The sequence below is a fragment of the Lathyrus oleraceus genome, chromosome 5 (genome assembly GCF_024323335.1).
Source record: "Lathyrus oleraceus cultivar Zhongwan6 chromosome 5, CAAS_Psat_ZW6_1.0, whole genome shotgun sequence".
NCBI lineage: Eukaryota > Viridiplantae > Streptophyta > Magnoliopsida > Fabales > Fabaceae > Lathyrus > Lathyrus oleraceus.
Genome location: NC_066583.1, coordinates 148,192,356 through 148,264,444, shown reverse-complemented (window position 1 = coordinate 148,264,444; position 72,089 = coordinate 148,192,356). Strand labels below are relative to the sequence as shown.

Below are 72,089 nucleotides of genomic sequence, written 5' to 3'. Positions count from 1 at the left end.
TTGTCTTCCCTTTTGTTTGTATTTACCCCACCGTAACCCAAACCCTGTTACAACCCGAAAGACCTCAAAAAGTGTGTGTTGTGTGTAGTTGATACGAAAGGAGAAACTATTCAAATTTATGATTTAATATTGCATATTCTGAAATATGAGTGTAAACACTTTAACTCGAAGAGAATTGGTGAGAGTGTGATATAAGCTGACAGGTGAAGCAATATATCTATGTGGAAATGTGGCAAAAAACTAATAAGGAAAAGTAGGGACTATGAAAGGGAGCGCGAAGGTATGTGGCGAAAGATCTCAGCAGTATTGTGGTAAGAAAATTTCAGTTTGGGAAAGTGACACACTTTATCGTTTAGAACATTACTTGAGGACAAGCAATGAGCTAAGTTTGGGGTTGTGATTGGTCACCATTTCTACTGTATTTTCATCACTTATTCGATAAGAAGCCAATAATTTTGGAATACTTTGTTCGCATTATGTTACCTTTTAAGTAGTTTTCATTTATGTAAGTTAATTAAGCGTTTTATCAATTTTTAGTTTTATTTAGTGTTTTCAGGATTTTATGCTTTGGTTGTCTGTTTTTATTCCCTCCAGGTCCAAGTAGAAGATCCAACGGACTCAATGCAAGAAAGTCGATAATTCTGGCGTTCGAGGAAGGAGATTACTCAGTTACAAGAGCCTGATACGGCCACCCGTGTCAGTTGACACGTATCGTGTCAGCCCACCTGGGAGTGAAACAGAAGATGATGGTAAGGCATGGGCCTGACACGGCCACCCGTGTTAGCCCAGGCGTAAAATATTCCAATTTTTGGGCTTTTTACCCGGGCTTGAGCAGTAGGGATGTTCTGGGGATTTCTAACCATTGCCAATGAATTTTTACTATTTTAGAAGAGTTTCTACGAGAGATAAAAGATACTTTTTGGTGAGGAGAAAACAAAGCACAGAGAATTGTCAGACGGTCGAGAATTACAGAGATCAAGGAATTCAAAGAGGGAAAGATTTTCATGAGCGGAAGCAATTGAAGATCCAAGTCATCCAATTACTTGTAATGTCTATTTTTCATCTTGAATCTGTTTTGAACAATATGAGTAGCTAAACTCCCCAATGTTAGGGGGTGACCCTAATTTAGATATGTAATGACTTTGAGTTTACGATTGCATTGATAGTATTGTTTTGAATAATTATGGTAATATTTTGATGTGTTTAATGCTTTCTCTTTTGGACCAATTGAGATTGTTGTATGGTTATCAATTAGGATGGACCGCCATTGGTAAGGTCTTCATAATATTACTCTATAGTAGATATCACATAGGACCAGGGATATCCTGTATGAACCAAAGGATTCTTGATATAATAAGGCTTAATTTCACCGGTAATTTCCTATGGACATAAAAATTAGGATTGAATGATTAAATGTTTTCTCACTAAGGCCTTGGGAGAAAATACCCTTGAGAACTAGTAGTAGTTAATTGATATTTGTTGATGCCATAGTGACTCAAAGTTGTTACATGGACAAATTATACACCTACCCTGGCATGTTCCTTTTTCCCTGGCATATTTACAGTGTTTATTTTATTTGCCTTTATTTTTATAAATCTGAATCTAAAACCCCCAAACACTAGTTTTTGTTTAATTGAACGATTATTTGAACTCAATATTAACGCGTAGTCCTTGAGATCGACATTCGGGGAATTTCCCCTTTATTAGTACAAAAGGCAAAATAGTACACTGGCTATTTTCCGATCACTTTATGAGTATGAAAGGATTTCTTAATACATAAGACTGACTCGTGGATAAATATGTTTGCTGTAGGAATCAAGGTTTAATCTTGATCTGCTTATTTAAAAGGAAGACTGGTCAAATTTTCAGATCCTCAAAAGACAGAAAAACCAGAAGAAGATTCTGTTTGAGAAGATTCTAATGGGGATTATGATGATAAGGAAATGACCTTCCTTTTTCAAGAGATTTCAACAACTGACCAAGAGTAACAAGGGACTCTCTAATAGAAGTTATAACTTCAAAGGTTTATGTTCCAAGGACAAAGAAGATGATCAAAAGACCTGTTATAATTGCAACAAGCCTGATCACTTATGTAATGATTGTCCTAATATACAAAAATACAAATCATTTAAGGAAAGCCTTCTGAAGGAAAGTTAAAAGTAAGGTTAATAAATATCTCATGGAAACATGGGATGAACTTGATGATGAAAAAGATTCAAATAGAGAAGCTGAAGAAGTTAACCTTGAACTGATGGCTCTTACACTCTTTGATTCAGAGTTTGAGTCAAGTTCTTACTTTGAATATGATGAAGAAGATATGGTATATTCTAACCTATAATGGTCTGATCTTATTCAAGATTTTATAAGCCTTTGTCAATATTAGGCGAGGCACGTGAAGGTGTCGCATCCTGCGAAAAATCAACCGAAGAGCCTAAAAAATAAAACACACAGAGCCGCCACTAAACGTTATTTATCCCAAGATAGGGAAAGGAAACGCTCAGAGAAACCTGGAAAGACATGGTCTCGCGACCAGAGAGAAAAGGTTCGGGAGTCGGTTACGCAAGGGGAAGGTATTAGCACCCCTCACGTCCTAGGTACTCCTAGGGATCCACGTTCTAAAATAAAGAATAGGTTGCTAAGCATCACACACACACACGGGGAACGCAGGTGGGGTTAAGAGGAACGAGCTCGATAAGGTATCGCACCTTATGCCTACATATCTTGTCTGGAACAAGAATCAGAGCCTCTGTAGTTCGGCTTACGCACGCCAAACAACACAAAACATACAAACAAGCAAGGGTGGCAAACATGGAGCCCGACAACCACTGGATGGAATTACGTCGGCATCCGAACCAAAATATGTACAAAATGGCAAACGTGGAGCCCGACTGCCAATCACTGGGCTTACGTCGGCATCCGAGCCAAAACACACAATCAGATAACAAGTAAACACACGCAAAAAAGAAAAAGGTTGCCCGGAGTGGTCTCGCGCGACCACCTGCCTACATACCTCGTCTGGCACGAGGATCAGGGCGATGTAGTTCCCCTGAAAGGGACTAAATTGCTAACCAGAAACCGGGGAAAGATACACAACTAGGGAGCTGAGACTCGAGCCTAATGTTGTCATGCATCGTTAACCCTAAGTTCGGTTTTCTATCCTACTTGCATAAGCAAACTAACCTAACCAGGAAAGAAGCTAGCACACAAGCATACAATCATATATCATCAAATGAGAACAGGTATCTCAAACAAGCATGTCAATCAGATATCCACATAACACGCACTATAGCCAAACAAGGGGCTCAATCAATCAGGTTTGACTGCCTAAGCAATCGTCTGTACAGGCTGTGTTTGCTCTTAACCTTGCCATTACGAGGCTAAGGTGAAGCAGATGAAAGGATGAAGTGAGGATCAGACCTCACAGCTCTTATCCCTAACCAGGGAGAGCTGACAAATGAGCATGGGTCCAGAATAGGGGAACCCTTCTATACTCGATGACTCTGACACAACAGATCTTGGGCTTTTGATCTCAATGCTACAACCATGTAATGGGAGCAAGGAGAAGACTCAACTGAATAGTGGGGGACAGGTTGCTTGTCCCTACCTTCCACCAATTGCCTTACTTGAAGGACTTTTCCTGCTTGGGCTTAAAATAAACAACCACAATCATTGCCTCTTAAGGAGGACTTCAGACAATTTGCCCGGCCCGGTAACAGCCGGGTCTCCAGACTACATGAAGTAAGAAGGTTATACCTCAAATGCAAGTTGCTTAAGCAAAGCAAAGCAATAGTTCACAAGGAACTGAGCAACTAAAGTACCTGGAAACAATCAAACTCAATCAGTAATCAATCAGACAAACTATACGGCAAACAATCAAACAGTTTAAACAATACAACACAAAGCAAGCTCAAGGCTTAAGCCCAAGCTCCAACACCTACAAAAAAATGTTATGTTAGTTTACAAACATCCACAACATCAATCAAAATTGGATTTGGATCATTCTCCATGTACATTATGCTTTTGATCCTGAAAAACCAAGCAAATATTAGAAACTAGACCACTAGGCCAAGCCTAGGGTCCAAAAGCAAGAAAAAAATTAAAACAGCAAGGTATCCACCATCCAACATCAAATTAACATCAAACAAGAGCAAACATCCTTGGTCTCATGTTTATATCATCCATCAAGTTCAATTCATGCACAAAACAATCCATATTGGTTCAAATGAAGCACCAAATATACAAACAGAAGTATTGCATTCAAAGCCATGCCAAAACACATCAAAAAAATCTCAAATTAAATACACCTAAACAGGGGTCAATCAAGGTCTACCATGTCAAATTTGAGCTCAATTGGGCAAATGGAACCATGTCAATGAAAATCAACAAAAACAGACACAATTTCATGCTCCAATTCACACCATCAATGCATACATCCACTTCAAAAATTCATATCTCATTGGAAACTAAAAAGAAATGGATGAGACCAAAACAAGGAGGTCCTAACATGTGTCTAGTTCATGCATATCAAATTTCATGGCCATACAATACCATATGAGGATTTCACATCAAAATTACAAACCTATGTCATATGAGCTTGCACAAATGATCTCCAGAAATGAAAAATCATGATCAAATAGAAAATGCAGTGAAAAATTCTACAAAAATTCATACAACATCACAACATGCCAACCAATCATCATGCAAAATTTCATTTTATTTCAACATGTATAGGTCACTCAAAAAAATCCTGCAAGTTGACATAATGAGGTGTGACACAAATTGTCACACCTAAGTTCCAGAATTTGCAGCTCTCTAACCAGGTATCCAAAATTCACGAAATTTACATATAAATAATCCTCAAAGAGTCAAGAACCACCACAAAAATTTTCAAGAATTTATTTTATGATATGAGTATTTCATGATCAAATTGCCAAAATGTATCAAAAATGGACATACAATGGAAAACCCTAGGTCAATTGAAATATTTGCCAAGCACAACTTTGACCAATAGGTCAAAAAAATTCTACACTCATCAACAAAGTCATAGAAAAAATTTCCATATTTTTAGGAATTTTTTACTATTTTTTATGAATTTTTTAAGGTGTTAGTGAATTTTTTAAGAATTAAAATGAATTAACTTAAATTAACAAAAATGAAATTTCAGTGGCATTATGGTAATTTTTTTTGCGCGGCGGGAAACAGCAAATTTGAAAATTCAAATGACAATTTGGATCAAACATCATCTTCTTCATCGTTTTCAGTAAGAGATTTTCCAGAATTTTCAAAATCATGAAGAACATCAAATGCTAACGAAAATGGACATGGCCGGTACCATTCGAACCGTCTCAACAAGAGGATTACAACTATGAACTCTATTTCTCTCAACTCTTCCTAAATCAAACGAATCACTCGATCTAGGGTTTCACATCTAAAATTCGAATCCGAATATCTCCCTACACAGTCCTCCATTCGCAATTCCAAAACTATCACGACGATCTACATAGCAAGCTCTATAAAACGCATATGCACATCGAGCAAAACATGAAACTCGAAAATTGCTCAAACCTGTAATGGCAGTCGTGATTGAGAGGTCTTTTGCGCTTCTTTTCTTCAAACAGCAGTAGAAGAAGCTCCAGGCAAGGTGATGTGATGCTCAGGTCCCTTCAATTTCGCTCCTACAGCTCGCAATCCGAAATCACCATGGATGAAGGCATTAGCAACAGTCACGATGCAGCACCTAATTCCTCTTAATTTTGCAAAACAGATGGTGAGGATGAGGTTTGTGATCGAATGCAACAAGAATCTCCAATTTTGGTTGAAGAATGAGGAAGAAAAGTGAGATTGAAGATTGGTGTGTTCTTGAAGGTTTGAGAGAATTGGAAGAGTTCTAGATCTAGCTTTGGAGAATGTGATTTTCTGTTATGATTAGCAAATGATTTGGAATATATATGTTGGCTTAATCCTCCACTAATCATGTAATTAGCATTTGGCATAATTAAGTGAAATGGTAATTTTTGCAAATGAGGGCAAATTGGTCAATACACAATGACAGCACATGCCAGCTCACAATTGGTTCCAACATGTCCAAAACACCATATGTGAAGTGTAGAAACAATTCCCATTGCAATTGGTCATGTATTTCTCAAACTCACCATGTATTTGCAAAATGTCCATTTTTGTCATTTCCATTTTTCATGCCAAAACTCAAACCATGTGCATTAACCATGAAATGAATATTCAAACACACTTAAAATGCCATTCCTGAGGTGTTGGAAAAAGTCTCATTCAAAAATTCCCAATATTTTGACTTTTGGACAATTTTGCCCCTGGTCCAATTCAGCTGTCCAGTTGAAAAGTGACTTTTTGCCTTGGCCATTTTTGAACAAATCCAATGATGCACCCTCAAAGTACATGTCAAATGGAGTTTGTGCATATAAAGAACTTGCAATTTGGACAAAGTATGTGGTAGTTATGGCCTCCTGATTACGGGTTTTTTTGAAATTCACTGAGCCATATTTTGCAAACCGTACATTGGATTTTCAAGTTCTTGGACTTTTTGGAAAGGTGAGAACAAGATCTACATCTGTCATGTTGAACAATTTTTCATTTGAAGCTTCCTTGGACTTCTGTTTTTGAGGTCAAAAACTTTCCATTTTTGGAAACTTCAGTTACAAGTCACTTGCTATTTTTGGCAGTTTTTGTCCTGACTTGATTTTCTTTATTTTTAAGCCTTGCAATCTCATTTAACACTTGTTCCAACATGAATGAAGTGTGTCTAACTTGTTTCCACCTCCAAATCCACCAGATCATGTACAGTTGACCACAGTTGACTTTTCATCTGATAGATGAATTTGGCAATGCATTGATCAATCTGAGCCCCAATCTTCAACTGAAATGGCTCAAGGGTGAAACCCTAGCCTTACTAAGCACAATATAATCACAAAATGAACCCCATAATCATCAGAAACCTCATCTCCTGATCCAGCCCTGATTGGCCCAATGCAACTGATTAGGGTTGACCAGTGGTCAAAACCCTAATCTCAAGGAATCTTCTTCAATCTTCTGATGACATCCAACCATGATGATGATGTATCAATTCAATCAAGATGAATACCAATACCCTTGGGAATCATGAAACCCTAATTCACAGCCCAATCCTCAGATGGCCCATGATCAATCAGTAAACCCTAGGCATACACTTTCTGACTTCCTCATCCTCTGATCAAGACTTGGGAAGATGGCTTGCACAATGTAACCACATGATATGCAATATGAAAATGCCTAATGACCTAAAATGAAAATGCAAATATGTTAATGCTAGTCCCAAGAGAGGAGGGCAAATTTTGAGGTGTTACAGCTGCCCCTATTCAATCCACTGTGAACCTGTCGATACGAAATAGCCTCGGCTGTCGGATGATCAGGATGAAGAGTGATTGAATACCAAGAACAGACGAACAATTTGCACTCTGATGGGATAATAATTAACAACGCCTGTCAGCATCGGCGAAGAAACCTCAAAAACTGTCGACCTGGATACCAAAATAAATGGTAACACAGGGATAACCATGGCCTGATCACCACACATCCACTCGGGATCGTCATTCTTCCTCTATTTTTTATTCTTTTCTTGAACCCCGAAATTTTCTCCGCGCAAATGATCCCAGATCACTGCATTTGAACCCCGGAAAATGCCTCAGCACTCCTTTTTGCCAAAATAAATGGACCCCATTCTCCGTTTTGAACCCCAGTCGCCTGACGATAACTCTCGATCGCCAGAATGAACCCCATTCTCCAGAAAATGTCGCAACATCTCCCTTTCTCCATTTGAACCCCGTCTCCAGAAAATGTATTCACATTTCCTTTTCTCCATTTGAACCCCATCTCCAGAAAATGTATCCACATTTCCTTTTCTCCAATCTCTCGTGATAATTCCGCTGGCAACGTCGGAAATAACACCAAACCACTCTGAGGGCGACATGTCAGAGGGTAAACCTTCATAAAGAAGGTAGCATGCGTATCTCTTCCTCAGAAGACACCTATAACGACCTCCATTGGCCTCAGCCAGAGTCTAAGGTGACACATGAACAGAAGATAATCCTAAGGACCTCATCCTGGATACAATCTTCAACTTCAATCTTCATTTGAACCCCAGAAAATACCTCAGCATTTCTTTTCTCCGATTGAACCCCGAAAAATGCCTCAGCATATACTCTTCTCTGATCGAACCCCGATCTCCAGAAAATGTCGCAACATCTCCTTTTCTCCATTTGAACCCCGGAATCGCGTTGCTCGCGTAACGTCTTCTGATATCATTCCCATCTCTGTCCGACGGAAACATTTCCTCCAATATCGCACTACTGGGGAACACTGCTGATCTGACGTCATGGTACCACACTCCTCAGAGTAACACTTTCAACCAGACACTGACTGATGACTGGGAGAAAACTCGACGTTTACTGGACATCGAACAATGATGTTGACAGGACATCGAACAATGATGTTTACAGGACATCGAACAATGATGTTGACAGGACATCGAACAAGGATGTTGACAGGACATCAAACAAGGATGTTGACAGGTCATCAAACAAGGATGTTGACAGGACATCAAACAAGGATGTTGACAGGACATCAAACAATGATGTTGACAAGACATCAATCAAGGATGTTGACAGGACATCAAACAAGGATGTTGACAGGACATCAAACAAGGATGCGGACAGACATCAAACAATGATGCGGACAGACATCAAACAAGGATGCGGACAGACATCAAACAATGATGCAGACAGACATCAAACAATGATGCGGACAGACATCAAACAATGATGCGGACAGACATCAAACAATGATGCGGACAGACATCAAACAATGATGCAGACAGACATCAAACAATGATGCGGACAGACATCAAACAATGATGCGGACAGACATCAAACAATGATGCGGACAGACATCAAACAATGATGCAGACAGACATCAAACAATGATCGACCAAACACTTACTGATGTCTGGGAAGAAACGGTGGTTCCAAACTCACAATGCTGAACTCCTCGGAGCATCGTCTTCGCTGTCAGACAAAACCAAACCTCAAGCGGTAATCACGGCTTGAATCGCGCTGATCGCGTAACCTTTCCTCTGACTTTATTTCCATCTCTGTCCGACGGAAACATTTCCTCCAATATCGCACTATTGGGGAACCTTGCTGCTCTGCCGTTCTGATGCTAGACTCCTCAGAGTAACACCTTCACCATCTGTCTCGCACGACAGAAACCTCCCCCAGTATCGTACTACTGGGGAAATACCTTTGGTCAAACCATGAGGCTAAACTCCTCGGAGCAACACCTTCACTGTCTGGCAAGAACCACTTCTCAAACGGTAACCACGGCTTGAGACTAGCTTATGCTTGCAATGATGCATGATTGATTTTTTCTGCGTAATGCTCCATAAACATGGAAATGCCACGCGATTATTCATTTTTCTATGCAATATGCCATGTTATTTTTTCATGATGAATGCATAAAAAACAAAAACATCCCCCTCAAGGGACCCTTCTGGGGAATACGAGACACTCTGCTGAGAACTCATCATTACTCCGATTCCACCCTGCTGGGGAATAGCTGCTGCTGGGGAAAAGGCAACCCTTGCTGGGGAAGAACCTCCTTTGCACCCAATCCACTCGAGAAACTGCTGGGGAATAAGCACCACCAACACTCTGTGGGGATACAACAGTCTTGACTTGCTAGGGATATCAATCCCGACTCCGCTTCGGGAAAACCCTCACAGATACCCGTGGACTTCGCTGGGGAAACACTCACAGAGACTCTGCTAGGGGAATAGCAATCTCCAGGCTCAACTGGGGAAACATCCATATATCACCTGCTGGGGGATAACCCATCTTGACCCTGCTAGGGAACCGCATACTACTCCGCTGGGACAACCCATGCGATCCATAGGTAGAATCAACTCAGCTGGGGATGCCGAAATTCGTCCGCTACGGGAACTTGTTCAATCCACTGGTAGGATGAACACTGCTGGAGAAATATGTCATTGAAACCCGCTCCACTCGGGGAATAACAACCTTCTGGCCTGGCTGCTGAGGAAACACAGTCGTTAACCTGCCGGGTACAACCATCCTGACTCGGCTGGAGGGGCCACAGATCTGGAATCTGCTGGGGAGCTAGTCCTCTGATTCTGCTTGGGGACCTAGCTGGGAAATGAGAAAAGTTGGCACCGAACACCCGTCGACTCATCAAACCATGGTATCTACCTTCCAGTCTCGTATCAGCTTTCCACTTTTGAGAACTCCAGACTCGTCTGGACCTTTTCTGCTCCATCATCTTATATTCCAAGTCGCTCCGCACTTGACGGAAAGCGAACTCCTGGGGACTATACAGACTTTTCAATTTTCCGACTTTGAAGAGTCTTCTTGATTAATTCCAAGGGTCATCGTACGCCTCGACGTCTCTCATTGCTTCTCTACCCATCGCTTGCCCTTGATTGGACTCTGCGGGAAATTTCTACAGACTTTCCAGTCTTCCGACTTTGAAGAGTCTTCTTGATTATCATCAAGGATCATCGTACGCCTCAACGTCACTTCGTCGTTCCTCATTCGTTCCTGGTCGAACTCTCTGGGGATCTGTTACAAAGCTCCCACATCACAACCTGCAAGTGAGTGAAGAATATCCAACAGTTCCTGCAAAACAGATCGTCAGATAAAACCGTGCCCCAGGCGTGTCAAGATTTCAACACTTGGGTCACTCAACCTTCCAAATAAGATTTCAAGCTTTCAATCTTATAAGCATGCATTGGAAGGAACCTGTATGTCTAAAAATGCAAAATTCTTTATCAAAATATCCGGATGTTTTTGCAATCAAAGCGGTAATGAAAAACAAAAACAAAATTATTTGACTGAATATGCATTTATTGATTGGAAAAGTGTGGCTCAAACGAGCAATACAAAAGGAAGCAATTCCTGAAAAGAGGTAATTGCGCAAAAGGAAAAATCTATCCTAATGGCAATGTGAAACCCGTGATCTCATCGAGTTCCAACTCGGTTACACCCCATATGTCCTCAGACTCTCCGTGCTTTCTGCCTTCTGAACAAGACAATTCTGATTGATCCCCACCGGGTATTATCCATGATGCCTCAACCAAAGCGCAAACGATCATGCTAGACGCAGTTGTTCGTTTCAATCCCTCTTTTGCCTGGACCGCCCTTTCGGGTTTTCAGTCCACCGGGATACCCATTTTTGCCCAAGTCGCCTTTTCAGGTTTTCGACTTGCCGGGTGTACAATTTTTCATTTATATCCCTAATTTTTGCCCGAACCTTTCTTTCTGTTTTTTGGTTCGCCGGGATGCCCATTTTTGCCTGGACTATTTTGTTCTTTTCGTCCAGCGGGTCTCTTTTTATACGAAGTATTTTTTAACTGCGTCCGCATTCACAGGGGATGGAAAATCTTCACCATCCATGGTCGTTAACAACAAGGCTCCTCCAGAGAAAACCTTCTTGACCACGAATGGACCTTCATAATTCGGTGTCCATTTGCCCCTTCGATCGTTTTGAGGAGGAAGGATCCTTTTCAGCACCATATCACCCACGTGATATACCCGAGGTCGCACCTTCTTGTCAAAAGCACGCTTCATCCTTTGCTGATACAACTGCCCATGACAGATGGCTGCTAGCCTCTTTTCCTCTATCAGGCTCAACTCTTCGTACCGGGTCCTTACCCATTCAGCCTCTTGCAATTTCACGTCCATCAGGACTCTCAAAAAGGGAATCTGAACCTCGACAGGTAGTACAGCCTCCATCCCATATACCAACGAGAACGGAGTTGCCCCAGTAGATGTGCGTACCGACGTTCGATACCCATGCAATGCAAACAGCAACATCTCGTGCCAGTCTTTGTAGGTTACCACCATTTTCTGCACAATTACACTGTCGGTGCATTCGGACGTTATCCGGGCAACAAAAACTCATTCACCTTAACCTCCCCATCAGACATCAGAATCCGTTCGGATTCAGGGTCAGGCCCCTCCTCCGGGATCGGTCACTCTCAATCTTTCGATTAGAGCACCTCGAGATGTCCTCATCAGGGAACTCAAACTTCCTCGGTTGATAATCCTCCAATGGGTTGCAGAGAGATGTAATCAGGCAATACACCCCTTGATTGCTTTCTGAGAGTGTCACAAACCAGTCAACATTATCTTGCTCTCCCGCAACTCGTCCGGTCGATGCAGGCTTCTCAAACACATACTCGATCGGATCCATCTCGGAAATCCACAAAGTGGCATGAATCAGCATATACTGTCTCAGTCGGCGAGCAGCCTATGCCAAAGTACAGCAAGTTTTCTCGAACAGTGAATGTATTGTTTCACAGTCGACAAACTTTTTGCTAAGGTAAATTGCATGCTCTTTTCGACAAGACTCGTCATGCTGACCCACTTCACCTCGTAGACCCCTCGAAGGCTGTCAAGTACAAGATTGACAATTGCTCTTTCCACAGGAGGTATCAGAATCAGAGGTCCCTGCAACTCATTCTTTTATCTTTTCGATGCCCCTTGGCAATCATTATTTCACCTGACCGTTTGATTTTTTTTCAACCTCTTGAATATAGGTTCACACGTGGCTGTTAGATGAGATGTGAACCATGACAGGTAGTTCAATCTATCTATGAAACCACGAACCTCTCTTTTCCTTTCTCTGTTCAGGCGTTTCTTTTTTTTTTTTTTTTTTTTTTTTTTTTTTGCAGGATGAACCTCGATTCCTCTCTGACACTTATAATGAACCCCAACGATTTACCGGACCACACTCTGATAGTGCACTTACTCGAATTCAACCTCAGTTTGAATTGTCTCAACCAGTTAACCAACTTGGCCAGATCTACCAAATGCCCCTCTTCTGTCTGGGACTTTGCTATCATGTCGTCAACATAGCATTCAATTTCATGATGAATCATATCATGAAACAAAGTCACCATGGCCCTCTGATAAGTGGCACCGGCGTTCTTGAGACCGAATGGCATCACCTTGTAACAAAAGGTACCCCACGGTGTAATGAACGTTGTTTTCTCCATATCATCTGGCGACATTTTGATTTGATTATAGCCAGAAAAGCCATCCATGAAGGAAAACACCGAGAATTGAGCTGTATTATCTACCAACACGTCAATGTGAGGTAGCGGAAAATCATCCTTCGGACTAGCTCTATTCAGATCTCGGTAGTCCACACACATTCTTACTTTCCCATCTTTCTTCGGGACTGGCACAATGTTCGCAACCCATGGCGGATAGTTAGTGACAGCAAGGAAACCAGCATCCCACTGCTTCTGCACTTCTTCCTTAATCTTCATCGCCATATCAGGTCGAGTTCTGCGCAACTTCTGCTTCACTGGAGGACAATCTGTTCTCAACGGTAGCTTGTGCACAACGATATCGGTATCCAACCCTGGCATATCTTGATAAGACCAGGCAAAGATGTCGACATACTCTTTCAACAACACTACCAATCTGCTCTTGACACTTTCCTCCAAAGCAGCCCCGATTTTCACTTCTTTCTTAACCTCGTCGGTACCCAGATTTACAACCTCAATTTGTTCTTCATGCGGCTGAATCACCTTCTCCTCTTGTTTTAACAACCTGGCTAATTCCCCTGGCAGTTCACAATCTTCTTCGTCTTCTTCTTCAGCGAGATAGATTGGATTGTCGAAGTCATACAAGGGTGTAACAGGATTGTTATCAATGAGATCCGGAGAGGAATTGCATCTGCATGAATGTTGATTCATGCATTGCTTTAGAACCGGTGTGAGAAATTGAAAAAGAAAAACGAAAACATTGCCATTTTTATTTTGTTTTTATTTTTAAACTGCAAAAATAAATGAAAAACAAGGAACACCGCTTTTGATTGAAAATCATCCTTTTATTCATGATGCAAAACTCTTGCAAATTTAAACATGAGGAGGCCCTTACAATGGACCATTACGTGTCGGGCAACACGTAAGGTTTGCATGCAAATAAGAAAGAAACAAGAAAAATATTACTCTTCGAGGAGAGTGACCCGGATGATTTCTTCGGCCTTCCAGTTGTGGATTTCCATCCCTGGTTCGCACGACGTTATCCATCGGTCCATGTCACAGTCGCTGTCAATATCTTCACCCATCATGCAGATGTGGTCCGGATCCAGCATTCCGGCACTAGTGAAGGTAACTGGCGCACGACGTCCTCTTTCTCGCCCGGAGCCTCGGCTTGGTTGATATCCAACCCCAAAACGGTCCTTCTTCTCAGGGACCTCCATCATTTTGCCCCAACCAGGAGCCTCACCGCTCTTGACCACCTCAGCAGCCTGCTTGTATGAAGCGATGGATGGTTTCTCTTCCTCCTGCTTAGCGAACAGAGCATTCTCCACCTTAACGGTTTCAAATGCCTGGCTAGGCGTCTCCCATATTTCTCCATCCATCTCCACATACTTAAACGAAGACAGGTGGCTGACAAAGATGTCCTCCTCTCCGCAAACAGTAACGACTTGGCCTCCCCAGACATATTTCAGCTTCTGGTGCAAAGTCGATGTAACTGCTCCCGCAGCATGGATCCATGGGCGACCCAACAAGCAACTGTAAGCCGGCTGGATGTCCATAACATAGAAGGTCGACTTAAACACTTCTGGGCCAATCTTCACTGGCAATTCCACCTCCCCAAATACGGCCCGCTTTGACCCATCAAAAGCTCGCACAATCAGATCAGTCGGGGTCAAAATCAGCCCATCACAGTTCAGCTTCGCCAAGGCCTTCTTTGGCAACACATTAAATGAGGAGCCGGTATCAACCAGCACATGCGAAAGCACGGCTCCCTTGCATTCCATCGCAATGTGTAGCGCCCGATTATGGTTCCTTCCATCTACGGTCAAATCCATATCAGTAAAGCCCAACCCATGGCTAGCATGCACGTTGGATACGACCGTCTCCAATTGGTTGATTGTGATTTCCTGAGGCACATAGGCTTTCTTCAGAATTTTCAATAAAGCCTCCCTATGACCCTCAGAACTCAACAGCAGTGAAAGAATCGAGATCTTAGAAGGTGTTTGCTGCAAGTGATCCACCAATTTATACTCCGACTTTTTGATGATTCTCAGAAACTCTTCAGCCTCATCATCAAATTTGTTATCCGACCCCGCAGGCGCCGGTGTCATCACAGGAGTATTACCACTATCTGCCACAGCCTTCCCCTTTGCCCTGGCTAAAGCCTCGGCCTTTTCCTTTTTATCTTTTTCTTCCTCCCCCCTCCTCAAAGCATCGGGAGCAAATAACCTTCCACTGCGAGTGAAACCGCTGGGACCGGCATTATCCACCTTTAGCACGGTGGTTTCACTAGCAGATTGTTCTTCCAACCTCTCACCATTACAATATACCTCTCCCCCATAATGCCATGGCACGGCATCCTCTTTGTCGTATGGAATCGGCCCAGGTACCGTGATGGTAACTGGAGCCTCCTCCACCAGGTTAGACAAATCAACCGGGTCATAGAAAATGGTTATGGTGGAGACCTCCTCCTTCTTCCCTTCAGACTTCTCGATCACAATCTCCCCATCGTCCATCAGCCCCTGGACATGCTTCCTCAGAAGCTCACAACCATTTGCAGAAATAGTGCACTCAGCACACTCAAACCCGCAGCCCGGGTAAACCCCATTTCTTAACAACTGCCTCTTGACCTCAGCCAAAGGCGTCTTCAGCTGATCAACATCAAATAGCCCAACTCGACTTTCCTCAGAAATTGCATTCACCCCCCTTTGACCATGCGCAGGCATGGGATTGGCATTGACATTGGAAGATGGAGTAAAATTAATGGCTTTGGAATCCACCAGGTCTTGAACTGTGTGCTTAAAAGCTTTACAGTTCTCAATGTTGTGCCCGGGCGCACCCGAGTGGAATTCACATTTAGCATTCTCATCATAACTGGCTGGTCTTTGATCAGGTCTCAAAGGTGCCAGAGTTCTGGTCTGCACAAGGCCCAAATCCTGCAGCTTCTTAAACAAGAAAGCATAGCTCACTGGAGGCCTATCAAACTGACGATCCTGTGCTCTGCCCCGGATCTGATACCCAGCCCTTTGCTGCCTCTGCTGAAAGGGTTGTTGTCTTTGTTGCTGTTGCTGTTGTTGCGTTTGTGCTGGCTGAGACTCAGTAGGAATTGTTACTGCAGCATTGTGCTGGAAGTAACGGTCCCTACTGGGTCCGCGCTGAGCGTACACTACACTGGTATCTCCCTCTTTCTTCCTCTGTCCACCATTGTTACCAAACGGCTTTTTCGACCCTGAAGAAGAAGAAGACGCACCCTGAATTTTGCCCAGCTTTAACCAACTCTCTATCCTTTCCCCCGCCACCACAATGTCGGAGAAGTTGGTGACAGGACAACCTACCATCCTCTCAGCAAATGGCCCCTGCAGGGTCCCCATAAACAAATCAGACATCTCCCGATCTACCAACGGAGGTTGAACTCTGGCAGCCAACTCTCTCCACCTTTGCGCATACTCTTTAAAGCCCTCATTATGTTTCTGAGACATGCCCTGCAGCTGGGTACGACTCGGAGCCATATCTGCATTAAACTGGTACTGCTTAAAGAAAGCATCTCCCAAATCTTGCCAGCTTTTGATATCGGACGATCTCAACTTGGTGTACCATTCCAAGGAGCCTCCAGACAGGCTGTCCTGGAAAAAGTACATCCACAGTTTTTGATCCGCGGTGTATGCTGAGATTTTGCGGACAAATGCCTGGAGATGAGTTTCCGGGCAGGAACTACCGTTGTATTTATCGAACGCAGGCGCCTTGAACTTCTGAGGAATGACAATCCCCTCCACCAATCCCATGTTGGACATGTTAACCACCCCTGGCGTGGCATAACTTTCAAGCACTTTTATCTTCTCAGCCAGCAGCTGGATTTCCTTGTTCTGAGGAGGAATGTCATAAGGCACAAAAGGCTCATTTCGCATAGAGAACTGGTCAGCCTCTCTATCTTCCTCCTGATCTTCGTCAAAACCATAAAACGGAGGCACAAAGTTGTCTTTCATATTCTGACTAGGCCCAGGTTGACCAGCAGCACCAGCATTATTCACCAGACCAACTGTTGTCCTCTTTCCACCATCACGAGATCCCTGCCCCTGGTTGGAGACTCCATCCAGGTTGACCCCACTGTTCTGAGCAGAAACCCGCTCGAGTTTCTCAACTTTATCTGCGAGAGCCTTCTGACCAATGGCAAAACCTTGCATTATATTGATCAGTTCGGTCATTTTCTCCTTCAATTCCAGCATATCAGCACTGGGAAGCTCCATGAGTCTGGGAGTGTTTCTTCTTGTGTAATATCTGTGAGGGCGAGTTGAGTGCAGGGGTACAGCTCTACGAGCGCGAGCAATGGTTCCTGTTTACAAACAAGCACGTTAGTAATAGTCACCTGCAAAATAAAACACAAGTTATCATGATTAATGCATGTATGCAGTGTCTATCCATATGAAGGACACTTTGTCTCTCGACCCTGGCATCATCGAGACAAATAATAAGCCGGCATTAACATTCTGATTAGCAGTGTTTGATTTTGTTGTGCAGATCGGAGATATGTGATTTAGCAAGAATACCCCCAACCATGTGTGTGCTTGTGTAAGTGCATACGGTAAAGCAAATAAAGCTTGTCACCCAATCACTGAATAGAAACCATCATTACATAACCAAAAAGTGCACAATCGGTGCAATAGTCATACATCAGATCAAATATCAAATACAATCCTCCAGAATAGAAAAGAAATACAGACAAAGTGAATTCCGTCAACAAGCCTGACGGTAATTCAACACAAATGAAAGATCTAGCTAGATGAGGGTCCCACAGATGGCCCTATCTCATCTTCCATCCTCGCGAACTCTGCGGCGAACCTGAGCTCGGTATTCTCCTGCTGTAGTCTTCCAACTTCCTTCTGATGAATCTTCATCTGCCTGAAGTAGTGGTCTCTCTCAGCCATATAGTGATCTCTCTCTGCAATGATCTTTAGCTTCTCTGACTCCTTGACTTGCAGCTTTGCCTCCCACTCAGCAATGAGACCCCTGACTCTGTCATCTCTCTGATCCTTCACTATGATTTGCCTTCTCTTCTCATCTTCGATGACTTTTGATGCTCTGAACAGCTTCTCCTTTGTGATGTCATGTTCCCTGTTGGACGATGCTAAAGCTTGGCTGATCTTCCCATAGTAGGCTGTATCCATCTCGAAGCGTTTGGCCTCCAAAGCATGTCGCTTGTCTTGATCTTCCATCTTCACTTTGATTTCCTGATTAGCTGCCTGAAAATGAGCAACACTTCTCTCCAACTCCGCTTTCTCTGCAAGTAACTGATCTCTGGCCCTCTTCATCTTAAGGAACTCCTCCATGCTGACAGAAGAACTTGGACCCTCAATCCTAGGACACACTGAGTCACCTCCAGGGAACGGTAGAAATGTAGACTCAATCCTCTTCCGCAACCAATCCTCAAATAGTGGAAAATACCGGCAGTTGACTTTGCCGTAAGGAACCTTACCCCTCCTCTGGATATCTCGCCATTCGTCCAATACCTGCCTCAACTTGGTCTGGTTACCATCAATCGGGAAATAGAAGGACTCCTGAATCTCTCGCCCGAGAGGAGGACCCTCTATAGCAAACCCCATCTGTCTCCGGAGAAGCATCGGGTTGTAATTAATGCAACCCTGAACTCCCACTAAAGGCACATTAGGTAAACTCCCGCAACTGCAGATGAAGTCCCGACCAGCTAAACCATTATGAGTCCAAGCAATGTCATCAGCCCGCAGACCCATCAATCGAAAGGACCACTTCACACTAGGATCAATCTGAACAAAGGCACCTCGGGAAGGCAAATATCCCATGAACCACCTAAAGAGTAGCTGAGAGCAGCATCTGACCAGACCACCACGCCTCTTCTCATTCCTGTTATGCACTGAGTAGTATACATCTCCAATCAGGGTAGGAATAGGGTTTCTCTGCATAAACAACCTGATAGCATTACGGTCCACGAAATTCTTCTGGTTAGGAAACAGAACAATCCCATAAATGCTCACAGCAATCAGAGCACAAACCGTCTTCCAGTTACCCACAGCAGCATGTTCCTTGGCATTAGCCTCCAAGAAACTCAAATGAAATCCAGGTAACTTTCCCTTCTCCTTCCAACCTTCCTTGACCATTTCCGGACTCAAATAAAGAGCACGTGAAATCCCAAGGACATCCGGCTCCGCCCTAGTGACATGGAAAGGAATCTGATCACGGATCTGAATACCCAGGATGCTGACATAATCCTCCATCAGAGGTCCCAACAGATAGTCTGGAAAAACGAAACACCTCAACCCAGGGTCATAGAACTGAAGAAGAGTGTGGATGGCGCTCCTGTCGCAGTCAGTGAGTCTGAAAACCATCTTCAGAATACCGCCGTATGACTCTCTAAACATTCCCACATGGTCAGGAGTAATCAATGCTATCATATCCTTGAGCACACCAATCTCTGGATCAAAGAAACTGTAAGCAATGTTGTTCTTCAAACCGGTCCTCATATTGGAGCAGAAAATCTCTCAACCAGAATCTCGATCAAAAGTGTCCCTGCATATGGGTAAACATGGGTTAGATGCAATTAATGCAAAATGTAATGATGCTGATGAATGAATGCAATGCGTTGCCATCCTCCAAGCCATCTGATCATTTGCACTGAATCTGGGCTCTGAACTGATCATAACCATATGAGGAATGTACAATCCCAATTCTGACCCACGGGTTCCGAAATAAACGGAAGACAGATACATCATCATCACCATCATCACCAAACCATATCCGAGTAGACACATCACCCTTATCTGAATCGGCCCGGGGAACCCGAAATAAACGGATCCCCACTGATAAAATATCTCGGCCCGGGGAATCCGAAATAAACGGATCCCCACTGATAAGTCACGGACAGCACTCCGGCGTCACGGCAATAAATGACCATAAATCCGACTTATAATTATGTCTCTGAATCACAGATCAAAAGTCACCATCTGAAGGCTATCTGAACAAACATCTGACAGAACAACCCTCCCCTCACAGGTAAGTTCTAATCAAGTCCTCCTAAGGCGGATAATGGTCTCGACAATCGGGCGGAGATACTCAATGGGTTTGCCCTTTCGGGTGTGCCATTGTAGCTCTCTTAAAATCGTCTAAACCAAAGATCCGGGAATGATCGGTCACCAGAGTCAACAACTCAAATGGAGTGACTCAAACAAAGCGGAATATCCACAGAGATGAGCACTATCAAGTGAGCCTCGTCCGGCTTGTGGCACATCACGCCGCCAGGCACATGTTGACTTAACATGAAAGAGGCAACGTGAGACCACACTAGTCCTAGGTGTATACTCGGGCCTGGGTTTTAGCCCCACTCAGAACACCCACCCCAAACAACAGAACCACCTGCAGAGGGCGGCAACAACATGATAGTATGATGCATGCAGACATTAATGCAAATATAGATACACACTGGTTAGAATAATAAACGCAATAATCAACACATACAAGCAACCTAAACCAATCCTAGAACGCTAGGAAGGACTCGCTTAGGGACGATGGACCAGCATAGGTCAACATGTCTGTGGATCCCCAACAGAGTCGCCAGCTGTCGCATCCTGCGAAAAATCAACCGGCGAGCCTAAAAAATAAAACACACAGAGCCGCCACTAAATGTTATTTATCCCAAGATAGGGAAAGGAAACGCTCAGAGAAACCTGGAAAGACATGGTCTCGCGACCAGAGAGAAAAGGTTCGGGAGTCGGTTACGCAAGGGGAAGGTATTAGCACCCCTCACGTCCTAGGTACTCCTAGGGATCCACGTTCTAAAATAAAGAATAGGTTGCTAAGCATCACACACACACACGGGGAACGCAGGTGGGGTTAAGAGGAACGAGCTCGATAAGGTATCGCACCTTATGCCTACATATCTTGTCTGGAACAAGAATCAGAGCCTCTGTAGTTCGGCTTACGCACGCCAAACAACACAAAACATACAAACAAGCAAGGGTGGCAAACATGGAGCCCGACAACCACTGGATGGAATTACGTCGGCATCCGAACCAAAATATGTACAAAACGGCAAACGTGGAGCCCGACTGCCAATCACTGGGCTTACGTCGGCATCCGAGCCAAAACACACAATCAGATAACAAGTAAACACACGCAAAAAAGAAAAAGGTTGCCCGGAGTGGTCTCGCGCGACCACCTGCCTACATACCTCGTCTGGCACGAGGATCAGGGCGATGTAGTTCCCCTGAAAGGGACTAAATTGCTAACCAGAAACCGGGGAAAGATACACAACTAGGGAGCTGAGACTCGAGCCTAATGTTGTCATGCATCGTTAACCCTAAGTTCGGTTTTCTATCCTACTTGCATAAGCAAACTAACCTAACCAGGAAAGAAGCTAGCACACAAGCATACAATCATATATCATCAAATGAGAACAGGTATCTCAAACAAGCATGTCAATCAGATATCCACATAACACGCACTATAGCCAAACAAGGGGCTCAATCAATCAGGTTTGACTGCCTAAGCAATCGTCTGTACAGGCTGTGTTTGCTCTTAACCTTGCCATTACGAGGCTAAGGTGAAGCAGATGAAAGGATGAAGTGAGGATCAGACCTCACAGCTCTTATCCCTAACCAGGGAGAGCTGACAAATGAGCATGGGTCCAGAATAGGGGAACCCTTCTATACTCGATGACTCTGACACAACAGATCTTGGGCTTTTGATCTCAATGCTACAACCATGTAATGGGAGCAAGGAGAAGACTCAACTGAATAGTGGGGGACAGGTTGCTTGTCCCTACCTTCCACCAATTGCCTTACTTGAAGGACTTTTCCTGCTTGGGCTTAAAATAAACAACCACAATCATTGCCTCTTAAGGAGGACTTCAGACAATTTGCCCGGCCCGGTAACAGCCGGGTCTCCAGACTACATGAAGTAAGAAGGTTATACCTCAAATGCAAGTTGCTTAAGCAAAGCAAAGCAATAGTTCACAAGGAACTGAGCAACTAAAGTACCTGGAAACAATCAAACTCAATCAGTAATCAATCAGACAAACTATACGGCAAACAATCAAACAGTTTAAACAATACAACACAAAGCAAGCTCAAGGCTTAAGCCCAAGCTCCAACACCTACAAAAAAATGTTATGTTAGTGTACAAACATCCACAACATCAATCAAAATTGGATTTGGATCATTCTCCATGTACATTATGCTTTTGATCCTGAAAAACCAAGCAAATATTAGCAACTAGACCACTAGGCCAAGCCTAGGGTCCAAAAGCAAGAAAAAAATTAAAACAGCAAGGTATCCACCATCCAACATCAAATTAACATCAAACAAGAGCAAACATCCTTGGTCTCATGTTTATATCATCCATCAAGTTCAATTCATGCACAAAACAATCCATATTGGTTCAAATGAAGCACCAAATATACAAACAGAAGTATTGCATTCAAAGCCATGCCAAAACACATCAAAAAAATCTCAAATTAAATACACCTAAACAGGGGTCAATCAAGGTCTACCATGTCAAATTTGAGCTCAATTGGGCAAATGGAACCATGTCAATGAAAATCAACAAAAACAGACACAATTTCATGCTCCAATTCACACCATCAATGCATACATCCACTTCAAAAATTCATATCTCATTGGAAACTAAAAAGAAATGGATGAGACCAAAACAAGGAGGTCCTAACATGTGTCTAGTTCATGCATATCAAATTTCATGGCCATACAATACCATATGAGGATTTCACATCAAAATTACAAACCTATGTCATATGAGCTTGCACAAATGATCTCCAGAAATGAAAAATCATGATCAAATAGAAAATGCAGTGAAAAATTCTACAAAATTTCATACAACATCACAACATGCCAACCAATCATCATGCAAAATTTCATTTTATTTCAACATGTATAGGTCACTCAAAAAAATCCTGCAAGTTGACATAATGAGGTGTGACACAAATTGTCACACCTAAGTTCCAGAATTTGCTGCTCTCTAACCAGGTATCCAAAATTCACGAAATTTACATATAAATAATCCTCAAAGAGTCAAGAACCACCACAAAAATTTTCAAGAATTTATTTTATGATATGAGTATTTCATGATCAAATTGCCAAAATGTATCAAAAATGGACATACAATGGAAAACCCTAGGTCAATTGAAATATTTGCCAAGCACAACTTTGACCAATAGGTCAAAAAAATTCTACACTCATCAACAAAGTCATAGAAAAAATTTCCATATTTTTAGGAATTTTTTACTATTTTTTATGAATTTTTTAAGGTGTTAGTGAATTTTTTAAGAATTAAAATGAATTAACTTAAATTAACAAAAATGAAATTTCAGTGGCATTATGGTAATTTTTTTTGCGCGGCGGGAAACAGCAAATTTGAAAATTCAAATGACAATTTGGATCAAACATCATCTTCTTCATCGTTTTCAGTAAGAGATTTTCCAGAATTTTCAAAATCATGAAGAACATCAAATGCTAACGAAAATGGACATGGCCGGTACCATTCGAACCGTCTCAACAAGAGGATTACAACTATGAACTCTATTTCTCTCAACTCTTCCTAAATCAAACGAATCACTCGATCTAGGGTTTCACATCTAAAATTCGAATCCGAATATCTCCCTACACAGTCCTCCATTCGCAATTCCAAAACTATCACGACGATCTACATAGCAAGCTCTATAAAACGCATATGCACATCGAGCAAAACATGAAACTCGAAAATTGCTCAAACCTGTAATGGCAGTCGTGATTGAGAGGTCTTTTGCGCTTCTTTTCTTCAAACAGCAGTAGAAGAAGCTCCAGGCAAGGTGATGTGATGCTCAGGTCCCTTCAATTTCGCTCCTACAGCTCGCAATCCGAAATCACCATGGATGAAGGCATTAGCAACAGTCACGATGCAGCACCTAATTCCTCTTAATTTTGCAAAACAGATGGTGAGGATGAGGTTTGTGATCGAATGCAACAAGAATCTCCAATTTTGGTTGAAGAATGAGGAAGAAAAGTGAGATTGAAGATTGATGTGTTCTTGAAGGTTTGAGAGAATTGGAAGAGTTCTAGATCTAGCTTTGGAGAATGTGATTTTCTGTTATGATTAGCAAATGATTTGGAATATATATGTTGGCTTAATCCTCCACTAATCATGTAATTAGCATTTGGCATAATTAAGTGAAATGGTAATTTTTGCAAATGAGGACAAATTGGTCAATACACAATGACAGCACATGCCAGCTCACAATTGGTTCCAACATGTCCAAAACACCATATGTGAAGTGTAGAAACAATTCCCATTGCAATTGGTCATGTATTTCTCAAACTCACCATGTATTTGCAAAATGTCCATTTTTGTCATTTCCATTTTTCATGCCAAAACTCAAACCATGTGCATTAACCATGAAATGAATATTCAAACACACTTAAAATGCCATTCCTGAGGTGTTGGAAAAAGTCCCATTCAAAAATTCCCAATATTTTGACTTTTGGACAATTTTGCCCCTGGTCCAATTCAGCTGTCCAGTTGAAAAGTGACTTTTTGCCTTGGCCATTTTTGAACAAATCCAATGATGCACCCTCAAAGTACATGTCAAATGGAGTTTGTGCATATAAAGAACTTGCAATTTGGACAAAGTATGTGGTAGTTATGGCCTCCTGATTACGGGTTTTTTTGAAATTCACTGAGCCATATTTTGCAAACCGTACATTGGATTTTCAAGTTCTTGGACTTTTTGGAAAGGTGAGAACAAGATCTACATCTGTCATGTTGAACAATTTTTCATTTGAAGCTTCCTTGGACTTCTGTTTTTGAGGTCAAAAACTTTCCATTTTTGGAAACTTCAGTTACAAGTCACTTGCTATTTTTGGCAGTTTTTGTCCTGACTTGATTTTCTTCATTTTTAAGCCTTGCAATCTCATTTAACACTTGTTCCAACATGAATGAAGTGTGTCTAACTTGTTTCCACCTCCAAATCCACCAGATCATGTACAGTTGACCACAGTTGACTTTTCATCTGATAGATGAATTTGGCAATGCATTGATCAATCTGAGCCCCAATCTTCAACTGAAATGGCTCAAGGGTGAAACCCTAGCCTTACTAAGCACAATATAATCACAAAATGAACCCCATAATCATCAGAAACCTCATCTCCTGATCCAGCCCTGATTGGCCCAATGCAACTGATTAGGGTTGACCAGTGGTCAAAACCCTAATCTCAAGGAATCTTCTTCAATCTTCTGATGACATCCAACCATGATGATGATGTATCAATTCAATCAAGATGAATACCAATACCCTTGGGAATCATGAAACCCTAATTCACAGCCCAATCCTCAGATGGCCCATGATCAATCAGTAAACCCTAGGCATACACTTTCTGACTTCCTCATCCTCTGATCAAGACTTGGGAAGATGGCTTGCACAATGTAACCACATGATATGCAATATGAAAATGCCTAATGACCTAAAATGAAAATGCAAATATGTTAATGCTAGTCCCAAGAGAGGAGGGCAAATTTTGAGGTGTTACAGAAGGTTGTTAAGAAACAACTTGAGTTTCGTAAAGAAGAATTAAAATCTTCCAAAGAAACTGTCGAGACATTGGAAAGAAATCTAGCTGATGTCTAAGCAGGATATGGCTCTCCAAGATTTCTTAATAATATATCTTAATAGAAATTTTCTTGCATCCATGATCTATGGAGTAAGAAAGAGCAAAAGTGATGGTTTGGTCTTCCATGAAATGTATGGTTCTCATAATCTTGACATGGAAGAATCTCTTTGAACCATCTTCTACATGTTATGCTTATGACTTATTGGTGTCTTACATTAAAGGGATCTCAAGATCAATAACAGAGAAGTTAAAGGTTCTGATAGAACCAGAGACCTCAAGGTCAAAAGTTTTGCATAAGTCAGAACCTGAGATCTCAAAGTTAGTGGTTTTGATGAAACTAGACACTAAGATCTAAAAGTCAAAAAGTCAATGGAATTCAGTACCTAAGACTTCTTGATCTAAGCTTCTGAAATCTTCAGAAGCTAATGTCAAAGCTTATCCATGACGGAATTTCCATAAGAAGAAACTCTGGAATAAGGCTAGACATTACTCTAAGGCAATGAACATATTAAGAAATGGCCTAGAGTAACAAACACAAAAGGATCCATAAGATAATGGGTACCAAATTACGAAATTGTGTTTGCTGATATGCTTAAAAGTTAGTTCGTTTATCCAAATGTCTAGATAACAGATGACTACATCATACAACATAAGGAAAACATATTTTCTAATCCTAACTCTGAAATAGAAAGGAAAGTTGAAGTATGGAGAAAAGCAGAATAAGAGTATTATGGTTACTAGTATTGCTCCAAGACTGTGCTGAACGAGGACCAAGTTCAACAACAAGAGTGTTTAAGACTAATTATCATGAGTAACAACATTGAAACCAACATTTATAAGAAGAAAAACCAAGGTATGTCTAAACTCCTTCTTTTTATTTAGACAACTTTTATGAAAGAGATACTATTTACTTTAGTCTATGTATATATTTCCTTGATGCATAACTATCCTAGATAATATGCCAACATAAGAATTTTCAAAACAAGTAGAAAATATTTTTTAATATCCTTGTTCATATTCTTTGTTCAGAACCAAGTATTGTGGGCTCAAAAGTTTTGATAAGAAAAGCGTTGTTATTCAAGTAAACTCATTAATGAGTTACTTTGCTCGTTTTACCCTGTCATACCCTAATTTTTAACCCTAAGATGCCACCTTTATTTATATCATTTGCATGACATTTAGCATCTTTGCATTACTAACATATTGAAAATACAAAAAGATTTTCTACTTTGTTTGTCTTAAGATAGGGTTTTGCACCAAGAGCTTTCAAAGATTGATCAATCAAGACTTGGCATGAGTTTAAACATTTGAAACTCCTCATCCTTACCAAGTTATAAAGTGACTTCCATCAACAAGAATCAAGTTATAGATCATTGCATCTCAAATTCATCAAGGCCAGAGTTCATCTGATACCCTCAACTAGGGTTTTGACCCAAATTCAACTGGTTAACTTTTTAGCCAAGGCATGATCCCAAAGCTTGAAGTATGGTTAAAAGAATTGAAATAAATCATAAGTAATCCATTCACATCATCCAATGTTCCCAAGAGATCCCATTCATTAAAGATTGCAAGAATTGGATTCATCTGATATAAAGTCAATTGAGGCAAAGTCAAAGTTTGACTTTTGACATTTTTTGGTCAACCATGGACTTCACAACTCAAGGATCATGAAAATATGATTTATATATGCATTTGATCAAGATAAAATAAGAAATTGGAGGTTACTTGCAAAAAGGGCAAGATTTGGTTTTGTAAATTTTTCCAAGTTATGAAAAAATACATGTTCAAGTACCCAACTTTCCAAGGCCATAACTTCTGATCCAAGCCATCATTTTCTTTGGTCCAATTATCAGATTAAAGGTCTTACTTTATACTTCAACTTTTTCATTAATGATTTATTCCAAAAAAAATGCAAGGATTTCAAGTTATGAAGCCATGAAGTTGGTACCATAAAATTGAAACACTTAGAAAAAATTTCAACCAAATCTGTCTTCAAAAATTGACTTACTTGATCATCATTTTTCACCAGAATCCATATTGATTCAAGGAAAACTCCCAACATTAAAGTTGTAGATTATGGTCTTAAATTTCCAAAAAGTCCAAGAGCATGAAATTATCATATTTGAGTTAGGAGTTTCTAAGAGATGAAGTTAGCTCTCCAAATCTGAATTTCGGGTCATTTTCATGGCAAGTTCATCATGCAACCTTGAGGCAAAGCTACATAATCTTACGTTGAAGGCTATCTTGCTTATAAATATCACTCTAATCAAAATATCACACACACTTTTGAGCCATTATCCAAGCAACCAAGCCATTACACAATGAATCATTCCATTTTTGGCACAAAAGTTACACTTCCATTTGTGTAAAGTGGCTTTAACCCAATATTAAGTACCATTGAGCTCCCAAATGGCTTTGGTTCTGAGACATATCAACTCTAAACCTCAAGCCAACTCCTACACTTCAGACAAAGCTCAACAAAACACTTCATGCACCCCATGTTTTTGCCATGCTTCCCACTTGGTGTTTTGTGCAAGAACCAATCAAGCAAGCAAACCAGTACAAGCCACAACTATTTTATGATATCTGAAGCTTCTTGAACCCTTAAGGATCACTATAAATAGAGGAAAAATCCTTAGCTATCCATACACCAAGCTCACCAAGCAAAACTTCATTTTAGCAAGCTTTTAACCTTAACCTCCATTTCTCTCATCTTGCTCGTGCATTCTTAACCAATCACCTTCTGGGAGTTCATAAGAATTAGAAGAAGCATTAAATAGTAGCTGGAAGTGGTATTAAAGAGGCATTGGATATTGCTTCAATAGGTATATTCTTGCACTTTGAAACTCATTATACATGCATCATTTTCATGTGATTTCTGAAGCAAATATGTAGCATTTATTGTGTTAAGGTTGATTATTAACTCATATGCCATTTATCTTGCTGTTTATGTGAATTTAAGTTGCATGAAACCTAAAGTTTAAGTTCTAGTTTTGGCCTTCGTGCATCTTCATCTTTGAGTATTAGCTAAAACTTATCGTACCATTGTGTTCCTTACATTTTTCTAAGCAATTTTGATCTTTATTTTATGAAAAATGGTTGAGAAATGAGAGAGAGATGATTGATGGAAGATTTGAAAAATAATGAATGAAAGAAAAAAGAAAATAAGAAGCTAGAAGTTGAAGAAGATGCTGTCATGGCATGGAAAAGTCAAACCAAACACGTTTTTATAATATATACAATTCCTTGTGTTATAACGAATGGATGTATAGTCACCCTAGTGGTAGAAGCATGGACCCTAAGACACTTACAAGCAAAAGGTCTGGAGTTCAAAGCCCTCTTGCCCCAAACTTTGGTTTTTTTATTTTTCCAAACAGTGCATGGAACCCCAAGGACGTGGGTTCGAACCTGACCAGTGTAATGTTTATTTTCTCTCACTTGTTAAATGTTCATTTTTCTTCATAACTTCAAATATCCATAACTTCATGATCCCTTAACATTTTTTAACCCATTCTTTTTGCCATGTGTTCATGAGAATGTCTATTTTTATGAATCCACAAAAAAATCCCAAAAAATAATATTTATTTTGACCATTTTTATTAGGTAAAAAACTAGTGTATTTTATGTTGTTTTTAGGCCTTTTAATGGATTTTCTTTTATTGTTTCCTTGTTCTAAGAGACCGTAGATGTTTGTGTGACCAATGTATATTTGTTTAGGTCTTGTTTGATATTGGTAGCATTTTGTTTGCTTAAACATGATCATATTTTGGGCACTATACCATGATTAAATGACCTTGTTTTAAAATATTAGTGATTGATTATTTAGATGAAACTTAGGGTTTTGGTTAGATGAATCTTTTGAAGCATCTTGATGCATGATTAGGGTTTCCACTTAAGTTTGGTCTTATCATGAACTTTGACTCTAGTTTAATGTTTATTTTGTGAATACTTATAATGTGATGCATGTTTGACCTAAATTGATTCATATTTTGTTTACCATGTACCAATGAATGTCTTTACTATGTCAAATATGATTTTGTCTTCACCATCAATGTGTTGTCTCTTGTGATGTTATTTTGTGAATACTTATAATGTGATGCATGTTTGACCTAAATTGATTAATGTTGTGTTTACCATGTACCAATGAATGCATTTAGCATGTCAAATATGAGTTTGTCTTCACCATCAATGTGTTGTGTCTTGTGATGTTATGTGAAACTTCGTCATGTCTTGTTTATGTTCATCTCAAAGCCTAAAAACCATGATCAATATTGTCATCCATACCTCACTCACTTTGTGATTACCATTGTATTTAGACATATTTTGTGCCTTAATGTTAATGCATGTTTAACCTTGTTATTATTTATATCCAAGGGAAAGGAATCATGACATTCTTGTCATTTTGCATGTGTGTGTTCATTTGCATCCTATACAACTTTGCTTCCCCTTAATCCAAAACTTCTAGATACAATCTTAGGTTCCCCTCAATGTAAACCTTATGATTTTATCTCTCTCTCTCTCCTTCTTATAACCACCTTCATAATAAACTTTTACTTAGGTCATTGTTATCCCTTTTATTTCTTAATGAAATGCTTCAAAACACTTAAGCATATTCAAAGATCTTTTCATAAGACCTAAAAAACAAAAACTTAACTCAAAACCTTTTGCCACTTTGGCTTTTCCATGTTTAAAACCTTTTTATAAAAGAATTAGACATGAGTCATCCCTAGTTGAGATTTAAATCTCCTACCCCATAACATTTTAGAGATTGATATTATTTCTTTTCCATTTGGAAGAGGTATGTGGCACACTTGTTGGTTCTATATCCAAGTGAGAGCCCTTCTTTCAATTTGATGAAAATATATATCTTCCACATGTTTGTGGTGGTTTAAAAGTGAGTTTTCTTCTTAAGATGACAATTTGTCTCTTTCTCATAAAATCAACCCCAACAAATCCCTTCTTACTTTTGAACCCGAACTACGAGGTTTTGATCCTTTACGGGTACGTAGGCATAAGACTCAATGTCTTTCCAAATCATCAAACAATAAAAAGATGTTCTTTTTATCATCTCCCCAATTAAATAGCAAACAATTTTTAACAAAACACATATATTTAAAATATTCCTGTAGAGTACTACAGATGATTAGGGTGCTAATACATTCCCTTTTCATAACACACCCCCGTACCTTAGAATCCCCCCCCCCTTTTTTACTTTGCTTAGGTTTAATCTTCTAGCTTTGCATATACATATTGGGTTATTTTTTAATATTTTCCCCTACCCTTGAATAAATTAAAATTTGGTGGTGATATTTTGATTCATAATTCAAGTCTAATCAATAACTTGGTCTCCGATTCTTCACCGCGACAGAAATGACGATTTCACTGGGGAAAGAAAATTAAGTGGGTGATACCTAACTTGTTTATATGTGTTTATTATTATTATTTGTTGCTATGTTTGCTTGGGTTTCATTATGGAGATCTATAAGTGATGAAGATATCCTAACCCAGATTAGAGAATACAAATAAGATAGGGTGGTGGTATAATCAAATTTACATGTCTGGAGTAATCCTAAGCATTATTAACATATGATATAACCCCGCTCAGTGGAGACCTCTTTGATGGTAATATTTGTTATTGCGAGTAAATCGTAGTGGCGTTATTATCTTCGACATGAGAGTCTAAGATGTAAGAACAAAAATTGTTCTACAACAGATTCCTTGATTTTGATGATAACAAAGGATGAAACCAAAAATGGCACCCTAACGAAAAAGTTTCTAAGTGTGCAGGGTTCTAAAGAAAGAAGGAAGAGATCTGATGATGTCATCAGATACAGAACCAGATCAGATACAAATTATCAGAAGATAAGAAGCATCTGAAGTAGAAACACGTTCAAGGAAGTCCAACTCTGAGCAAAACAGCAAAGTATCAGAAGCATCTAAACAAGAAGTACGCTCTAGAAGTTCTGATTCTGAACAACAGTATGTCAAACTTCAGAAGCTCTTGGCGCTATCTGAAGAAATCATCAGAACTCAAAAGAGATCAACATCAGAAGCAAGACTCCAAGATTCTCAGATACACGAAGACTCTGATCATGGAATTGCTAATTATGAAAGAGTAACGTTAAAGTCAAGTAAAGATTTGCAAATGGATTTCCTAATACAGAAAGAGACGTTAATCTCCAATTTCAATAAAGAAAGTACTATATGTGGTAAGTAGTCATTTCAAGGAGAGAAAGTTATCCTGCAGAAGCTATTTATGTTATGGCGTAAATTCATTTTATTACTCATCAGTTTCAACTACTACCTCACTGATCTATATAAAGGACTGCAAATCAACATTCAGGATATAACATATACAAGGAAAAATATACTGAAACATAAAACGCTCAAGGAAACACTCTTGCTCTCTAAATCTTCACGAAGCTTTTGCTTATAACGTGAATCACTTTTGTTCTTACTATTGTAATACTTGCTTATCTTAGAAGCACTCTAGATTACATAAATCTTTTATCTATTGTTTGTTTATTTCCTCAAGTGACTCTGTGTAGTCTGTATACTTGAGAGGACTAAGAGATCTTTCTCTTAGACGTTGTTTGTAATCAATCTTTCAAGATTAGTGGATTAAGTCCTTGTTGAAGGCGAAATCACCTTGGTCGGGTGGACTGGAGTAGCTTTGTGTTATAAGCGAACCAGTATAAAATCATTGTGTGGTTTTCATTTTGAAAAAGTGCTTATTTTTCAAACAATTCAAACCCCCCCTTTCTTGTTTTTCTCACCTTCAATTGGTATCAGAGCTCCGGCTCTGTTATTGATTTTCTAATCAAACACTTAACAGTGTAGAGAGATCCAGAAAGAGAAAAACTATGGCCCACACAAATGAAAAGGATAGTTACAATGCTAAGCCTCCTGTCTTTGATGGAGAGAAATTTGATTACTGGAAAGATAGAATTGAAAGTTTCTTTCTAGGCTATGATGCTGAACTCTGGGACATTGTCACAGATGGATACAAACCTCCTGTCACAGAGGATGGAGCTGAAGTTCCCAGAAGTAAGATGTCAGATGATCAGAAACGAGTTTTCAAGAATCATCACAAGGCCAGAACCATACTCCTAAATGCTATATCTTACAACGAGTATGAAAAGATCACCAACAGAGAAACAGCCAAAGACATACTTGACTCTCTAAGGATGACTCATGAAGGAAACTCTCAAGTCAAAGAGACAAAGGCTCTGGCGCTTATCCAGAAATATGAAGCCTTCAAAATGGAGGATGATGAAGCCATAGAGGCAATGTTCTCTAGATTCCAAACTCTGATTGCAGGTCTCAAGGTTCTAGACAAAGGATACACAACTGCAGACCATGTCAAAAAGATAGTCAGAAGTCTGCCAAAGAAATGGAGACCTATGGTTACTGCTCTGAAGCTGTCAAAGGATCTGAACAATATTAGCCTTGAAGAACTTGTCAGTTCTCTCAGAAGCCATGAGATAGAACTAGAGGAAGATGAGCCTCAGAAAAGGAACAAGTCTGTAGCATTAAAGTCCAGACCTGAAAGATGCAAACTTGACAGAACCAAAGCTCTCCAGGCAGAAACTGAAGATGCTGACAACTCTGAACCAGAAGACTCTGATGATGAAGAAGAATTGTCCCTACTAACCAGAAGAGTTAAGCAACTCTGGAAAAAGAGGAACAACAACTTCAGAAGATCAAGACCCAGAGGGGATCGATCAGAATCAACTTCAAAAGGTAAATCTAACAAAGATATTACCTGTTATGAATGTAAAGAAACAGGTCATTACAGGAATGAATGCCCCAAGCTAAAGAAAGACAACCCTAGAAAATAAAGCTTCAAGAAAAATACCTTCAGGACAAAGAAAGGACTGATGGCTACCTGGGATGATAGTGAATCTGGATCATCAGAATCTGACTCTGATGAACAGGCCAATGTGGCACTTATGGCTACCACATCCAGGAGTAGCTCAGATGAAGAATCTGAAGAGGTATTTTCTGAACTTTCTCGATCTGATCTAGAATCTTGTTTGTCAGAAACTCTTAGCTCATATCAGAAATTAAAACAAAAGTTTAAAAACATTAAAGGCTGTCTTAGAGCAAAATTTGAAGAATGTGGCAAGCTTGAGATGACAATTCTAGCACAAGAAGATACAATCAGATTGTTAATATTAGAAAGAGATGGAGCAAAAAGAAAAAGCTTAGAATTAGAAGAAGCGTTATCTCAAACTCCACAAACTTCAAATGCAATAATTTATAAATACGAAGAAGCCTTTCAAGAATTTCTGAAAAATGGAATAGGTAGGAGTATTATGGCATCCATGATTTATGGAGTCAGTCAGAACAATAAAAAGGGAATTGGGTATGATCCTAAGGAAGTTAAAACTTCTTCTAGTGACCAACTTAAATCTCCATTTTCATATCACTATACACACACACAAGAACAAAAATTTGAAAATGCTAGAAAACCCAAAGTTATGAGAAACTCTGGGAAGACTAATCAAAGAGGACCCAAGAGATTCTGGGTACCAAAAGATAAGATTGTGTATGTTGCAGATATCCTATGCAGCAAAGTTCAGACACCAGTCATGGTACCTGGACTCTGGATGCTCGCGACACATGACGGGAAGAAAGTCTATGTTCCAAAGCCTGGAACTTAAAGATGCTGGATTCGTAGGTTTCGGAGGAGATCAGAAAGGAAGGATCAGAGGCTCTGGAACTATTGGTAATGGTACTCTTCCCTCTATATCTGATGTTCTTTACGTATAAGGATTAATGCATAACTTGTTATCCATAAGTCAATTAAGTGATAACGGTTATGATGTAATCTTTAATCAAAAAACATGTAAAGTCATTAATCAGAACGATGGCTCTGTCCTTTTCACAGGCAAGAGGAAAAACAACATCTATAAAATTAATCTTTCTGATTTAAAAGAACAAAATGTTAAATGTCTGATGTCTGTTCATAAAGAGCAATGGGTGTGGCATAGACGCTTGGGCCACATTAGCATGAGGAAACTTTCTCAGCTAAATAAACTCGAGTTAGTCAGAGGCCTACCTAAACTGAAGTTTTCTTCAGATGCTCTGTGTGAAGCATGTCAGAAAGGAAAATTTTCAAAAACATCCTTTAAAAAGAAAAATGTTGTTTCTACCTCTAAGCCTCTGGAACTTCTTCACATTGACTTATTTGGTCCTGTGAAAACAGCATCAGTTAATGGAAAGAAGTATGGACTAGTCATTGTTGATGATTACAGTCGCTGGACATGGGTGAAATTCCTAAAGCACAAGAGTGAGTCTCACTCTGTATTCACTAGTTTCTGCTCCAAAGTGCAAAAAGAATTTGATGCTAAAATTGTTAGAGTCAGAAGTGATCATGGTCGAGAATTTGAAAACAAAGATTTTGAAGAATTATTTGACTCTAATGGAATATCCCATGATTTCTCCTGCCCTAGAACTCCACAACAAAATGGAGTTGTAGAGAGGAAGAATAGGACACTCCAAGAGATGGCTAGAACCATGATCAATGAAACTAATGTGGCAAAGCATTTTTGGGCAGAAGCTGTAAATACAGCGTGTTACATTCAGAATAGAATCTCTATAAGACCCATTCTGGAAAAGACTCCCTATGAACTGTGTAAAGGAAGAAAACGAAACATTTCATATTTTCATCCTTTTGGATGTTCTTGCTTTATTTTAAACACTAAAGAACATCTGAACAAGTTTGATTCCAAAGCACAGAAAGGTATTATGTTAGGATACTCAGAACGCTCTAAAGGCTACAGAGTATACAACACAGAAACCAAAATTGTAGAAGAATCAATTCATGTCAGATTTGATGATAAGCTTGACCCTGAAAAGTCAAAGCTAGTTGAAAATTTTGCAGATTTAGAAATCACTCTTGTAGGATCTGATAAAATTCCAGAAGCAACTGCCATTCAGAACTCTGAAGAAATAAAATCCCCAGAAATCCCAAAGAAAGTCAAAAGTCGTATTAAGATATCTGAAGATTTGATTCTGGGAAACAAGGACGAACCTGTCAGAACCAGATCTACCTTCAGAACCTCTGAAGATACTCCTCTGGGACTAGTGTCTCTGATTGAGCCTATGTCCTGTGATGAAGCACTTCAAGATAACGACTGGGTTTTAGCCATGCAAGAAGAATTAGATCAATTCACAAAGAATGATGTCTGGGATCTTGTTCCAAAGCCCAGAGGCACTCACGTTATTAGAACCAGATGGGTATTCAGAAACAAGCTGAATGAGAAAGGAGAAGTTGTCAGAAACAAAGCTCGACTGGTAGCTCAAGGTTATAGTCAACAAGAAGGTATTGATTATAATGAAACTTTTGCTCCAGTCGCAAGGTTAGAATCTATTCGTCTTCTTGTATCTTTTGCTATTAACCATTCTATTAAACTATATCAAATGGATGTCAAGAGTGAATTCCTTAATGGTTATATATCAGAAGAAGTGTATGTCAACCAACCTCCAAGTTTTGAAAATCCAAACTTTCCAGAACATGTTTTTAAACTTAAAAAATCTTTATATGGACTCAAACAAGCTCCCAGAGCTTGGTATGAACGTTTAAGCAATTTTCTTCTGGAACACAATTTTATCAGAGGGAAAGTTGACTTCACACTTTTCTGTAAGAACCTTAACAATGATCTCATGATATGCCAGATATACGTTGATGACATTATTTTTGGTTCAGTTAACGCCTCTGTTTGTCAAGAATTCTCTAAGTTAATGCAGGCAGAATTTGAAATGAGTCTAATGCAAGAACTAAAGTTCTTTCTGGGAATTCAAATTAACCAAACTTCAGAAGTTACATATGTTCATCAAAGCAAATATATTAAAGATGTTCTGAAGAAATTTGACATGGCTAACTGCAACTCTGCAAAAACTCCAATGCATTCAACATGCATTCTTGAAAAAGAAGAAGTAAGCTCAAAGGTTTGTCAGAAGCTCTATCGAGGTATGATAGGCTCTCTTCTCTATCTGACTGCTACTCGTCCTGATATTCTCTTTAGTGTCTGTCTCTGTGCCAGATTCCAATCAGATCCTAGAGAATCTCATTTAACAGCAGTTAAGAGAATTCTTAAGTATCTGAAAGGAACTCCTAACCTGGGCCTGATGTATAAGAAAACATCAGAGTATAGACTTTCTGGTTACTGTGATGCAGATTATGCAGGAGATAGACTAGAACGAAAAAGCACATCTGGAAATTGCCAGCTTCTGGGAAACAATCTAATCTCCTGGGCTAGCAAAAGACAGTCAACTATCGCTCTATCAACTGCAGAAGCAGAATATATCTCAGCATCACTGTGCACAACTCAGATGCTCTGGATGAAGCATCAGTTAGAAGATCTGCAAATTTTTGAGAGTAACATTCCTATCTTCTGTGATAATACTGCTGCCATTTGTCTAAGTAAGAATCCCATTCTACATTCCATAGCTAAACACATTGAAATAAAACATCATTTTATCAGAGACTATGTTCAGAAAGGGATAGTAACATTGAAGTTCATTGATACAGATCATCAATGGGCAGATATCTTTACTAAGCCGCTAGCTGAAGATAGATTTCTTTTTATCTTAGAAAATCTGAACATTCAAAATTGTCCAGAATGAAGTGTGGCTCTGAAAATGTAAAATGAGACTCTGACATAAACAAATGTGTTTCTGCCTCTGACTTTGATACTTCTACCAAGTTAAGAAGATATCTGAGTTAGAAATCTCTAGGAACCAATCATTTGGTATTCCTGAAGATCAGATACATCAACACGTGGAGCACTTAACGTCCAACCCTAGAACTTCTAGACAACTGTCCAGAAGAAAATCAAAGGGAAACGTTTGAGATCTCCTCGAGCAGTGTGCATACTATTGGGATTAGACATTCATTAATTAGCCTTAATCATTTCTCCCCTAAGCGTGCTTACTTGAGCTTTGTGCTAACGCAATATTGTGTGTCGTTTTGCATGTGTTTTAACTTAGGGTATTTAAACACTTTTCTCACTTTTCACACACTTATCACTCTCACTCACTCTAAAACCTTAAACCCTCTCTGAAGCGTCTCTCAAACTACTCATCTTCATCTTCTTCTTCAACTATGGATGCTCAACAACAAGAAGTTTTCAATTTCTCTCAACAAATGGAATCCACCACCACTGCCCAAACTTCAAGCATTTCAACTCCAATGGTTACAGGCGTTTCCACTACCCCAGTATACAAGGAACCCCATATCCTTGATCGTTTACCTCACATCAACCTAGCAACTCCCTTTGAGGGATTGGATGTGTTATGTGAAACACTGGTGGATTTTGACAACTTGAGAAGAAATGGAGTTGATCTTACTGAAGAACTTCATCAACAAGGTTGGGGAAACTACTTCCAAAGGCTCTATGGCCCTGTTTACCCACTTCTCGTCAAGGAGTTCTGGAGATTTGCAGATGTTGATGACCATTTCATCGTCTCCTTTGTTTTGGGGGTAAAGATAGTAATCACTGAAGAATCAATTGCTTCCTTGTTGAACATGGAAAAAGATGGAGGAAAAAGGATTTACAACATCAACCCTAGATCAAGGCGCGTTGCTGAAGTAATCAATCCAACCATTTTCAAACCCAACACTGAAGGAAATCCTTCAAAGAACAAAGAGCTGCATCAGAACCTCAGAGTGTGGCTCAAGATCATTCTGGGAACTATTCACCACCGCCCAGCCTCAAACTCCTCTGATTACATCAATGCAGATCAGAAGTGCATTCTGTATTGCATTCACAAGGGTGTGAAGATCTGCCTTCCTGCACTACTCTTCAGATACCTAAGAGACTCTGTCAGGGAGACCAGAAACAACATGAAGCCCAGATCCTACATCCCTCTGGGAAGATTGTTATCTGATGTTTTCATCGAGAATGGGCTGGTAGATCATCTGGAGAAGGCCAAGCTGATGCTAGATCTGGCAATAGATACTAGGAAGCCTCTGAACGCCAGAAATCTCAAGAGTATGGGAATAATAAAGAAGATTCAAGTCAGACCCACGCTGGACACATCCTGGGATTCCTTGAAAGATCAGAGGAAGCTGCCTCATGGTCTTGCTAGGTTCTACAAGAATGAACCCAGAGATGCTGTTGCTATCTATCTTAATCGTCTGCTGGATGAAGGTGTTGACATCTCTGACTTCAGCCTCGACGATTGTCTAGATTCAGAAGAAGACTTCGTCAGGTACAAGAGAGGTCTCTCTGAGAAGAAGATAACATCACAAGCAAAGAAGGCAAGACTTGGAGAATCTTCTGGAAGCAGATCTCCAGCTCCTCTGCAAATTCGTACTGGTACGTCTGTTCCTCCTATTTCCTCTGCACCTCTGATGGTTTCCTCTACTCCTTCCTCTAATCCTCTCCCAACACCACCCATTTTTACAACCTCTAAAATCCCACCTTCTACAACTAGAACCTCACAACCTTCACCAATTTTAAATATCGCCCGTACATTCATACCTCCTTCTGAACCTGAACAAATGAACCAAAGCACTTCCTCTTCATCATCTTCAGAACCAGAATCACCACCATACCTTCAAATCTCCTCTGACCAAGAATACTCTGACCCTGACTCCCCAACCTTAGCCCAAATTCAGGCTCAAAACCTTGCTTCACAACAACAAACACAAACACAATCTGAAGCAACTTCACCTCCACCAGAACAAACAACCAACATTACTTCTGAAGACCAACCCTCTGAAACTCAACCCTCTGACCTCCACACCTCTGATATCACACCTTCAAACATCTCCGCAGAATCTGAACCATTAGACTTAAACCCTCTTTACGCTTCACCCCAAAGATCTGAACCTCAACCTGAAACAGAATCTGAACCTCTCACCTTAAATCTCAGCCCTCCAACATCTCCACCTCATACCTCTGAACCTGACCTTTCTATACCTACCCTTGAGGAAGCCATCATGCTGGTCGCAGGGGCTTCAGTACAAAAGGTCAAGTCTCTGACCACTAACTCTGAAGTCAGTGATGATCCTGACTCTGTAAGGACACACTGGAACAGAGTCATTGGCTGGATGACCTCTGAGGCTTTTAGACTGAAGCACATCTCTGAACAAGTCAGAAATGGCTACATCAGAGATGCTGAGGCAAGACTTCAGGAAAGACTTGCTAGAGAAGCTGAAGCCAGAAGGCTGGAAGAAGAGAGGTTAGCAAGAGAAGCTGAAGAAGAGGCTAGAAGACTGGAAGAAGAAAGAGCAAAGGAAGCTGAAATCCTAAGAATAAAGGAAGCTGAAGCTAAGGCTCTGGCGGATGCAGAAGCACAAGCTGCTGCTGAAGCTGAAGCACAGGCTGCTGCTGAAGCACAGCAGGCTCTGACTCTGGGGGAGTCCTCTTCTGTTATCCCTATGGTTCTCCAGACGCTGAAAGAACTTAAGCAAGATCAGAATGAACTCCGTGCCAGAATGGATAAGCAAGACACTGTCAACGACAACATTCAGAACATGCTGGCTATGTTGCTTCAGAGAGTGCCTCCGCCTCCGAACCCCTAGGCACTTAGGATATTTTTTTTTGCTTGCCTGTTGTTTTGTTTGCTTTCTCTGATTCTGATGTTTTCCTGTTCTTGTTGCCTTTGTGCTTTTATCTGAATACAATGTTTTTCTCTTAAATTCCTTATTTTTGCTATGTCTTTTTGATTCTGACAAAAGGGGGAGAAGTCATTAATAACTCTGATGAAAATATTGTCTAAATACCTTAAGCATTCTGCAACATATTTTTCTTAAAAATAAATTTATCTAACCTGGACTTAAGAAATTGCAGAAGGTATCAAGAAACCTCTTTACTTAGAAGCTCTGGTAAGAACTTTTGAACTCCGTAGCACTATCTCAGGGGGAGCTCTTGTCTATCTAATCTGATATTTTATATGTTTCATCTGCTAATTAAGATTGTTTTGTCATCATCAAAAAGGGGGAGATTGTAAGAACAAAAATTGTTCTACAACAGATTCCTTGATTTTGATGATAACAAAGGATGAAACCAAAAATGGCACCCTAACGAAAAAGTTTCTAAGTGTGCAGGGTTCTAAAGAAAGAAGGAAGAGATCTGATGATGTCATCAGATACAGAACCAGATCAGATACAAATTATCAGAAGATAAGAAGCATCTGAAGTAGAAACACGTTCAAGGAAGTCCAACTCTGAGCAAAACAGCAAAGTATCAGAAGCATCTAAACAAGAAGTACGCTCTAGAAGTTCTGATTCTGAACAACAGTATGTCAAACTTCAGAAGCTCTTGGCGCTATCTGAAGAAATCATCAGAACTCAAAAGAGATCAACATCAGAAGCAAGACTCCAAGATTCTCAGATACACGAAGACTCTGATCATGGAATTGCTAATTATGAAAGAGTAACGTTAAAGTCAAGTAAAGATTTGCAAATGGATTTCCTAATACAGAAAGAGACGTTAATCTCCAATTTCAATAAAGAAAGTACTATATGTGGTAAGTAGTCATTTCAAGGAGAGAAAGTTATCCTGCAGAAGCTATTTATGTTATGGCGTAAATTCATTTTATTACTCATCAGTTTCAACTACTACCTCACTGATCTATATAAAGGACTGCAAATCAACATTCAGGATATAACATATACAAGGAAAAATATACTGAAACATAAAACGCTCAAGGAAACACTCTTGCTCTCTAAATCTTCACGAAGCTTTTGCTTATAACGTGAATCACTTTTGTTCTTACTATTGTAATACTTGCTTATCTTAGAAGCACTCTAGATTACATAAATCTTTTATCTATTGTTTGTTTATTTCCTCAAGTGACTTTGTGTAGTCTGTATACTTGAGAGGACTAAGAGATCTTTCTCTTAGACGTTGTTTGTAATCAATCTTTCAAGATTAGTGGATTAAGTCCTTGTTGAAGGCGAAATCACCTTGGCCGGGTGGACTGGAGTAGCTTTGTGTTATAAGCGAACCAGTATAAAATCATTGTGTGGTTTTCATTTTGAAAAAGTGCTTATTTTTCAAACAATTCAAACCCCCCCTTTCTTGTTTTTCTCACCTTCATAAGAAACTGAAGACCTTTAGAACCCTTTCAAACCCTCTAAACCTTTTTAGGATGTAGTGTGAAGATTAACCATGTATAAGATCTGAGGTAATTATTATGTGATGCTACACTCAGACGAGTTTCTATTGAGAATATTATTGGTCTACGAGCAAGTCGTTAAACCGATAATATCCAAAAGATGGATCTATGACTCTGGGGACCACTTTAGAACCTTATTCTATAGGTACAAAATAAGTTCATTCGTTCATACATTGTGGGATGGTTAGACCCTTGGCTCCATGCTTAATGTCAAAACCCTAAACTTGTATTTGTGAAACATGCATTCATGCATCCATAAAAACCTCTTTGCATAAAAACCAAGAAACTCAATAGTTTTCTTTTCCAAATATCGATAGGTAAAATGGAACTTGGAAGGAGGAATACTAAGAAATACACTTTCAAAAGTCCTGACTTAATAGAGTTGGAGAAGCTTGGTTCTATGATAGTTAGGCCAGAGGATTTCAGAGCTCGGTATGGAAAACTTGTGGGTATCTTGAAGACCAAGGTTGAAGATGGAGTTCTCAACACCCTGGTACAGTTTTATGATCCACTCTACCATTGTTTCACATTTCCAGACTACCAGCTTATGCCTACTCTAGAAGAATACTCTTATTGGTTTGGTTTGTCAGTCTTTGACAAATTACCATTCAATGGTTCAGAGAATACCCCTACACCAGTAACTATTGCAGAAGCACTTCACCTAGAAACGTCTGTTGTGAAGGCCAACTTCATTAAAAAAGGAGGGATTCTAGGTCTAACCTCTAGATTCCTGATGGAGAAAACCTTTATCTTTGCAGAAGCAGATAGTAGAGATGCCTTTGAAGCCATTTTTGCTCTACTCATTTATGGAATTATGCTCTTCCCAAACATTGATGACTTTGTGGATATTAATGTTGTACGAATCTTCTTAATTGGTAACCCAACACCCACATTACTTGGATATACCTACCATTCTATCCATCACAGGACTAAGAAAGGTGGTTGAACCATTCTTTGTTGTGCACCTCTCCTATATAAGTGGTTTATTTCTCACTTACCCGGATCCAGGCTCTTCAGGGAGAATCCATAGAAGCTCATATGGTCTCAGAGGTTCATATCCATTAATCAAGGAAATATATATTGGTATGACCCCTCCTATGATTTCGGAGTAATTATTGACAATTATGGTGAATTTCCTAATGTACCTCTCCTTGGTGTACATAGGGGAATTAACTATAACCTCATCCTTGACAGACGCCAGTTAGGATATCCTATGGCAAATAAACCTGATAACCTTCTGTTGTCAGGTTTCTTCTACCTCAACGAAGAAGAGAGTTCCGGTTTGAAGGATAGAATCATACATGTTTGGTGCAACATTCACATGAAAGGAAAAGACTGATTAGGAAGAAAGAATTGTGTTACTTTTGAGCCCTACACCCAATGGGTTTGTGCTAGAGCCAGTGAACTTAAGATGCCCTATGCTCATGAGAATCCCTCATTCCCTTATGCTATAACATCATCATCCACCATTCGTATTGAGAATAGGGAAGAGTGTCAAGAAATTTTGGCTAGGTTGAAATTGGAAAGAGACACTTCGGAATGCAAGTCCTATGTCTTGAATGATAAGAAGATGAAGATGTAGCAGCAACTAAAGGAGAATGATGATTTGATTGAGATTCTGGAACAGCAAGTTATGAAGAAACATGAGGAACAAGAAGGTTTACTTCTCTCTAAAGTCCAGCCATTTCATGAGTACTCCAGCATACCACCCACCTCAGGTGCTTGGAAGGGAATCATCGACAAGCTTATGATCGAGAATGCTCAGCTAAAGAGGCAAAAGAGGAAGCATCAGCTAGCAGCAGGACCTTTTAAAGATGGGATTCCTTATGACTCATAAACTTAGTTGTTTTCCTCTTGCATTGTTTAGGATCGTTGAAGTTGTATTTCATTCTTTGTAATCCCTAACCTGTTTAATAAAAAGAGGTTTTTGTTCAGCTTATACCAAATTTTGTCTCTATAATATTTGTAATAAATTATTGAGTTTCTTAAAAATTATAACTCATCTTTTGCATCTGCATATCATGCATCATTTAAGCATAAGTTTCTGTATTTCAAGAAACTTACACGTGTCTTCTCCCTCCAATAGTCGAACTGAATCACCAGTACAATACTCGAACCAATCGCCGGAGAAGGATGAGTCAGCTTGAACAAGAAAACCAAGAGCTCAGGGAGGGAGTAATCACCTTGAAAGACAGTTGGAAATGCTTACTACTATGATGGAGACTTTGGTGGCTGCCCATAATCAATCATCGAACAATTCTCAAGATCCAGTGCAATGAACAACAATCTCTAAACACGTCTCAACGCCCATTCCAGTGGTGCCCGTCAATGATCAACAATATCACATGCCACATGGTTTCCCTTGAGGCATGTATCACGGTTACATGCCAACTGGATACGACCCTGAAAACGCTGAAGCTTCAGTAGTGACTGCTGTGATGTTTGTACCTCCTCTTGTGGTGCATACGACTCCTTATAATGAAGAAAACATTTATCACGCTGCTCTAAAAGAAGTTGTGGGAGTAAAGGAAAGGTTAGAGGGATTTTAATATCAATTCTTAGAAATGCAAAGGGAAATCAACGCTCTTTGATGTAAGGATCTTTTTGGAAAGACCGCTTCCTAACTCTACTTGGTTCCTAATGTTCAAATTCCGCCCAAATTCAAAGTACCAGACTTTGAGAAATACAAAGGAAATTCATATCCTCAAAGTAATTTGGTGATGTATGTTAGGAAGATGTCCACTCAGACTGATAACCATCACCTTCTGATCCACTACTTTTAAGACAATTTAAGTATTGTCGCTCTTAAGTGGTGCATAGGCTTGGACAACGTGAAGATCCGTACTTTCAATAACCTTGGTGAAGCTTGTGTTCGTCAATACAAATATAATTTAGATATGGATTCTGACAGAGATCAACTTCGGGCCATGTCTCATAAAGACAAAGAGAGTTTCAAGGAATATGCTCAAAGGTGGCATGAAATTGCTGCACAGATTTGCCCTTAACTTGAAGAGAAAGAGATAACTAAAATCTTTTTGAAAACTCTGAGTTCATTCTACTATGACCACATGATCGCCAGTGCACCCAGTGATTTCACCGAGATGGTAAACATGGGCATGCGACTTGAGAAAGCAGTGTGAGAGGTACGTTTGACTAAGGAAGCCGACTCTTTTAGTCATGTTAAGAAATTCGCCAATAATTTCTCCAAGAAGAAAGAATCGGATGTTAGTGTCGTTTCATATGGTAGACAAAGAAGAAAGTATCAACATGTTGCAGCCGTTTCACCAATCATTAGTCCATCAATGGTAGCGCCAACTTATGAGTCGCAGTTCTTGCATCAACATCAATAACAATATCCTCAACAACATCCGCAACAATGACATGTTTAGCAACAACCATCAAATCAAAAGCATCAACAACCTCCACGACAGGCTCGCTCTCATTTCAATAATCAAAATTGTATTAAAAAAGGCCACAATTTGATCTTATCCCAATGTCCTATGCAGAATTGTTTCCTGCACTGCTAGCTAAAATCATGTCCAGACAAGGTCTCTGCCACCTGTGCCAAAGGACCTTCCCTATTGGTAGAAGGCAGATCAATTTTATGCTTACCATCAAGAGACACCAGGACATAACATTTAAAATTGTTTTGGTCTAAAGTCATATGTTCAGAGGCTCATCAAGAGTGGTATCCTTTCATTTAAGAACATAAACCCCAATGTTCAAGTTAATCCTCTACCGTCTCAGTTAACATGGTATATGGTTTCCCGGGCAGTTTTTGGATCTATGATGTACGGTTTTTGGGCGAGAACTTAGTAAATAAACATGTCAGATATAGCAAGAATGGTTTTATGCCTCCATATAACTACGCCTCTTGTAGGGTTTGTTCCAGGAACTCTCAAGGATGCCTAACTGTTGTAACGGATCTCCAGGATCGAATGGATCAAGGTTACATTGTAGCCTACCAAGCTAGAGATTATAATCAGGCCAATATGGTCAATAGTGACAACGAAGTGAATGTCAGAGTTTCTCAGTTCAACGACTCTGAGCCTATACAGATTACTTATGACAGTCAGAAGACTTCTGTTACTCCTCTGGTCATTAACTTACCGGGCCCCGTTCCCTACCAATCTGATAAAGGTGTGCCTTACAAGTACAATTCTACAATGATTGAGAATGGAAAGGATGTTCCTCTACCCTCCATTGTTAACGTCACTGATGTAAGCAGGGTCACGAGGAATGGGCATATATTTGCAAAAAGGACTAAGGATGTCGCAGCAGGAAAGCGGGCTCATGTTAAGATCCCTTTTCAACCGGTTGGCCAATCTGACAGCATGAATCTGAAAAGTGATGACAATGAGGTGTTGAAGATCATCAGGAAAAGTGAATACAATATGGTGGAACAATTACTGCATACACCTTCCAAGATATATATGTTATCTTTGTTGATGAACTCGGAGGCTCACCGTGAAGCTTTGCAAAAATTCTTAAAACAAGCCTATGTATACCATGATGTGATGGTCTGACAGTTTGATGGTATCGTCGCTAACATCACGGCCTGCAACAACTTAAGTTTCAGTAATGAAGAGCTCCCCGAAGAAGGAAGAAATCATAACATGGCACTAAATATCTCAATCAACTGTATGAATGACTCTTTGTCAAGTGTGTTAGTGGATACATGCTCGTCTCTCAATGTCATGCCAAAGTCGACACTTTCCAGACTTTCTTTTCAAGGTGCTCCTATGAAGAGTAGAGGGATTATTGTCAAAGCTTTTGATGGTTCCAGAAAAATAGTCATTGGAGAAGTAGACCTTCCTATGACCATCAGACCTCATACTTTCCAGATAACATTCCAGGTGATGGACATATAAGATGCATATAATTGTTTATTGGGTCGTCCTTGGATCTATGAAGCTGGGGCAGTCACTCCCACTCTACATCAAACGCTTAAATTTGTGAAGAACAGGAAGCTAGTGACAGTCTGTGGGGAGCAAGCACTGGTTGGGAGTCACTTATCATATTTCTCTTATCTTGAACCTAAAGAAGCTGTTGGAACTCAGTTCTAAGCCCTTTATTTGATTGACAAAGATGTCAAGAGAGAAGTATTCATCTCTTCATTCAAGGATGCACAACGACTAGTAAATGATGGTATAACCGATGGTTGGGTGTAAGACCCTGATTTTGACCCTAAGATCCCTCTTGGCATCATGTTATTGCACAATTACACTGCCTCAAGGATCATAGCATGTTTGGCTCCTTAACCCTAGGGTTGGGATTTGTGTGAGTGGTTTGAGACCACCAAGCATGATTGTATTATATATTATTGCTTTTCTTATTTGATTACTAACCAAAAGCACAAAAATATGTCACTAACCCTTTTTGTTTTGAAGCTCAAGTGATCATGTGCCACAATTCTCCTAGGAGGCTTCTAAGCTCAATGAAGTGGCTAGATGAAGATGAGAATAAGCATGACAATGGTCCACAAAGTTCCTAATCATCATATGTGTCTCCCAAGTATCTCAATTTTCCAATTTGATCAAGATAACCCAAAGGGCTTGAGGATTGTTTCCCAAGGAAACCCTAATTCATCTGTGCTTTGAATGTGCCTTGCCCATGAAGCAACCTCAACCTATGATCAAATTTAACCAAGGGAAGTTCTTTAATTCACTATTTTATGCATATATGATCCTATGTGAGGCCCCTCAATCATTTATTCATCAATATTGGAAGTTTGGCCTTGAAAAGTTGACCAGTCAAGTCATCTGACTAAACTGAAGATCACTGAGATACAAATTTTAATGTGTTTGTCAAATGAAGATTACCCCAAGAGAAAAACTGTTCTTAAGAACCATATGAACAACTTTCATGTTCATCATAAATCCATTTGAAACTTGGAAGGTCATCATTCATTTCAAAACATTATAGGTCATTTTGACTGAAACCCTAATTTTGGGTCAACTTCCCAAGGACCTAACTTCCTTAATTTTTATGATTTTGAGGTGAGAACAAATGCATTGGAAAGATTAAGATGTATACTTAAAATTTTATGTTGGACGAAATTTCATAATCCTAAAAGAAATACATGTGATAATACAAAACATTATAGGTCACCTTGGACCTAAGTCATTGAATTTGAAAAAGTGCCCAACTTCAAATGTCCATAACTTTTTCATGCAAAATCTAAATGTGAGCAAATTCTTTACTTTGAACAAGTTTTGAATGATAGCAAATTGTGTGATCATTGTCTAATTGTTGGTTGTGCATTATTTTACATGTTTCATTTGTGTTTTAGCCTATACTATTGTTTCATGTCTATACATAAAGATCCACATTGATACATTTCTTAAAAGAACTCATAAAAAATGTTTTGTGTCAGTATGCATCGATACATGTTCATCTGCATCGATACATAAATTCGTTTTAAATCACAAAACGTTTTCACTTCAGTATGTATCGATCCATACGAGCCTTGTATCGATGCATGCTTAGTTAAAATGCTCTATGCATCGACGCATACGAGCTTTGTATAGATACATGCTTAGTTAAAAATGCTCTATGTATCGATACATACGAGCTTTGTATCGATACATGCTTGTATTAATTCTCTAAAATTAATCAAAGCTACAGTATGTATCGATGCATAAACTCTTGTATCTATACATAATTCTGTTTTGTCTACTAACAGCTTCTGTCTTTCATATATAAGAAGTATTTTGACAGCAGTGGTACGTGCACGAATTCACAAGTGAAAAACAGTTGTAACACAAATCAAAGCAGTGTGTAGCAACAATTGTTTGAGCAGTTAGAAACCTGAAAGAGACTTCATCTTCTTCATCTTCTCAATCTCTTTTCTTCAAGAACATCAACATATAATCATTCTTGTTCTTTGGATTAAAGGATCAACGAGATAACGTTCAGTGGAACGATCAAGGATCTAGCTGAGGTGTTCAGTGGAACGATCGAGGATCTAGCTGAGTTGAAGGTTGAAGGGGGTTTCGAGGAAAAACCAAATGGTTTGTCCTTCAAGAACTGGAGTGTTCTTGCGGGTTTGTTAGTCACGTTTGCAGAACAGATTCAGCCGTAGCGTAAGGTTTGGAAATTGGGTAATTTCGCAAACAGGTCGTGGAACCGGTGAATTGTTTGCAATTTCTTGCAGGAAAGTCTTGATCGAGCTCAGATCAAGTGGAGGTTTTATACAAGAAGAAGATCTTGGGATTTAGATTTCTGTCTTTGTATTGTAACCTTGTATCAACGAATTCGGCATTATTGATAATTACAGTTCTCAATTTCATTTGAAATTGAGAGGGAGACGTACCCACACGCGAGGACAACAGTGGGGAACTTCCTTACCAAATCTCTGCGTATCGTATTCTTTCCTTATCTCTCTTTACGTTTTCAACAGTTTTGTGATTTCAGTTGGTGTGTTGTGGCTGTACATTTCGTGATACAATAGTGGCAAGAAAACTTCTTTATCTAAACTCCACCATTGTTCATCATTGATCACATACACACCAATTGTTTGACAAAACTGTCAGCTGAGTTTTATTCATTGGAATTAGGATTTAGTGATAAGTGCATTTGATTTGATAAGATTCTGGTGTTAATAATCTCTATCGTTCTAATTCAAATCTAGCAATAAATTCGCGTGTCCGGTTTTCTAGTAGCGATTCAGAATAGACGGAAGTCGATTCGGGACTGTAATTTTCCGCTAAGTTTCAATAACTCTGATAAGAATTTTTAAATTCGTTTATTTTAAAAGAGGTGATCTATTCACCCCCCCTCTCGATCACTAGCCACACCGTCTAACAAGTGGTATCAGAGCGCCGGTTCGCTGGTGCTCTGTGGCTGCCTGTAACGATATGGATTCTGAACCAAAGGGGGCGTATAATAGAGCGCCGATTTTCAACGGTGAAAATTACGGCTACTGGAAAGACTGCATGCGAGTTCATATAAATTATGTTGATAGGCTAGTATGGGCTGCCATTGAAAATGGTCCTTTTCAAATTACTATGACAAATGCGGTTGGCGCCATAGTTCCTAAACCAGAAGCTGATTGGAATGAGAAAGATGAGAAAAAGTGGTCTAGTGATTGGAGAGCTCGAAATATGCTAATTTCAGCACTTGGTGTTGATGAGTATTATCGGGTATCTCATTGCGCGACTGCTAAAGAAATGTGGGATGCTTTAGAAGTTGCCCATGAGGGTACTACTGAAGTAAAACAGTCCCGCATTAACACACTCAATCAAGAGTTTGAGCTCTTTCGCATGAAACAAGGAGAATCTATCTCCGACATGCAAAAGAGATTTACTCATCTCACTAATCGGTTGAATGCACTTGGAAAACCTGTTTCCAATGAAATAGCTACTAATAAAATTCTGAGATGTCTAAGCAGGGAATGGCAACCTAAAGTAACAGCTATTAAGGAAGCCAACGATCTAACGACACTTACGATTACAACTCTGTTTGGAAAGCTGGAAGAACATCAACAAGCATTAGAAAGTCTTGAAAAGTTTGAGAACAAAAGTAAGAAGGAAAAGGAGAAGAAGAGAGACAAAGAGGGAGAGAAGAAGCCAATAGCTCTTGTGGCCTCTAGCTCTAAGTCCTCACGAAAAGAGCAAAGTGACAATGATTCTAGTAGTGACAAAGATTCGAATGATGAGGAAATGGGACTTTTTGTAAGGAGATATAATAGATTCATTCGAAAGAATGGAGTCAAGCATTCCGACAAAAACCTCATGAAGTTTCGAAGATAATCTACAAATTCAAAACAGGAAGAGAATAAGAAGAGTAGAGGAAAAGGATCTTGTTTTAATTATGGTAAATCTGGACATTATAAAACAGATTGTCCTATGAAGTATAAGGATAAAGGAAAAGCTCCACCAAGAGGGTACAGCAAACAAAGAAGAGCTTACATTGCATGGGAAAGTGATAGTGATTCATCAAGCACACAAAGCTCAAGTGACAGTGATGAAACCGCAAATCTGTGCCTCATGGCTCACACCAAAAATCTGTCCTACCACAAGAAGAAAATCAATGATAAAAAGGTAAAACAAGCCTATTATAATAATTTCTCTTCCATGTCTTTTTCTGAACTGAAAATAGCTTTTGAAACACTGCATAACGAAGCTGTAGATGCTTTTAAAAGATTATCTTCCGATAAACAAATTTTTTCATTTCTGGAAGGTAAAGTATACAAAGCTGAAAAAGATTTAGAATGGTTAAAAGCTAGTATTGCAGAAAATTCAAAAAATATTGACATTGATGGATGTAGTAAAGTTGGGTATTGTGAAGCTTGTCATATTTGGCAACAAGAGGTAAACACTCTCAAGGTCAAATTGGAAAAAGCTTTACAACCTAAGGTTACTTATGCCGTTGACTCTAGGTTGTTTAAGAAGTCATTAAATCCACCATATGCAAAATACTCTTTTATTCCAAAGGATTTAATGAACAAAAAATAAACAAACACATCATCATGGTTTATGTCATTATTGTTGTCGTGCTGGCCATACCATTGAGAAATGCAAGTTTAGGAGATTTCTTGTTCCTAAAGGTATTTATCAATGGAAGCTAAAAGGCAACCATGTTAGCACTTACCCACTTGGACCCAATGAAAATTGGGTACCAACTTCTCTCTTTTGATATTGTAGGATGAGTGCCTTGCTTCCGTAGATAGGAGATGGTTTCTTGACAGCGGTTGCTCAAGGCACATGACCGGTGACATATCGCTTTTTATAGACTTCAAAGCAAAGAAGAAGGGATATGTTACTTATGGAGACAATAACAAAGGAGTTATACTTGGCAAAGGTAGTGTAGGTAATCCCTCTACCACTACTATTTCTGATGTCCTTTTAGTAGAGGGGCTTAAACACAATTTGTTAAGCATAAGTCAATTTTGTGACAAGGGTTATAAAGTTTCTTTCACAAAAACTTGCTGCATAATTGAACATGCTGAACAGAACGTTGTGTTTAAGGGTGTAAGAGTAAATAATATCTATATGCTTGACCTTTTTGATGTATCTTTAACAAGTACTAAATGTCTAGTTACCTTGAATGATGATTCTTGGCTTTGGCATAGACGTTTAGCGCATGTTAATTTCGATTTGCTTAATAAGGTTGTATCTAAGGATCTAGTAGTCGGTCTTCCAAAAATAAAATTTTCAAAAGACCACCTATGTGACGCGTGCCAAATGGGAAAGCAAACGAGGGTCTCTTTTAAATCTAAAAGTGTAATTTCAACTTCACGACCCCTTGAGCTTCTCCATATGGATCTCTTTGGACCTTCTAGGACAAAGAGCTTAGGTGGAAATTATTATGGTTTTGTAATCGTTGATGACTATTCTAGATTTACTTGGACTATATTCCTTCATAGCAAAGATGAAACTTTTTCTGCTTTTAAGAATTTTGCAAATCTGCCCCAAAACAAAATGAATTCCAAAATAGTTACAATTCGTAGCGATCATGGTGGAGAATTTCAAAACTATCACTTTGATAAGTATTGTGACAAGTATGGTATTGAGCATAACTTTTCAGCTCCTCGAACTCCACAACAAAATGGCGTTGTGGAGCGTAAAAATCGTGTTTTAGAGGAGTTGGCAAGAACAATGCTAAATGAGGGCGGACTACCAAAATACTTATGGGCTGATGCAGTTAGCACAACTTGTTATGTTTTAAACAGGATCTTAATTCGTCCTATTTTAAATAAAACTCCTTATGAGCTTTTAAAAGGAAGAAAGCCAAACTTGTCACATCTTCACGTATTCGGTTGTAAGTGTTTTGTTTTGAATAATGGTAAGGAAAATATTGGGAAGTTTGATGCAAAAGCGGATGAAGGTATCTTTCTTGGATACTCACAATCAAGTAAAGCATATAGAGTATATAATAAGCGTTTACTTACTGTTGAAGAATCTGTCCATGTTTCTTTTGATGAGTCTTATCCGAAAAGTGTCGGAAAAGGTATTTCTTTTGATGACGCAGGTGTATCTACAGAACACATACTCAAGGAAGCTGTTACGGAAACTGATTAGTCCATAACAGCTGCCCATGAGAAGGAGGAAGATACTAGTCATGAAGAAGATGAGGAAGAAAGGACAACTGAAGTGAATGACCTTCCACCAGCTTGGAAATCTTCAAAAGACCATCCTATTGACAACATATTGGGAGATATTTCAAAGGGAGTAATGACTCGTTCTAAGATAAGTAATTTTTGTTCTCACTTCGCTTTTGTTTCCCAAGTAGAACCTAAAAATGCCAAAGAGGCCTTGTTTGATGAATGTTGGCTAATGGCCATACAAGAAGAGCTTAATCAATTTAAAAGAAATAACGTTTGGGAACTTGTCCCTCGTCCGCGAGATCATCATATCATAGGTACTAAATGGGTTTTTAGAAATAAGCTTGATGAAAATGGAGTGATAACTAGGAACAAGGCACGTTTAGTAGCACAAGGGTATAACCAAGAGGAGGGCATAGACTATGAGGAAACTTATGCTCTAGTTGCTCGCCTTGAAGCTATACGTCTCTTGCTTGCCTATGCGTGTTCTAATAATTTTAAGCTTTACCAAATGGACGTAAAGAGTGCGTTTCTAAATGGTGTCATAAATGAAGAAGTATATGTTTCACAACCTCCTGGTTTTGAGAATGCTGAAAATCTAAATTATGTTTACAAATTAAAACGAGCTTTGTATGGTCTTAAACAAGCCCCTCGGGGTTTGGTATGAAAGGCTTAGCAAATTTCTAATCGATCATGGATATTCAAGAGGTAAAGTGGATAATACTCTCTTTATTAAACACAATGGAAAGCACATTCTTTTAGTTCAAGTTTATGTAGACGATATAATTTTTGGTTCAACTAACATACACTTGGTCGAAGAATTTTCTAAGGTTATGCAGGGTGAATTTGAGATAAGTCTTATGGGGGAGCTGAATTACTTCCTAGGTCTTCAGATAAAGCAACTTGATGAGGGTACAGCAGTATGTCAAACAAAGTACTGCATAGAACTACTCAAGCGCTTTGGAATGAACGACTCAAAATCAATTGACACCCCTATGCCTACCAACGGAAATCTAGATAAAGATGAGCATGGTAAGAGTGTAGATGTCAAAAAGTTTAGAGGTATGATTGGGTCTCTTCTGTATCTTTCTGCTTCTAGACCTGACATCATGTTTAGTGTTTGTATGTGTGCACGATATCAATCAAATCCTAAGGAATCACACCTGAAAGCTGTTAAGCGTATATTTAGATATCTTCATGGAACATCTAAATATGGGCTTTGGTATTCCAAAGGAAGTGATTGTAGCTTAGTAGGTTACTTCGATTCTGATTTTGCTGACTGCAAATCAGATAGGAAAAGCACGAGTGGTACATGTCACTTGTTTTCAAACTCCTTGGTAAGCTGGCATAGCAAAAAGCAGGTATCTGTGGCTTTGTCAACTGCAGAGGCTGAGTACGTTGCAGCCGGTAGTTGTTGCACTCATATTTTGTGGCTAAAGCAACAACTACAAGACTTTAACATTCAACTCAAACATATTCCAATAAAATGTGACAACACTAGTGCCATAAACCTTACTAAAAATCCTGTTTTACACTCACGCACTAAACACATAGAGATTAGACATCACTTTCTTCGCGATCATGTTGAAAAAGAAGACGTTGTATTTGAGCATGTTGATACTAAAAATCAGCTTGCTGATATTTTCACTAAACCTTTGGCAATGGAACCGTTCTTCAATATTCATCGTGAATTAGGGATCTTAGATCTCTCTCCATTGTTGTCTTAAGCATGTTTGTTCTTATTTATATTATGCCTCACCTTGGTTGATGAGATTTGTTTTAGATTTCATTTATACCTCACAAGATTACATCAACAAAGGTAATATCACTCCTTTCTATATCTCTTTTAGAACTATGTGATTGTGTATGTTAGAACAAAATTCCTTATTTTCGTTTATGTGAATTTCTTTGCATATATTGTTTTGTGTCAGTATGCATCGATACATGTTCATCTGCATCGATACATAAATTCGTTTTAAATCACAAAACGTTTTCGCTTCAGTATGTATCGATCCATACGAGCCTTGTATCGATACATGCTTAGTTAAAATTCTCTATGCATCGATGCATACGAGCTTTGTATCGATACATGCTTAGTTAAAATGCTCTATGTATCGATACATACGAGCTTTGTATCGATACATGCTTGTATTAATTCTCTAAAATTAATCAAAGCTACAGTATGTATCGATGCATAAACTCTTGTATCTATACATAATTCTGTTTTGTCTACTAACAACTTCTGTCTTTCATATATAAGAAGTATTTTGACAGCAGTGGTACGTGCACGAATTCACAAGTGAAAAACAGTTGTAACACAAACCAAAGCAGTGTGTAGCAACAATTGTTTGAGCAGTTAGAAACCTGAAAGAGACTTCATCTTCTTCATCTTCTCAATCTCTTTTCTTCAAGAACATCAACACATAATCATTCTTGTTCTTTGGATTAAAGGATCAACGAGATAACATTCAGTGGAACGATCAAGGATCTAGCTGAGGTGTTCAGTGGAACGATCGAGGATCTAGCTGAGTTGAAGGTTGAAGGGGGTTTCGAGGAAAAACCAAATGGTTTGTCCTTCAAGAACTGGAGTGTTCTTGTGGGTTTGTTAGTCACGTTTGCAGAACAGATTCAGCCATAGCGTAAGGTTTGGAAATTGGGTAATTTCGCAAACAGGTCGTGGAACCGGTGAATTGTTTGCAATTTCTTGCAGGAAAGTCTTGATCGAGCTCAGATCAAGTGGAGGTTTTATACAAGAAGAAGATCTTGGGATTTAGATTTTTGTCTTTGTATCGTAACCTTGTATCAACGAATTCGGCATTATTGATAATTACAGTTCTTAATTTCATTTGAAATTGAGAGGGAGACGTACCCACACGCGAGGACGACAGTGGGGAACTTCCTTACCAAATCTCTGCGTATCGTATTCTTTCCTTATCTCTCTTTACGTTTTCAACAGTTTTGTGATTTCAGTTGGTGTGTTGTGGCTGTACATTTCGTGATACAATAGTGGCAAGAAAACTTCTTTATCTAAACTCCACCATTGTTCATCATTGATCACATACACACCAATTGTTTGACAAAACTGTCAGATGAGTTTTATTCATTCGAATTAGGATTTAGTGATAAGTGCATTTGATTTGATAAGATTCTGGTGTTAATAATCTCTATCGTTCTAATTCAAATCCAGCAATAAATTCGCGTGTCCGGTTTTCTAGTAGCGGTTCAGAATAGACGGAAGTCGATTCGGGACTGTAATTTTCCGTTAAGTTTCAATAACTCTGATAAGAAATTTTAAATCCATTTATTTTAAAAGAGGTGATCTATTCACCCCCCCTCTCGATCACTAGCCACACCGTCTAACACTAAATGATGCAAAATTTGAGTCTAAATTGATCATCTTGAAAATATATACAACTTTGGTGTTGGAGGTTTTTCCATTTGAAGCTTGAATCATGGAAACAGAGGGGCTTGAAGAGGCTTGTTTTTGGTGAAAATTTTCAAAGGGTGACTTAGACATGTTTTGTGCCCAAACTTTCACAACCAGTTTTCACTAATTTCCAAATGCCAAATGAATTTTTGCCCAACATGACTTTTGTTCCTTATTTCAAGGGCTTTCCAACCATTACTCACATTAATTTTTTGGAATTTCCATGTGTGAGTTTGGAAGAGCTTTCTCTTTATGTTCATTTTTGCATTTCATGTTGAAACTTCATGTGCAAGCCAATTCCACTTCAATTACACGTCCAATTTAATTTCAGTTGATCTCAGCATGGTTTATCACCCATTATTGGGCCTTACATGCGCCTGTACAGGCCCATGCAAGGAAGATTCAAATCCCATGCACACGAGGGAACCATGCTTTACAACCCTCTTCAACTATAAATAGAGACTCAATCTCATTCATTTCACAACCAAGTGGAGACCTGAAGTGCTGCAGAATTGAAATCCCAACCCTCACCAAAGGAATTTTCAGATTTTTCTCTCTTTTTCAAGCTTGAAATTCAACATCATTAGTTGATTTTCAAAGCTCAATTCCTTAACCTATCATCTCCATCACACTTCCATAGCCAAAGCAGATCAAGATCTTGAAGAATTTGTGGCATTAGAAGCTTCATTTCAGAGGTAGAACCTCAAACTTTTTGGATCTAGATCTTGCAATTCAATGTGATTTTCTTTGGTTTATATGGTTTTCTAAAGTCCTCGCACTTGAGGCAGGCCAGTGGTGGTCTCAATTGTTCATTTCATGCATTTCCAATTGACATACCATGATCTTCCATCTCACATTTCTCTCTAAATAGGAAGAGTGAGGATGATCCATGGATACAGTGGTGATGTACATCACCTGAGCTTCATTTTGATGCCCTTACTTTTTATTTTCATTACAAATTTTTTCCCTGCGCGTGGTGGCCGGAATTTGGTATCTCACCGGAGAAGATGGTGGTTTCCACCACCATCCACACGTGTTTGCTTCCCAGCCTTTGGATCGTGTCTCAACGTTATAATCTTGACCATCCAATGTGATTACTTGATTTAATGCCATATACAACGCGTTTGACTTGGTCACACCATGCGCCCTCAGATCTGGACAATCCATTGATGCCACGTCAATTAATAAGGTGCATCATGCGGCTGTGGTTTTTTCCATTTAATTCATTTTCTTTTAATTTCAGTTAATTCCATTTATTTTCAAAAATTCATAAAAAATTTATTTGAAGTCACAAAAATATGAGACCAATGCTAAAAAAATTCTTGAAAAATCTAGTTTCATATTTTGATTTTTAATTATTTTTGTGACTTCATTTAATATTTTTTGTGGATTATTTGATTTTTAATAGTTTTAATTCATTTTTAATTACTTTATGATATTTAAAAAATCCAAAAATATTTTCCCAACACCTATGGATCATGATAAGTCAATGAAAAATAGTCTCATCAATTTCTTATTTGATTTGAGATTTATTTGAGATTTTAATTCATATTGTGTTATTTTTTATTGTTTTTAATTGTTTTAAAATAGATTCTGATTTCAAAAATTGTTGGGAAAATTTTTCAAAGTTTGTTTGACCATGTTAGACCTATGAGAATTTAATTGGACTTGTTGAAGTTGATTTGAATTAAATTTGAGGTTTGACCATATTTTGATTATTTTATTTTGCATTTATTTTTAATTCAAAAATTACCAAAAAATTATGGTTGACTTGTTGACTTGTAATCTTCATTTCTTTTCTGTTTAGCATTGATTGATGATGACTTGGTTCACATTTGATCAATTGGATTTGATACTTGAATTCTCTTTCCATCCATTTCATCTTCATCCTTTTCTTTTCATAATTTGGCCAATGAGTTAATGTCTTATGGTTGGTCTTGACAAATGAGAGGTTTAACCTTCTTTGATCCAAACCAAACTCAACTTGATCCAAGATCAAGTGAGTTATTTTGTATCCAAGATAGGTTGCTTCTTGGTCAAGCAAAAAACCTAAAGTCGATACAAGGCTCTTCCCCTTTTGTTTTGGCATGGCAAGTTTGTGGAGCTTGGCTTACTAGTCATGATCTCTAACTTGTGTTTATTTGCCTATAGTTTTATTGACCGACCTCAGATAGGTGTGACTACTACATTAGTCTACTTACGATTGCTTAACATAGCGCTACATTGTCTTATGACAAACTAACAAAACCATACTAATTACTAACTTTAATTTGAGCATTTAATTTCTTGCCCTTTACTTTAATGCCATTTATCTCTTGCTCATTTATTGATATTACTTTTCACTTTGCTCACTTGAGCATATATTTTATGTTTATGTCATTTTTCTTTTGCTCATTTGAGCTCATTATTGTATATATATATATATATATATATATATATATATATATATATATATATATATATATATATATATATATATTGCTATCTTGTGTTTGTTTTGTGTTGGCTTTGTGTGAACCTAATGCAAAAAGGAGAAAGGACTTAGAATTAGGATTTACCTATGCTTAAAGAAGTTTAATAGCAACTAGGCCTCATGCCTTTAGAATGCTAAATTGTTGAAGAGCAACTAGGCCTCATGCCTTTAGAATGCTAAAATCCAAAGTTGACTTCAAAGGACTTCTCATCCAAACTTATTCTTTGTCCATTCCCCTTATTGTGTTGTGAACTTTTTGATGTTTGCTCTTGTGTGATAGGGATCCTACCTTGAGACTGTGAAAAGAGGACCATTGTCATGAGTAGCCAAGTTAAGAGACAAGTCAAATGGAGATCCTAGGAGCTTGAATTCAAGTTGTTTGATTTCTTATTTATTTGCTAAGTCCAAAGGAAAGGAGCATCTTGAATCATCTCTATGATTTCAAGAAAAGAAACTCCAAGGGTTTATCTTTTCTCTCTTATCTTTGCATGCTTTAGGACTAGCCCTTCTCTTCTTCTCCCCACTCTAACCAAGCCAAAATCTTTTCTTTCAAACTTTGACATTGTTTCAAATTAGAAACCTAGGCCTTAAGCCTTTGACTTTTCAAAACCATCTTCATCAATACTCATTGTGAATAAATCTTAATCCAACTTTGACTTCATTTTATAAAACCTAACTTGTAAATTGATAACATGAAATAATATCACATTCTAGGACTCGATTTAATTAAATTATATTATTATTTACTTCAATTTACTTCATTTTATTCGATATTACTCGGTATTTTCTTTCTATTTATCTCAGGTAGCTTATTTGAAGCACAAGTGAAAAAGGAAGAAAAGGAGGTGCAAAAAGAAATGAAAAGAAGCAAATTCCACCAAGCCAAAGCCCAGCCCAAAAGCAAGGCGCTGCGCCCGTGACGAGCGTCACACAAGCTGTGACGAGCGTCACGCCCTACCTACTTGTGTTACGAGCGTAACACATGGTGTGACGGACGTCACACCATTCCCCTATATTTTTGGCTTCAGAAGCGCAACAAAGACGTTGAGGCCTATTGTTACGCTTGACCATTTGCAACGTGAAGACTCTTTACACGGAAGACCTTTGGAAACAGTTACAACAAGTGACCAATATAAATAGTAGCTTTTGGCAAACCCTGCGGGACTCTCCGCTTCGTTCAATTTTCTTCTTCCAGCCGTGCAAGCATACCATTATTTTTCCTTTACTGTTTCCGCTTTTAATTGCAATTCTTATTTTTACTTTCCTTTCCAGTTAATCTTTCAGCACTTAATTAATTTTTCTCACAATAGTTTCTACACCGGAAACTATTGTGTATCTTTTACTAGATCTAACCTTACGTTAGACCCTAGATTTTTATTCCTTCACTTTTAATTTCGTGTCCGACTGAAGAATTCAAGAACAAATTCAACCGGTCTGTGGTGGAGTGTTCAAGATTGCTATAAATTATTCAGGTTCTTTAATTATTGTTTGAATTTATATATGCTCTGCTTTACTGTTTATTTATATTATTTGCCTGAGATGGAATTATTTATGCATGTTGATTATTTAGATCTGTTAAGCATGTCTGGCTAATTTATTTAGGTATCGGTATGTAGAGTAAGCGGAATGAAGGAATCAAAACTAAGTTGGTTTAATTACATTTAAAAATAAAATCACTCTTTTTACGGTCTCAATTTACAGGTTTAATAACAAGGTTTTGTACGAAAGTAAAAGACATAAAGAAGTTGAAATCAATAGAACGAGAGTTTGAGTTTTTAACTGGACAGTGTAAATTGGACATTAATTCTAGATCAGGGCGAAAGCAATTTTTAGAGAATTAAATTCTAATCTTTTTCAAAAAGTATTTTTAAAGGTTGAATGTGAGGACGAGAGTTAAGCATTTGAATTTAATTATATAATCTAAGTCAACAGAGCGAGAGTTTGAGACAAGGATGTTTAAACGTTTAGTGTTTTCTTAAAAAGAGTTTCTACGGATTCTATTGTTTTCAAAAAGTGATTTTGGACTTAACTAATAAGTGACAGCTACGTTAATATAAAATCATAGTTTATTCAACAGAGCGAGAGTTTGAGATAAGACTTTTAATCAATAGTGTCTACTGAAAGGATTTGTTTTAAAACCAAAAAACCAACGAAGAATTGATTCCCTAATTACGACGAACTACATACCGATATCCGCTTAATTAATATTTAATTTAGATCTTATTTTAGTTTTAACTTTTCCCCCAAACAATCAAAGTATTATCCGCCTTAGCTTTACGAAGTAACCTTAGAAAACGGTATATTGATTCATAAGTCCCTGTGGGATCGATATCTTTTAAAACTACGCGATAGAACTGTACACTTGCAGTTTGTACCCCAAATTCGACTCATTAAGTCGCGATCAAGTTTTTGGCGCCGTTGCCGGGGACTTTTATTTAGTCGATATCGTAACTCTTCTGTTACGCTGTAGAGACTAAGGCTTATTTTTCTTTTCTTTTCTTTCTTTCATTGATTTGTATGCCACATACTCGCTCACAAGGCGAGCCGTTCTACTTACGAATCAACGATGTCGAACTATATCTCTGAGTCTTACGACGAATTCGGGAATACCGTGCTGCGAACAATCTCCCTCCTGTCGAACTTCCTGATCTCAAAAATCTTCTTCCTTCGCCGATACCCGAGATGGCAGAACCGGCTCGTGCTCTTCGAGATTACGCCGCTCCATCGCAAGATGAGCCGCATTCGAGTATTGCTCCACCCGCAATCGAAGCAAACAACTTCGAACTTAAACCTTCACTGTTGCAGGCAGTACAACAAAACCAATTCTCTGGAAATCCTACCGAGGATCCAAACCTTCATTTATCCGTATTTGTCCAATACGCTGATACTGTTAAAGCTAACGGTGTCACTTCAGAGGCAATTCGACTTCGTCTTTTTCCTTTCTCGTTAAGAGATAGCGCTAGAAGATGGCTCCAGTCTCTTCCTTCCAACTCAGTCACCACATGGAACGAGTTAAAGAAAGTCTTTCTTGCCCGATATTTTCCGCCGAGCAAAACAGCTATGTTAAGAGCCCAGATAAATGGATTTAAACAGAAAGATAACGAGTCTCTTTTCGAAGCATGGGAAAGATACAAAGACATGATGAGACTTTGTCCACACCATGGTTTAAAGGACTGGTTAGTAATTCATACCTTCTATAATGGTCTCTTGTACAACACGAGGTTAACAATAGACGCCGCCGCAGGTGGTGCACAAATGAACAAACCTTATGCTGATGCTTACCAACTTATCGAAGGCATGGCCCAAAACCACTATCAGTGGGGAAGCGAACGAACAATGGTAGAAAAACCTCAAACTAAAACTGGCATGTACGAGATAAGTAACCTTGATCATGTTAACGCAAAAGTGGATGCTCTGGTCCAGAAAATTGAAAGTTTAAATGTATCACCTCCAGCCACCGTGGTTGCCCTAACTCAGAATTGCGAAGTCTGTGGAATCCAAGGTCACACTCCTGCAGATTGTCAACTCCTAACAGGAATCCAAGAGGAGCAAGTAAACTATGCTCAAGGAAGCCCCTACTCGCATACCTATAACTCAAATTGGAAGAATCATCCAAATTTTTCATATAAGAGTAATAATGCTTTATACGCACCTGGACAATCTCCGAATCAAGCCCCAGCTATACCTCCGGGATATCAAAAGTCGATCCCATCTACACCTAACAATAACGCCCCTAGGAAATCCAACTTGGAAATCATGATGAAAAACTTTATAGCTTCTCAACAGCAAACCAATAAAGATTTCTTAAACCAGAATGTACACACTGGCGAACAAATTAAACAACTAGCAAGTAAAGTAGATGCCCTGACTACCCATAACAAAATGCTGGAAACACAAATATCACAAGTAGCTCAACAACAAGCGCCTACTTCTGCCCCAACTGGTACATTTCCTGGACAGCCCCAACCTAACCCGAGAAGCCACGCTCATGCAATCATACTAAGAAGTGGAACGGAAGTGGAAGGACCGTCTGACCCAAGGATAGAAAACCAAAACTCTAAAAAGTCAACTGAGGAAGAAAATAAAACTAAGGAAAAGGAAGAGAGTAATAAGGAAACCGTAGAAAAGAAGGAACCTTATGTACCTCCACCACCTTATAAACCATCTATCCCTTACCCTCAAAGGCTTATTAAAACCAAAGATGCGGGCCAATTTAAAAAATTTGTTGACCTACTGAAACAATTAAACGTCACAATTCCGTTTACAGAAGCTATTACGCAGATGCCCTCATATGCCAAGTTCTTAAAAGAAATTCTTTCTAATAAAAGGAAACTTGAAGATAGCGAAACCGTTACACTCACTGCTGAATGTAGCGCTATAATCCAGAATATGCCTCCTAAACTCAAAGACCCGGGTAGTTTCTCTATACCCTGTCACATAGGAAAATTTGTCATCGACAAAGCCTTATGCGATTTAGGAGCCGGTATTAGTGTTATACCTTTATCCATATGCAAGAAACTGGAAATGGGAGAATTAAGACCAACTAAAATATTTGTGCAACTAGCAGATCGTTCCGTTAGATATCCTGTAGGAATTCTTGAAAACGTTCCCGTGCGCATAGGTCAATTCTACATTCCAACTGATTTTATAATTATGGACATTAGAGAAGATGAAGTTACACCCATTATACTGGGAAGACCGTTCTTAGCAACTGCCGGTGCGATCATAGACGTAAAACGAGGACGACTCACTTTCGAAGTGGGAGAAGAGAAAATTGAGTTCATTCTTTCCCAATTTTTGAAAGCACCTGCAATAGAAGATACATGTTACTTCATGGATATCATCGATGAATGCATAAAAGAAACAGAGTTAGAAAAAGACAAATCATCTGACTATCTTGCAGAAGATAAACTTAACCAATGTTTAGCAATAACACCGGACCCTACGCAATGCCTTAAGAAACCAACCCTAGACCTGAAAACACTTCCCAAAAATCTGAGATATGAACTCCTAGACTTAGAACTTGAACGACCAGTGATAGTTAATGCAGACTTAGGAAGACTCGAAACAGAAAAACTCCTGCATATCTTAAGAAAATATCCAACCGCACTAGGATACAACATCACCGATCTTAAAGGAATAAGTCCTTCTATTTGTATGCACCGCATCATGCTAGAAGAAGACTGTAAAACTTCTAGGGAACACCAGAGGAGACTAAACCCGATCCTGAGTGAGGTAGTGAAGAAGGAAATAACCAAGTTATTAGAGGCAGGTATCTTATATCCTATATCTGATAGCAAATGGGTTAGTCCTGTACACGTAGTACCAAAGAAAGGAGGTATAACAGTTATTGAAAATGAAAAAGGAGAAACTATAACCAAACGAATCGAATTGGGATGGAGAATGTGCATTGACTATAGGTAACTAAACAAAGCAACCCGAAAAGATCATTTCCCTTTACCATTCATTGACCAGATGTTAGAACGATTAGCAAAACATTCTCATTTCTGCTATCTAGACGGTTACTCAGGCTTCTTTCAAATACCAATTCATCCTGATGACCAAGAAAAGACAATGTTCACGTGTCCTTTTGGTACCTTCACTTATAGACGAATGTCGTTTGGCTTGTGTAATGCTCCTGCAACCTTCCAAAGGTGCATGATGGCAATATTCGCCGATTTTCTCGAAAACATCATGGAAGTATTTATGGATGACTTTTCCGTATGCGGACAAAGCTTTGAAGAATGTCTTGAAAACCTAGAAAGAGTTCTAGAATGATGTGTAAAAGTAAACCTAGTACTTAATTGGAAAAAATGTCACTTTATGGTACAAGAAGGAATTGTTTTAGGACACATTATATCAAATAGAGGAATTGAAGTAGACAAAGCCAAAATAGAGGTAATCGAAAACCTTCAACCTCCGAAAACTGTGAGAGAAGTACGAAGCTTCTTAGGACATGCCGGTTTTTACCGACGATTCATTAAAGACTTCTCTAAAATAACTAAACCTTTAATCAGGCTATTGATGAAGGAAGCTGAATTCATATTCGACAATAAATGTTTCGAAGCATTTCAAACGCTTAAACAAGCATTGATCTCCGCACCCATAATGCAGACACCAGATTGGAATGAACCATTCGAAATAATGTGTGATGCTAGTGATTATGTTGTAGGTGCTGTTTTAGGACAATGAAAGGATAAAAAGGTTCACGTTATATATTACGCAAGTAGAACTCTAGATGAAGCACAAATGAATTACGCCATGACCGAGAAAGAACTTCTAGCAGTAGTATTTGCGCTAGATAAATTTCGTTCTTACTTGGTCGAAGCCAAAATAATCATTTACACTGACCACGCTGCTATCAAATACCTCTTAACAAAAAAAGATGTTAAACCTAGACTCCTAAGGTGGATCCTGTTGCTACAAGAGTTCGATTTGGAAATCAAAGACAAGAAAGGAACTGAAAACGTAGTAGCAGATCACCTCTCTAGACTTGAGAACCTTGAACCGGAAAGAACACCAATTAACGATGATTTCTCGTACGATAAACTTATAGCTACTTTGGGAGAAAATAACGCTGATAAACAGGTAGAAACCACCTTAGCCATATCTGTTACACCATGGTACGCTGATCTCGTCAATTATTTAGCTGCCGGAATAGTTCCACCTACTTTATCCTACCAGCAGAAGAAACGATTCTTCTATGACATAAAACACTATTACTGGGATGACCCCTTACTCTTTAAAAGAGGCTCCGATGGTATTTTCCGTTGGTGTATACCCGAAGAAGAGGTAGAAAATATCATCCAACACTGTCACTCCGCTCCTTATGGTGGACATGCAAGTACATCCAAGACCTGCTCTAAAATCCTACAAGCCGGTTTTTATTGGCCAAATATATGGAAGGATGTGCATGCGGCTATTAAGAAATGTGATAGATGTCAACGCACAGGAAACATATCTAGACGTGACGAGATGCCACAAAAGGGTGTTTTGGAAGTAGAGATTTTCGACGTGTGGGGGATAGACTTCATGGGACCTTTTCCATCCTCTTTCGGTAACAAATACATACTCGTGGCAGTTGACTACGTATCAAAATGGATTGAAGCTATAACTTCTCCAACAAACGACACACGAGTAGTAACTAGACTCTTTAAGAATATAATATTTCCAAGATTTGGTGTCCAAAGAATAGTAGTCAGTGATGGTGGATCGCATTTCATATCCAAGGTACTCGAAAAACTACTGTTTAAGTATGTCGTAAGGCATAGAGTAGCGACACCTTACCACCCTCAAACCAGTGGGCAAGTGGAAGTGTCTAACAGAGAAATCAAACAGATATTAGAAAAAACAGTCGCCACCTCAAGGAAAGGCTGGTCATTGAAATTACCAGAAGCTTTATGGGCTTATCGAACTGCTTACAAAACTCCCATAGGGACAACCCCATTTAAGCTCATTTATGGAAAATCATGCCACCTCCCGGTAGAATTAGAACATAAAGCCTATTGGGCTATTAAAATCTAAATTTAAACTATAAGGCCGCCGGCGAAAAGAGAATCCTTGATATAAGCGAATTAGAGGAACTCAGACGAGACGCTTACGAAAATGCCAGAATCTACAAAGAAAGAACAAAGCAATGGCATGACAAGCGCATAGCAAGGAAAATCTTCAAACAAGTCGATACAGTCCTGTTATTTAACTCTAGACTAAAGTTATTCCTGGGAAAACTACGATCTAGATGGTCAGGTCCTTTTCATATCACCAATGTTTTCCTCAGTGGAGCGGTGGAAATTAAAGGAAAATCTATGGAACCATTTACCGTAAGCGGGCAACGTCTAAAACATTATCACTATGCAGAAAACAATGAAGATTCGCAAGTCTTGCACTTAGACAAAATGCCTCCAGAATTTATAGATTATAATTGATAGTTTTTATGTCGAGCTTGCGACATTAAACAAAGCGCTTAGTGGGAGACAACCCACAAATATTTATATTTTCATTTCTTCCTTAATTATTCTTTTAAATTTTATTTAGTATTCTTTCTTAATTTATTTTAATTTATTAAAAACTTTTCTCTTCTTCTTTCGGCATTTGGCCAAATCCTGACTAAAACTCTTGTTTTCTTTTTCTCTAGCTAACACTAACCTGATGGGACAAATTGATCGTATGGGTATCAAATTCAGAGGGAAAGCTCAGAAACAAAGGTTTCAGGAACTAGCCACGAGAGAGATGCTGCCTAATTTGTATGCTGATGACTGGGCAATGACTGCCCTTGGACTAAGAGAAAGTGTCCTGTATTTGTTGAGTCAGATTGGGTGGGAAACCTCTCCTATCCGTAGACATTTCGTCACCTACCGGAGACTAACACTAGAATTCCTTAGCTCCCTGATCTATCTACCCAGCCATGGGAAAGGAATAAGCAGAGGTTTCATCCAGTTCAGAATATTTAACATGGAGTATCAATTTAATATTCAAGACTTTACCAACCTTTTAGGTTTCCCTACCTCCCTTGATACATTCACAGTGAGCCAAGAAGAACTTTTTGAATATAGAGAACTTGAACACTTTTGGGGAAGCTTGACTGGAAATGACGATCCCGAGGAACATGAGTTTCTCTCTGGAAACATACATAACCCGGCCTTCCGTTATTTCCATAAGATCCTGACCCACACCTTATTTGGGAAGAAGTCAAACAGTACCTCAGTTTCACGTGATGAGCTCTTCATCATATTTTGTGCTTCCCAGAACCGTCCAGTAAACGATGCCACTTTTATGTTGGCAAATTTTGACCACCTTATCCAAGATGAACGAGCACCAATTCGAATAGGCGGTTTGATAACCATGATTGGTAATGCTATCGGATTACGTCAACCTATGCTTAACTTAAGCCCTTTTGTGGCATTACGATTATGAGTATACCCTTCCTCTTCAACACTATGTTTATAGCAAACCTAGGATCTGAAGAGTTTGAGCTTATAATTAATAACCAAGTTCTTTGCCTATTCACCTTGCCCAGTCCTAGGACTAGTGTTCATAACCGCAATAACTGGCTCTACAATCTGAACGCAACACCCTCTCCAGCTAGATCTACTGAATCCATCCAGGACTATGAGTTGCTCAGCAGGTTTGACGACTTAGAAGTACGTCAACGATCACCAGGTCCAAGAACAAGAGGCGGAAGGCAGCATTGATTTAATTTCCTTTTCTTTTTGTATTTCTTTTGATTTCCTCGAAACATTGGGGACAATGTTTCATTTAAGTATGGGGGGGAAAATCGTGCTCTTTCTATCCTCCCTTCTTCAAGTATGTACCTTTCTTTTCATTGTTATTTAAAAAAAAAATCTTATAATATATTTTAAGTTAAGTCCCTGGTGTGAAAAATTTCTATTATCTATTCCCTCAAAAAATTTCATGAGCCATAACAAAAATTCAACACACTCAGTAACTATAAAGGTTGCTTATTTTATCGAACTTGAACAAATTAAGACAAAAACTATTACCACCCCAACACTCTAAACAAACCTCAACTTGTTAGATCAGAAAGGCAACTGTTATACAAGTCCCTGGATTTTTAACTTTATAGTAACCCCGAGTAGTTTATACAAGAAATCAGCACCATCTTAATAGCAAACTACGTGGAGGGCCGATGAATATAAGTGAATGATTCCCAAAATAAAATATATATATATATATATATATATATATATATATATATATATATATATATATATATATATATATATATATATATATATATATATATATATATATCAGGAAATGCACTAATTAAGTTAGGTGATCCTTACCAGATCATTTAATCTAAAGGTTGCAGATCATACAAAAACATAATACGAAAGACCCATTATGAGTTGGTTCAGCAGGTATCTGGTACTGAACTTGGTAGGGAGGACTACGGTCCGATCCCCCGCAATTCGCAATGGACTAAATAACGAAGTTATCCGACTCATGTACCAGAGCTTCAAGCTAAAAAGGGGATCAGAATCACTAACCGGTCACTCCACTATGTGCGCGAAACGATAAAGGGCTTAATGTGATTTCGCTAGAATGAAAACGGGTGAAATAAGAGAAAAAGAACCAGGCTAGCTATAATAGCATGACTCGAACTGGTTTGCATGAGGTAAGATTATTAGATGTGGTAACGGTAGTTCTTGATGTCGAGATTAAATTCAAGTTGCTTCTAAACAAAATCTACTTGCAACCTAGTACGAATTGATGTGTGTTTTGAAATTTCATCTGCCTAAATTTTTAAAACGAGTTATATACTGTATTTTGCTTGAGGACAAGCAAAGGTCTAAGTATGGGGGAGTTTGATAACATGAAATAATATCACATTCTAGGACTCGATTTAATTAAATTATATTATTATTTACTTCAATTTACTTCATTTTATTCGATATTACTCGGTATTTTCTTTCTATATATCTCAGGTAGCTTATTTGAAGCACAAGTGAAAAAGGAAGAAAAGGAGGTGCAAAAAGAAATGAAAAGAAGCAAATTCCACCAAGCCAAAGCCCAGCCCAAAAGCAAGGCGCTGCGCCCATGACGAGCGTCACACAAGCTGTGACGAGCGTCACGCCCTACCTACTTGTGTTACGAGCGTAACACATGGTGTGACAGACGTTACACCATTCCCCTATATTTTTGGCTTCAGAAGCGCAACAAAGACGTTGAGGCCTATTGTTACGCTTGACCATTTGCAACGTGAAGACTCTTTACACGGAAGACCTTTGGAAACAGTTACAACAAGTGACCAATATAAATAGTAGCTTTTGGCAAACCCTGCGGGACTCTCCGCTTCGTTCAATTTTCTTCTTCCAGCCGTGCAAGCATACCATTATTTTTCCTTTACTGTTTTCGCTTTTAATTGCAATTCTTATTTTTACTTTCCTTTCCAGTTAATCTTTCAGCACTTAATTAATTTTTCGCACAATAGTTTCTACACCGGAAACTATTGTGTATCTTTTACTAGATCTAACCTTACGTTAGACCCTAGATTTTTATTCCTTCACTTTTAATTTCCTGTCCGATTGAAGAATTCAAGAACAAATCCAACCGGTCTGTGGTGGAGTGTTCAAGATTGCTATAAATTATTCAGGTTCTTTAATTATTGTTTGAATTTATATATGCTTTGCTTTACTGTTTATTTATATTATTTGCCTGAGATGGAATTATTTATGCATGCTGATTATTTAGATCTGTTAAGCATGTCTGGCTAATTTATTTAGGTATCGGTATGTAGAGTAAGCGGAATGAAGGAATCAAAACTAAGTTGGTTTAATTACATTTAAAAATAAAATCACTCTTTTTACGGTCTCAATTTACAAGTTTAATAACAAGGTTTTGTACGAAAGTAAAAGACATAAAGAAGTTGAAATCAATAGAACGAGAGTTTGAGTTTTTAACTGGACAGTGTAAATTGGACATTAATTCTAGATCAGGGCGAAAGCAATTTTTAGAGTTAATTAAATTCTAATCTTTTTCAAAAAGTATTTTTAAAGGTTGAATGTGAGGACGAGAGTTAAGCATTTGAATTTAATTATATAATCTAAGTCAACAGAGCGAGAGTTTGAGACAAGGATGTTTAAACGTTTAGTGTTTTCTTAAAAAGAGTTTCTACGGATTCTATTGTTTTCAAAAAGTGATTTTGGACTTAACTAATAAGTGACAGCTACGTTAATATAAAATCATAGTTTATTCAACAGAGCGAGAGTTTGAGATAAGACTTTTAATCAATAGTGTCTACTGAAAGGATTTGTTTTAAAACCAAAAAACCAACGAAGAATTGATTCCCTAATTACGACGAACTACATACCGATATCCGCTTAATTAATATTTAATTTAGATCTTATTTTAGTTTTAACTTTTCCCCCAAACAATCAAAGTATTATCCGCCTTAGCTTTACGAAGTAACCTTAGAAAACGGTATATTGATTCATAAGTCCCTGTGGGATCGATATCTTTTAAAACTACGCGATAGAACTGTACACTTGCAGTTTGTACCCCAAATTCGACTCATTAAGTCGCGATCAAGTTTTTGGCGCCGTTGCCGGGGACTTTTATTTAGTCGATATCGTAACTCTTCTGTTACGCTGTAGAGACTAAGGCTTATTTTTCTTTTCTTTTCTTTCTTTCATTGATTTGTATGCCACATACTCGCTCACAAGGCGAGCCGTTCTACTTACGAATCAACGATGTCGAACTATATCTCTGAGTCTTACGACGAATTCGGGAATACCGTGCTGCGAACAATCTCCCTCCTGTCGAACTTCCTGATCTCAAAAATCTTCTTCCTTCGCCGATACCCGAGATGGCAGAACCGGCTCGTGCTCTTCGAGATTACGCCGCTCCATCGCAAGATGAGCCGCATTCGAGTATTGCTCCACCCGCAATCGAAGCAAACAACTTCGAACTTAAACCTTCACTGTTGCAGGCAGTACAACAAAACCAATTCTCTGGAAATCCTACCGAGGATCCAAACCTTCATTTATCCGTATTTGTCCAATACGCTGATACTGTTAAAGCTAACGGTGTCACTTCAGAGGCAATTCGACTTCATCTTTTTCCTTTCTCGTTAAGAGATAGCGCTAGAAGATGGCTCCAGTCTCTTCCTTCCAACTCAGTCACCACATGGAACGAGTTAAAGAAAGTCTTTCTTGCCCGATATTTTCCGCCGAGCAAAACAGCTATGTTAAGAGCCCAGATAAATGGATTTAAACAGAAAGATAACGAGTCTCTTTTCGAAGCATGGGAAAGATACAAAGACATGATGAGACTTTGTCCACACCATGGTTTAAAGGACTGGTTAGTAATTCATACCTTCTATAATGGTCTCTTGTACAACACGAGGTTAACAATAGACGCCGCCGCAGGTGGTGCACAAATGAACAAACCTTATGCTGATGCTTACCAACTTATCGAAGGCATGGCCCAAAACCACTATCAGTGGGGAAGCGAACGAACAATGGTAGAAAAACCTCAAACTAAAACTGGCATGTACGAGATAAGTAACCTTGATCATGTTAACGCAAAAGTGGATGCTCTGGTCCAGAAAATTGAAAGTTTAAATGTATCACCTCCAGCCACCGTGGTTGCCCTAACTCAGAATTGCGAAGTCTGTGGAATCCAAGGTCACACTCCTGCAGATTGTCAACTCCTAACAGGAATCCAAGAGGAGCAAGTAAACTATGCTCAAGGAAGCCCCTACTCGCATACCTATAACTCAAATTGGAAGAATCATCCAAATTTTTCATATAAGAGTAATAATGCTTTATACGCACCTGGACAATCTC

At 38.9% G+C, this 72,089-nt stretch overlaps 1 protein-coding gene and 2 non-coding genes across 4 annotated transcripts; all 3 read right to left on the bottom strand.

Annotated features, from left to right (window-relative positions):
• Positions 1-17,685: 17,685 nt before the first annotated feature.
• Positions 17,686-22,905, bottom strand: LOC127079093 (uncharacterized). Of its 2 annotated transcripts, XM_051019504.1 has the most exons (3): positions 22,198-22,905; positions 22,013-22,077; positions 17,686-19,612 (listed from the first exon to the last, which is right to left on the bottom strand). In XM_051019504.1, the coding sequence occupies exon 3, from the start codon at positions 19,564-19,566 to the stop codon at positions 17,845-17,847; it is 1,722 nt and encodes a 573-aa protein (XP_050875461.1). In that variant the 5' UTR covers positions 19,567-19,612; positions 22,013-22,077; positions 22,198-22,905; the 3' UTR covers positions 17,686-17,844. The 2 variants fall into 2 exon arrangements, with proteins under 2 accessions (XP_050875461.1, XP_050875460.1); XM_051019503.1 differs by having other exon boundaries at positions 22,013-22,905.
• Positions 22,906-61,839: 38,934 nt separating this feature from the next.
• On the bottom strand, positions 61,840-61,946 carry LOC127088626 (small nucleolar RNA R71). Its single transcript, XR_007790455.1, has one exon. It is a non-coding gene; the product is annotated as a small nucleolar RNA R71 (small nucleolar RNA).
• A 9,539-nt stretch (positions 61,947-71,485) lies between these two features.
• Positions 71,486-71,592, bottom strand: LOC127088625 (small nucleolar RNA R71). The gene has a single exon (XR_007790454.1). It is a non-coding gene; the product is annotated as a small nucleolar RNA R71 (small nucleolar RNA).
• Between the last annotated feature and the right edge of the window lie 497 nt (positions 71,593-72,089).

Excerpts from the sequence above, each read along its gene's own strand:
- LOC127079093 (XM_051019503.1), bottom strand. The coding sequence starts at position 19,566 with ATGAGGACCGGTTTGAAGAACAACATTGCTTACAGTTTCTTTGATCCA.